Here is a 72,089-nt window from a genome sequence, read left to right as displayed (position 1 = left end):
GAGCTAGGCCAGTGCAAACTGATAAGATCTGAGCCAAGGCCTCCTGAAGACCCGGAATCATAATGGGCACAACTGGTGCCTGAGCTGGTGTTGATGGAGCGTCCATAACCGGGACCTAATCCTAAACTGGGGTAGCTGGTGGATCTGTAGGTGTTGCCCTAGTTTCTCTGCCACTACCACGACCATGGCCGCATCCTTGGCCTCTGGTGGCCATAGCTAGTGGTACTGGTGGTCGTCCATCCTGACCAGTAGCACGTGTCCTCACCATCTGTGAGAGAATAGAATAACAGAAGTTTAGTGCTCATATCAACAAATTCGCACGACAAGAATTTCAAGAATATGAAGATTTCCTAAAGGTTCTACAGCCTCTCGAGGATAAATACAGACGTCTCCGTACCGATCCGCGAGACTCTACTAAACCTGCTCATGACTCGTGAGACCTATGTAACCTAGGCTCTGATACCAACTTGTCACGACCCTAAACCTGAACCCAGTCGTGATGGCGCCTCTCGTGAAGACATGGCCAGCCAATTAAACCCAATTCACTTTTTAAACATCTAATTAGTAATAAACAACCTAAGCATGAGTAAATAAACCAAAGTTTAAGCAAAAAATAGCATAATATGCGGAATACAGCCCAAACACAACCCAATACCGGGGTGTCACAAATCACGAGCATCTAACACACAGAATACCCCAAAGTAACTACAGTGTTTAGTACAGAACTAAGAATATAAAGGAAAGAGATAGGGAGGAGCTCCGGGCTGCGAATGCCAACAGCTACCTAAAGACTCCTCGGATCCGCCTGACGTTGGAAATGATCAGCACTCGGGAGCGGGACCAGCTACGTCTGAATCTGCACACAGAGTGCAGGGAGTAAAGTGAGTACTCTAACTGAGTGAGTAACAAATGTAAATGAAGACTGAAAGCAAGAAATCACGTAAGGCACAAAGCATTCTATAATGAAGAAGTAAAACAGTGAAAGATAGGTAAAATCCTTTAACTCAAATTTAACTTCATGAAAAGCCTCTTTCAACAATTAAATAGGTAATTGGCAGTCAATTATGAAGAGTAAACACATAAAGGTTCTCCCCCCGGGCACAGTATCAACAAATCCACCTCTCGGGCAATATCTCAGAATAATATCAGCCCCTCGGGCTCAATTTTAGAATAGTACCAGCCCCTCGGGCTCAAATCTTAGATCACAATGGGCACCCGCGCTCACTAAGGGTGTGCAGACTCTTGGAGGGGGCCCTTACGGCCCAAACGCAATAACAAGCCATCTTGTGGCATCGAAACTAGGCTCTCAGTCTTATATCAATGAAGCCACCTCATGGCGTACATATCTCAGGCCCTCGGCCTCAAATCAATATCAGTGTTTCCTCACAGCATAGGCCCTCAGCCTTACTCAGTCAAAAATCCTCACAAGCCACTCGAGCAATAGTAAAATAGTGTTTCTCAGCCCAAATATCATTTAAAATATCATTTAAGTATTAAAACTGAGTAAACATGGCTGAGTATGAAAACAATGAAAAAATAACATGACTGAGTTCAAGTATAAAGTCAAAATAGTGAGGAAATATCGATAAAAAAAGCCTCGGAGGGTTCAAATAGTTGGCACGAAGCCCAAATATGGCATTCACCCCAAATAATGATGATAGCAAATAGTTTTCAATCAAATACGCGGTAAAATCATCAATCGGGATGGACCAAGTCACAATCCCCAATAGTGCACGACCCCACGCTCGTCATCACACGTGTGACTTACCTCAATATAGCACTACAATGTGCAAATCTGGGTTTACAAACCCTCAGAACATCATTTACAATCATTACTCACCTCGAACCGATAAAATCTCTAACTCACGACGCCTTTGCCCTTCGAATCGGCCTCCATGCACGTCAAATCTATCCAAAATCAGAATAAGGATGTCAAAATAGGCTTAAGGAACGAAGCCCAAGCGAAATTAATCAAAATACGACACAAATCCCGAAATTACCAAAACCCGACCCCCGGGCCGACGTGTCATGAATTCCATAGTTTTTACATCAATAGATTCTTTATCTCCCACGAGTTCATACATATCAAAAGTTCTGAAATCTGACCTTAAATGGTCCTTCAAATCCTCAATCAAAGGTCTAAATTTCCAAGCCCTAGTTCTTCAGTTTTTTGGCTTAATTTCCATGATTTACTAGGTGGAATTCAGATTAGAATAGGGTTTTAAGTCCAAGTGATTCCCCTTGAATCCTTCTTCAACCCCCTTCAAAAATCTCCAAAAATGACCAACAATGGAAGAAATAAACCCTACATTCTCGGACAAGATGACCTTTTAAACCTTATGCCCAGGCCTAATTTCCTTCATCACGAACGCGGTAAAAGCCTCCCGTTCGCGAAGCACAAATTAACTTTGACCAGTTTTCCTCTTACGCGACCACAACCAAACCTCGCAAATGCGATGCTTTACCCAGACGAACCTTTGCGAACGCGTTCCATCTATCGCGAACACGATGAGTTAATTCCACTGAATCTCAGCCCCCCATTTCCTTCTATGCGAACGCGACTACACACCCACGAACGCGATGCACCTACGCCCAGCCCTTCGCGAACGCGAATAACTCATAGCGAACACAAAGGCTTACTTCCCACCTTCCTCGACTGACTCTTCGCGAACGCGAGGACCCTCTCGCGAACGCGAATGTCACTTTTCTACAGCACTGACCTTTAATTTTTTGCAGGTTCCAACTTCATGAATTGGGCTGATTGACCACCCGAAACTCACTCGAGGCCCCTAGGACCTCAACAAAGGCACCAACATATCCCAAAACCTTATTCAAACTTGTACCAATGTTCAAAACACCTCATACAACATCAAATCAACCAAAACACATCGGATTCAAGCCTAAGTTTCTAAAATCTTTCGAATTCCGCTTTTGATCAAAAACCCAACCAAACCACGTCCGAATGACCTGAAATTTTACACACACACACCCCAAATGACACAACAAAACTACTTTTACTCTTGGAATTCCATTCCAGCCTCTATATCAAAATCTTGCCTACCAACCGGAAATTGCCGAAATATCAACTTCGCCAATTCAAGCCTAAATCTACTTTGAACCTCCAAAACTCATTCCAATCACACTCCTAAGCCCCAAATCACCTCCAGAAACTAACCCAACCATCAAAACTCACATCCGAGCCCTCTAACACATAATTCAACATTCGGTTGACTTTTCCAACTTAAACTTCCTCAAAAGAGACTAAGTGTCTCAAACCTTACCAAAATCATTCTGGATTCGATCCAACCAACCCGATACCATATAACCCGGATAAACAAAGCTTAAAAAAGTAAAAATGGGAGAAACGGAGCGGTAACTCCTGAGACAACTGGTCGGATCGTCACAGGAAGCTTAGAAATAACCTTAATATTTGCCTTTTCAACTTCAATACCATTCTTTCAGATCTTATGCCTTCCTCAACCATGAAATGATATTTCTCCAATTGAGCACCAAATTAGTTTCCACACGTCTAGCCAATTACATTTTGCCCAAATATGCAAGACACTCATAAAAAGAATCTCTAACCACCTAAAAGCCATCCATGAAGACCTCAAGGTAGTCTTCCACCATGTTCGTGAAAATAGCCATCATGCACCATTGAAAAGTCATCAGTGCATTGCACAAATCAAAATGCATCCATTTGAAAGCCAAGGTATCATAAAGATACGTAAAGGTGATTTTCTCTTGATCTTTTGGAGCAATAAGAATTTGGATGTAGCCTAAGTACCCATCAAGAAAATAATAAAAAGCACGGCCACCCAATCTATCTAGTATTTGATCCATGAAAGGAAGAGGAAAGTGATTCCTCCTTGTGACTTTGTTGAGCTTATGATAATCCATAAAAACTCTCTAACCGATGAACGTTCTTGTAGGAATCAACTCATTTTTCTCATTGGTAACAACCGTCATGCCCCCTTCTTTAGGACACATTGAGCCGGAGAGGTCCATGAACTATCATAAATGGGTAGACAACCCTTGACCTCCAACAATTTGATAAACTCATTTTTGACCGCTTCTTGCATAGCTTCATTGATTCTTCTTTGATGTTCAATGGACGGTTTAGCACGATTCTCCAACTTGATCTTATGCATACAAAATGCGGGGCTTATACCCCGAATGTCCGCCAAAGTCCACCCAAAAGCCTTCTTCCTCTTTTGCAACACCGCCAATGCGGAATAAACGTGTATGTTAGTCAAACAAGAGGAAAGAATAACCGGTAAATTAGAACAAGGGCTAAGAAATTCGTACCAAAGGTGTGGTGGCAATGGTTTCAACTCCAAAGTAAGTGGCTCTTCTATAGAAGGTTTTGTAGGAGGATTCTTCCTATTCTCGAGATCCAAAGATAACTTCTGAGGTGCATAATTATAAGACCCCATTCCTTGCAAAGAATTCACACATTTAATCAAACAATCCATCTCATCATCATCCAAGTGGAGCTAAACGACTTCCAATATAGCACCAACATTGATTTTATCACTTGTGTCATCAATAATAACGTCGGTCACCAAGTTCATGAAAGAACACATTTCATTGCTATTTGGTTGCCTCATAGACTTACACACATGGAATACTACTTATTCATCACCAACCATGAAAGTGAGTTCTCCGGCTTCCACATCATAAAAGGCCTTACCCGTAGCAAGGAAAGGCCTTTCAAAAATAATAGTTACTTCATAATCAACCTCACAATCTAGAATAACAAAGTCCGCCGGAATAATAAACTTATCAACCCAGACCAACACATCCTTAATCACTCCCAATAGCCTCTTCATAGTACGATCAACCTTTTGAAACTTCATAGATGTGGGTATTGATTTCCTAATTGCCAAAGTTTAAAATAACTAGTAGGGCATCAAATTAATAATCGTCCCAAGATCACAAAGAGCTTTAGAAAAATCGGCACTCCCAGTAGTAAAGGAATCATGAAAGCACTGGGATCCTCCAACTTAGGATCCATAGAATGAACAAGCGCACTCACTTGATGAATGACCTTGATAGTTTTAAAATTCATCTACCTCTTATTGGTCACAAGATCTTTCACAAACTTAGCAAGCCTTTGATGGTAAGGAGGGGGAGGCTTTGGAAAGGGTGCCTTAACCTTTTGCACTACCGATTTCGGTATGTCAATAATGTGTTCAATAGACGAGTTCTCCTCTTCTTAGGTCTCCTCCACACTATCATCAATTTTAATTCGAATTTCATCTTGTACTTGAACATCATTGCTTGATATTTCTTCCTCTTGGATCACTTGGTATCATCCACAAGTTTCCTTTCATTTTGAGGTGGGTGCATTCCCGCCTCTTCCATCATTTGCTTGAACATGTTCTCAATACTGCCCATTTCATTGTTTGAAACTCGAACCATGGGAAGGATAAGGAGGTGAGTTACTAGGTTGTTGGTACATTTAGGGCCTTTGAATACCCGATCCTCGATTTCCATGATTGTTATTGTTTCCCCAATTCTCTTGATTATTGCCTCCCCAATTTTTCTGGTTGTTGTTGTTGTGCCAATTCCCTTGGTTATTAGAACCCAATTGCCTTGGTTATTCTGAGAACGCCATTGATTTTGATTGGAATCTCAGAAATTTCTCTTTTGTCCTTGGTAATTTTTCACAAATTGTAGCTCTTCTTCTTGCTCTTGATAGAAATCATCTTGATCAAAGCTACCATCATTTATGCATAATTCTCTACGCGGGATTGAAATTATGTACCCTTGGTCCTCTTCTTGTTGGCCAAAATATTTACGCTCTCCATAACATGAAATTTCTTATGAGCTTGTACTTGATGAAGTTCGGCCTTAGCAAATTGAGTCATGGTTGTTGTCAATTCGATAATAGCTTGCACATGGTCTTGCAACACTTTATGAAGATGGATCATGTTGGGGTCATCTTGGGGAACATTAGCGGGATTGCCAAGCAGAAGAAGTTTCTGTCATCTCATCAAGAATTACATATACCTCTACATAAGGTGTTGTCATAAAGTTTCCTCTGGCCAACTGATTGACCATATATTTGTTCGTAGTATTTATACCACAGTAGAAAGCTTGTTGGATCATGTTGTTAGTCATATCATTATTTGGGCACTGCTTCACCATTTTATGATACTGCTCCCAAATTTTATGCAAAGGTTCATTGGCATCTTGCTTCAAAGCTAATATTCCATCCCAAAGAGTAGCCATGTTCCTGGGAGAGAAAAACTTTGAGATAAACTTTGCCGCCAAATCATCCCAAGTATGGATAGATGATTAGGCAAGTGTTCCAACCAATCCAAAGCCTTGCCCTTAGTGAGAAGAGAAAAAGTCTTAGCCTCAAAGCATCTTCCGAAATATTTGCTTGTTTGCTCCCCCAACACGTATCCACAAAACCCTTCAAATGCTTATAAGCATTTTGACTCGGTGCCTTAGTGAAATAATCTCGTTGTTCGAGTAAAGTAAGCATCACATTGGTAATTTAAAAGTTTTCTGCCCTAATGCAAGGGGGAACTATGGCACTTGCATAACTTTCGTTGGGCGAAATCCGATGTTACACTGCTTGTGGTTGTGGTTGTGGTGGTAGAGGTAAGGGGGGTCGAGGCACTTTGTCTTGTTGAACACGGCCTCAGCGATTTTATTGTGGAGCTTGAGGCTTTCATCAAGTTGCTCCTCTTCGCCATCCACCTCTCCCAATGGCAAATTTCAATATTCGTTGTTCGCCATTTGGTACCTATTATCACTTCAACAAATTAGAATCACGAAAATAAAAGAAGATATTCAAGAAACAAACTCAAGTATCTAGCTAACACCGTAAAAGCTCCCTGGCAAGGATGCCAAAAATTGATCACATCTAATCCACACTCAATATTAAGTAGGAAACGGTCATTGCAATTATATTACCCAAATTGAGTCGAGGTTGAATTCCACAGAGAGTTTAAGATCGATATTAAAGTAAATACTCAAGAAGAGAACGTGAAATAGCTTAATTATAATTTCAAACAATGTGGTTGATTGTTATCTAAGTTAACAACTAAGAAACTAGACTAAGTAATAACAACTAGAGAATTAAATATTTTTGGTGTTTTAAATAAATTAAGAGAAAGCCTAGGGATGTAATCTTCACCTGGGTGTAAATGAAATGGGTATACTAAGTTAATGCTTGCCGGGTAGATCGGGGTGTATTATGGCTCTCAATTCTTAAGTACCCACTTAATACATCTCGGTCATAGAGTGGTTCCAAATAGGCTTTTTCAAGTCCACATGGGTAGCAATCTGAGCAATCGCCAAGTCGGATTTTTTCTATCTCTTGTTCAACTCTTTTAAACAAACTAGTCAAATCCTTAACTAGCTCAATTTCTTGTTAGCCAAGCTTTTATAAACTAAGCTCCTCTTTCTCATGTAAGAACTAAGTCAAATAAGTATGAATCAATGTTTGTAGCCATTAATTCTAGATATAAAGCATAAAAAGGCTAAATAACAAAGAAAAGGTCAAATGTGAAAGAAGAATGAAAAACTTGACAGTTTAAGTATATTCCAATTCAGAAGATAAAGTGAAGGGAGCAAAAGCTCATGTATATGATGAACATGAATTTGAAAAATAGTATAATAACCTCCAGAAAAAGAAAAAAAAGCATATGTTGAGAAAGCTGATAAAGGGTTTTGAATTTAACAAATTATAAAAAATAATTACCGCCAGTGGAATTGTATTATTCCAAAAGAATACATTACGAGCAATACTAGGTAAGGAGAGTCCATAAATACACATGTAGTGCATGTGATAAAGTAGTAAAAATGTGTGAAAAATTTCTGCTGCAAGCAGCAAATGTCAAAGAAACCAAGAAACATATGATTGATTCCACTCTGCTTTATTGTGCTCTCTAGAAACACATAATTTTTATGGTCAGGCATCTTCTTATACAGAGAATGAATGGAAGGTGTACTTCAAAAATAATTTTTAAGTCTTTGTTTAACTTTAATGGAATGGTCTTAACTTCAAAAATAATCTCCTTTTTTATTTTTCTCATTTAACTTACTTTTTCATAACTTACTACGATTGTATCTGACATATATTTGTCAATCTATTTTCAGAGATCTCTCTCCTTCTATAATCACCCCTGCCATCCATTTTGTTTCAAGTATTTGCCTAGGAGAAGACAGCCACAAAGAGGTACATGGGTCTTAAGGAGTTTTCGTGGTTGAACCCAAACATTTTGATGAACTAATCAATGAAAAAAGAAACAAATTAAGATAAAATAAAATGATTGAAAGGTAAAAACATCTTAAACAGCATGTAGTGAGATTATAATTCAGCATGTTCCTAATTCAACGCCAAATTTGATGTGTGAAATTATAATTCAGCATGTTTCTGATTCAACGTTAAATTTGATGTGTTTACTGCTTAATTTTTAATAGCCTCCGAAGAACCCACCCATTTGTAGAGCTGCCCACTATTTGATGTGAAAATGGGTTCTCCATCTTCAAGTCACGGGCAAGTCCACCTTCCAGCTCCAACAATGGCCATCTAGGTTGCCTTTTTTGGCTACACAAATGAATATTTCTATCTAGAGTTTGACCGCATTCTTGGATTCAAACTTATTTCATCTTGCATTTATTCCTACTTGTTGCAATTACCATTTCTTCTTCAGTCGTTCTCTAGCCGAGGGTCTATTAGAAACAGTCTCACTGCCCTTCCAGGTATAGGTGTAAGACTGCGAACATATTACCCTCCCAAGACGCCACTTATGGGAAACTACGGTTTGTTGTTGTTGTTATTGTTGTTGGAATGGTCTTAACGCCATGGACTTCCAGTAGCTATTCGGAAAAAAAAATCCAAATTTGGGTAGTATCTGGCTTGACTTCTTTGTGAATGTAATATGAAGAATAGAACAAAATTGTCGTCACTTGATTGCTCTGGTGCCAAATTAGTTCTTATTTCAATTCTTTATTTTATAAAATCATATTTATTTTGTTATGTGACTTACTGCTATTGAGGGCGTGAATATGTGTTTTATTTCAATCTTTTAATTAATCGGTGTTGACTTGCTTTTTATAGGTGCTAAACACTTCTCCTCACATGGTGATTTTTGGAAAGGAGAAGATTGGCTATTGGACTGCTGACTACCTCTTACTAACGATGAACTCAAATGTGCTTGTGATGTATTTGCAAAAGAAAACATTCTCTACGATATTATGTCTACAGTATTAGAATGATACTAGAGAATGTACTATTTTGCAAAAATATATAGTAGATAAAAGTCTTTGGTTAAGCTTACTAGCAGTGGCGGAGGCAGGATATTTGCGAAGGGGGTTCAAAAATTTTAAAAGTCAAATACACAATGAAGCTAGCCAACCAAAACCAAAAAAAAAATAGATGCTAACAGATTTTATTAATAGAAAGAGAAGTTCTCAACACAAAGATAGTGTTAAGATAAACATATCATAGTAACAAGACTTTCAAAAGAGAATACAAAAAACAAGTCTTGTATTAGTTACAAGGACCTAATGACTAATGAGATCAACAAAAAACAACTAAGTACATTATTACAACTGCACTCGACGGGGTTTCATATCTTGAAATGTTTTAATAATAGCATCATTAGAAATACTATCAAACACATTTTTTTCTACATAAGGCACCAAACAACCGCTAAAGAACTCATCATTCATTCGACTTCGTAAGTCATTCTTGATAAACTTCATCGCCGAAAAAGCTCTTTTAACGGATGCGGTAGCAACGGGCAGAAGCAAAGCAAGTTTCACTAAGCGAAATACAAGAGGATAATTTGAATGCTTCTTTGTCTGAACTAATCTTTTTGAAAGATCACAAAGTCCATGTAGATCGGAGAATCTTTCATCAACATCACGAACATCAATAATATAACTTGCAAGTTGATTCTCAAGAGCACCCATACTAAATTCATCAAAGTCATCAGGATATAACTCAGCCATTCTCATTATTTTCCTGATGTCAAAACTTGAAAATGAGTTAATTGGATTCAAACAAGCAATTCCATGAAGCAAATGAGTTGTCACTTCGTCAAAACGTTCATTAAGTTCTTGAATTTGCCAATCAATAATTTTGCAAAATACATCAACCCGATAATGATGTAAGACTGTACAGTCATCAGGTTTACGACGTGATCTTAAAGAACTAACGTATAGCCCATCAAACTGAGGTATCAAAATATCATATTTGATACAAAATGCAGATATCTCCGCAATAAGAGAATTTCATTCCTCTTTCCTTAACTTTTGCAACCTTTTCTTTGCTACTTCAACAAGTAGCATGGAGTTTGCAATGTCTTGCTCTTTTTTTGTAAGCATTTATTGAGCTCATTTGTGATTGATAAAATATCTCTCATCAAATGTAACATGAATGCAACCTCAAATGTTTGACAAGCCCTGAGATATCCCATTGCCTTGGATCTTTCATCTGTAGAATGTGCATCAAGAACAAGCAATTCAAGAACATCGAGAATAGAGCCAAATATCAGAATAAAATTATTAAAAGATTTAAAGTGAGATCCCCAACGAGTATCACATGCTCTTGAAAGACCAAATTCTTGATTCAAGCCCCGACCGGTTGTAAGCTCAGCCATATCTAATGCCTCTTGAATTCTTTCTTTTTGAGATTCTCGAAATTCATCCATACGCTTAAACAAAGATCCTAATATATTCAAAATATTGGAAACCAATACTACAAGTTCCCCCACTTAAAGACATGTCTTAGAAACCGCAACAAGGGTAAGTTGGAGTTGATGAGCAAAACAATGAATGGAATGAGCCGATCTACTTTCTCTCTTAATCAACATTTAAGGCCATTAATCTCACCTTGCATATTGCTTGCCCCATCATAATATTGTCCACGTACATATGATAGACTTAAGGAGTGTTGATCAAGTAAATTAACAATTGCACTCTTCAAAGATGAAGCACAAGTATTTTAAACATGAACTACATCAATAAGTCGCTCCATCACAAATCACATTCTATCAACATACCGTAAGACAATCTCCATTTTCTCTTTGCGGGACGTATCAAAAGATTCATCAACTAGCAAGGCAAAGTAATCACCATTTAGTTCCTCAATTATAGCTTTAGTTGTTTCTATCTTACATGCAGTTACAATGTCTTTCTGAATTATTGGAGAAATCATTTGATCATTTTGAGGAGCATGTTCCAGTACATAATCACGAATGTTATCACATACTTTTGCATACCATGAGAGAGTTTGAAGAAAATTACCCCTACTAAGTGAAGACTTAGATTCATCATGACCTCGAAATGCTAATCCTTGAGTTATAAGAAGCCTTACTACATTAACTGAAGCAGTTAAGCGAATCCAATACTCATGCTTAAGTTGATTAGATTGCCTCTCAAATGAAGATTGAATAGACCGTTGTTGCCGCAAATCTTGGCATTTCTTTTTTGACTCATTGTGAATGCTACTCGATCCATGTTTATCAAAACTTTTCTTTTTATGCCAACTCTTAAACCCTATACTTGGAAATACATCACCTCCACCTTGATGAATATTATTATCTTTAAATAGATAACAAAACAAACAATAGGATGCATCTTTACTTACACTGTACTCCAACCAATCATGATATTCATCATCAAACCATTTAGGATTAAATCGACGCATTGATCCAGAAAAATTTGTTTTAGGAAAGTTATGAAGTCGAGGTTGACAAGGACATTGTCGAAGGTATTCTCTCCTAATAACATCACGATGATTTGGATGGAAGTCCAAGATTTGAGTTCTTTCCCTCGGATCAAACTTTAAAGAATCCAAATCAAATTCATTAGAAGATGGTACTTCTAAATGGTTGATATTCTCCAACTGGATAGGTTGAGTATGAGAAGCCAAATTTGGTTTTAGTGCTTTGGTAAAATACCTCTTCACTGAATTTTGAGACTGAATTACAAAGAAGGAATGTAGTTAGAACAAAATTACCTAACCATCTTATCAAACAACAAGTGTGCATTACTGTAAAAACAAAATTGCAGAAGGAAAGTGTTATAAATCATAAGTAATAACTTATAACTTATCTGCTGGTTGCCATACGGATTTCTAAGCTATGTTTCAATCCAATACTGAATCTAGAAATAGAGAAAGGTTATTTACATTTTAAGTTTACCATACACTAAAACCAAAAAAAAATTCACCATAAACTCTTTCTTTAATCTTCTTTTATCTTGTTTGAATATGTTAAAAAGACAGAGAGGTCAGTGACAGAACAAGATTCATTAACCTAAATTTAAGAATCAACAATAAAACATTAATAAAATTCTGAAAAAGTTAGAAAGAACAAGTAATTTACCTGGGATGCCAATGCCATGATAGATGAAACGCCGGCGACAGGGCGGCGACTGGCGAGGCAATGGAGAGAATTGAGACGCGACTGGTGAGGTAGAAAGATCGAAGAAACAAAGAGTGGGTGGCACCAACGAAGAGAGAGAGAGAGAGATTTAGGGATCTTTTAACCCAAAATCCCTATATTAGAAAAAGAGAAGCAGTCACGTTTTTAGGGGAAATGGACTTAAAAGAGAAGACGAGAAACGACGTCGTTTAAAATTAAAAAAAAGGGCCTGAAGTGAAAAGAATTAGATTGTGACTGACTGAAATTGAACGTGCGAGCTGCTACAAAATCTGAACCCCCTTAACCACTAAGCCAAGCTTTTGCCTTGTGTCAAGTGGGTTCAACATATTATATCTATACGAAAATATTAAAAATTACCCTATATAAACAGTGTAATTTTCCGACGAAGGGGGTTCGGATGAATACCCTTGCGCTTCCCTAGATTCGCCCCTGCTTACTAGTTATGACATTTGTACAGAAAATGATCATGTATGTCATGTTCTGCCCTTGCATAATTTTTTGATCTTTTCTTTCTACATTTTTATGTCAAAGCAAATAAATAGTCGTAACGATCCGGCCGGTCGTTTTAAGAATTAATGCCCCAATCCCTTATTAACTACTTTCCCCATCTTTGTTTCTGCTATTTTGATTTGTCGGGATGTTTTGTTTTGAGTTTCGGAGTGTTTTGGGACACTTAGTTCCTAAAAGAGAGCTTAAGCTTTAGAATTTGGACCGTAGTTGGAGCAGTGTGAAGACGGGCTCGAAATGGGATTCTGTCGATACCGTTAGATCCGTTTAGTGATTTCGGATTTAGGGATGTGTTCGGATTGTGTTTTGGAGGTCCGTAGTTTATTTAGGCTTGAAATGTCGAAAGTTGAATTTTTTAAGTTTTCGGTTCGATAGTGGAATTTTGATATCGGGGTCGGAATGGAATTTTGGAAGTTGAATTAGCTTCGTAGTGTTGAATGTGACGTGCTTGCAAAAATTTCAGGTCATTCGGACGAGGTTTGATAGACTTTTTGATCGAAAGTGTAATTTGAGAGTTTTTGGAGTTCTTAGGATTGAATTCGATGTTAATTTGGTGTTTTAATGTTGTTTTGAGCGTTCCGAAGGTTGGAACAAGTTTGAATGATGTTTTAGGATTGGTTGGCATGTTTGGTTGAGGTCCCGAGGGCCTCAGGTGTATTTTGGATGCTCAACGGGTCATTTTTGGACTTAGAGAATTGCAGAAAATTGCAGCAGGTCTCCAGTTCTGGTTTTCTTCTTCACGTTCACGAGTGGGGTCTCGTGTTCGCAAAGAGGAGTTAGGGCTGGTGGAAGTTTAAACCTTCGCGTTCGCGAAGGTGCTCCTGCGTTCGCGAGGCTGTGAGGTCTTATACCTATGCGTTCGCGAAGATGGTCTCGTGTTCGCGTAGGAGGGGGAGGATGATCACCGTGTTCGCGACAGGGACATATCGTTCGCAATGAAGGAAACTGGACCAAGCAAAGTTGTGTTTCGCGAATGCAAGGGTCCATCTGCGTTCGCGAAGAAGGATTTATCTAGGCAGAATATAAAATTTCAATGTCGAGGATTAGTCATTTTTATCAAAACTAGAACTTGGGAGCTCGGATTTGAGCGAGATTTTGAGGGATTTTCAGAGATTTCGATCGGGTAATGATTCTCAACTCCTTTTTGCTTATAACCCATTAATCTAAACATGAATTCATCATCTAATTTCGGATTTGGGGTGAGAAATTGGAGAAAATTTTGGAAAAGTTCTTAGACCTAAATTTCGAGTTTTGATTAGGGATTTGATATCGGATATGGAAAATTTTAGTATGGTTAGACTCGCAAGTGAATGTGGGTTCATAATCCGTAACTTTTACCCGATTCCAAGGCATGGACCCGGGGGCATTTTGGTCATTTTTCTTAATTTCACGTATTAACTTAGAATTAATTAGTGGAATCAGTTACTTGAAGTTATATTTACATCATGCAATTGATTTGAATAGATTTAGGTCATTTGGAGTTGAGTACTCGTGGCAAGAGAGTGGTTTAGGGTTGATTTTGAGCTGGTTCAAGGTAAGTGGCTTGACTAACCTTGTATGGGGGAACTCCACTTAGGATTTGGTATTGTTGATATTTGAAATGCCTTGTACGTGAGGTGACGAGTGCATACTTGTGCTAATTGTTGAAAATCATGTTCTCATTAAGTAACTTTAATTGTGTTTCCTTTCCTATTTATACTACTTACAATTTAAGCTTGTTGTTAGCTTAGGGAAGCATGTCTAATGGACTTAATTGCTTTACTTGCTCAAACTGCCTTATTTGGATTATGTGCATCATGCTATGTTAGAAATACCTGTTTTACCTTGGTATGAAATTTGAATTTAAATGAGTATTCTTCGTGTTGCTGCTGTGAATTTTCTTTGGGACTACGGGACTGTATCCCGGGAGATCCCCCTGCCTGTTTACTTTGGGACTACGGATTTGTATTATGGGAAATCCCCTACACATATATTGATTTGGACTGTAGTGTAGGATACCGAGAGATCCCCAGCACGTATATTGAGGATACTAAGAGATTCTTGAAATACTAAGAGATCCCCAGCACATATATTGAGGATACTAAGAGATCCTCGGAATACTGAGAAATCCTCGGTTGTTATCTCTGTGTTGAGTTGTATTCCTTTTGTGATTATTTTGTCTCTGTTATAGTTGTTGTTATTCTTATTATCCTATGTTACTTCATACTGTTAGCATTTAATTATATTGTCGTATTCTTTACTGTTTTATCTCGTTTTCCAGCAATAATCAGTAGGGCCCTAACCTTCCTCGTCACTACTCGACCGAGGTTAGGCTTGGCACTTACTGAGTACCGTTATGGTGTACTCATGCCCTTTCTGCGCATGTTTTTCATGTGCAGATCTAGGTACTTTGACTAAGTCCTACTACCCTTGAGGCGAGGCGATTCTCTAGAGACTTCGAGGTATATCTTCCACGACCGCAGACCGATGAGTCCCTTTCCATTCTCTCTCATAGTATTAGCCCTTCTGTATTTACTTTTGTTTAGACATTCTGGAGTTAGACACTTGTAGTTATTCAACAGCTTGTGATTTATGAGATTCCGGGTTTGGGAAGTTGTTTAGTTTTTAAGATTTTTTGTTAGTATATGTCGAGCGGCATCTTAAACATTTCTATAATTACTTATCTTCAGTTTTTATCCATTTTTCCGCATTTTGTTTCTTTTTCCACAATTGTTAGGATTACCTAGTCATAGAGGCTAGGTGTCATCATGACAATTCACGGAGGGCGAACTTGGGTCGTGACAAATTGGTATCAGATCTTTAGGTTCATAGAAGTCATGAATCACAAGCCGGTTTATTAGAGTCTCGCGGATCGGTACGGAGATGTCTGTACTTATCTACGAGAGGCTATGTAACTATTAGGAAAAGTCCATTTATATGATGTTGTGCGAGATTTTTGATATCACAATTCTAAACTTTTGTCTTCTATTCTCTCACAGATGGTATGGACATGTGCTACCAAAGATGATCAGGAACTCATGCCCCCTACTGGAGCCGTTAGAGGCCGGGGCCGGGGTAGAGGCCGAGGACGCGCACGTGGTGCAGCCAGAGCACCCGCGCGAGCTGCCACCGAGGTGCTACCAACAGTTCTAGCTGGAGTCCAGGCACCTGATACGCCTACTGCTACTACTACTCTAGCTCTCCAGGAGACTATTGCACAGTTCATGAGCATGTACACTACTCTGGCTCAGGCAGGGTTGCTTCCCCTTGTTGCAGCCACATCTCAGGCCGAGGGAGGAGCACAGACTCCCATCGCCCGCACTCCTGAGCAGCGAGTGCATGTTGATCAGGTCCTAGATATTATTCCTGTACAGCCTATAGTCCCAGATCGGCCCGAGGACACGGCAACGGCTTCCGAGGATGAGCAGCTAAGGCTTGAGAGGTTCAAGAAGTACAAGTCTCATGTATTCAATGGTCTAGCATCAGATGATGCTCTGGGATTTCTAGATGAGTGCTACCATATCCTCCGTACCATGGGTATATCAGGATCGAGCGGGGTTTCCTTCACTACTTTCCAGCTTCGAGGAGCTGCCTATGAGTGGTGGCGTACCTATGAGTTAGACAGTCCGGATGAGGTAGCTTCCCTGACTTGGACTCAGTTTTCAGATATGTTCCTCAGAGCCTCAGGGATGCATGGCGCGCAGAGTTTGAGCATTTGCACCAGGGTACTATGACTGTCTCGGAGTATGTTGTCTGTTACACTAGCTTGGCTAGACATGCCCCAGCCTTGGTTTCTACTGGTCGCGAGAGTGTTCGCCGGTTTATTGAGGGGCTTATTCCCAAAATCAGGCCTTGCATGGCTCGTGAGTTGGAGATGGATATTTCTTATTAGCAGGTGGTGAACATTGCTAGGAGGATAGAGGGTATGCATGCTCGGGACAGATAGGAGAGGGAGGACAAGAGATCTCGAGAGTCAGGCCATTATTTTGGTGCCCGTGCTCCAGCTGCAGTTCATCATGGTAGGGGTTATATGAGTCGCCCCGTTCATTCAGCTCTTCTAGTAGCCAGTGGTATTCCAGCTCCTCCTATGCCCCAAGAGCCTTATTATGCACCTCCAGTATCTAGTGCGTCTCATGTGCGGGGTGCTTTCAGAGGTCAGTCCAGTAGACCTGGCCCGAACCAGTCACACCTACATGTCCTCCCAGAGATTTTTTTGAGTGTGGTGACACACGCCATGTGGTGAGAGATTGACCTAGACTTGGGAGAAGTGCACCTCCACAGACTTCTTAGCCACAGCGTGCCCCGCAGAGTTCTCAGGCTATGGTTACAGCTCTAGTTGCTACCCCACCTGCTCAGCCAGCTAGAGGTGGAGGTCGGGGATGTAGAGGTCGCCCTAGAAGGGGAGGCCAGGCCAGATATTATGCCCTTCTTTCCCGTATCGAGGTTGTCGCCTCCGATTCTGTCATTATAGGTATTGTCCTGGTTTGTCATAGAGATGCATCGGTTTTATTCGATCCAGGCTCCACTTATTCTTATATGTCTTCTTATTTTGCCCCGCATTTGGGTGTATCTCGGGATTCTTTGAGTTCCCCTATTTATTTTTCTACTCTTATGGAAGATTCTCTTGTTGTGGACCGCGTTTATCAGTCGTGTGTGGTTTCTCTTAGTGGTTTTGAGACCAGAGTTGATTTATTATTACTCAGCATGGTAGATTTTGATGTTATCTTGGGAATAGACTGGTTATCGCCCCATTATGCTATTCTTGATTGTCACGCCAAAATCGTGACGCTGGCTATACTAGGTGTACCGCGAGTAGAGTGGAGGGGTACCTTAGATCATACTTCCAGTAGAGTTATGTCATTCCTTAAGGCTCAGCGTATGGTTGATAAGGGGTGTGACGTGTATCTAGCTTATGTGAGAGATTTCAGTATTGATACCCCTACAGTTGATTCAGCCTAGTAGTACAGGATTTTTCTGATGTGTTTCCAGCTGATCTTTCGAGCATGCCGCCCGATAGAGATATTGATTTTGGCATTGATCTGTTGCCGGGCACTCAGCCTATTTCTATTCCTCTGTATCGTATGGCCCCTCCTGAGTTGAAGGATCAGTTATAGGAATTGCTTGATAAGGGTTTTATTCGGCCCAGTGTATCAACTTTGGGTGCTCCTATCTTGCTTGTGAAGAAAAAGGATGGTTCTATGCGTATATTCATTGATTACCGCCAGTTGAACAAAGTTACAGTGAAGAACTGTTATCCTTTTCCTTGTATTGATGATTTTGTTCGATCAGCTACAGGGTACACGAGTGTTTTCTACGATTGACTTGCGTTCAGGTTACCATCAGTTGAATATTCGGGAGCCAAATATCCTGAAGATTGCTTTCAAAATTCGGTATGGTCATTACGAGTTCCTTGTTATGTCATTTGGGCTGACCAATGCCCCGACAGCCTTTATGCATTTGATGCACAGTGTGTTCCGGCCATATCTTGACTCATTCGTCATTGTCTTTATTGATGATATTCTGGTATACTCCCGGAGTCGGGAAGATCATGAGCAGCACCTGAGGACAGTGCTTCAGACTTTGAGGGAAAAGAAGTTATATGCAAAGTTCTCGAAATGTGAGTTTTGGTTGGATTCTGTGGCATTCTTAGGCCACGTGGTATCGAGTGAGGGTATTCAGATGGATCCAAAGAAAGTGGATGAAGTGCAGAGTTGGCCCCGACCATCCTCAGCTATAGAGATCCGCAGTTTTCTTGACTTGGCGGGTTATTACCGTCGATTTGTTGAGGGGTTTTCATCTATTCCAACCCCTATGACCAGGCTGGCCCATAAGGGTGCTCCGTTCCAGTGGATGGAAGAGTGTGAGGCAAGTTTTCAGAAGCCCAGGACAGCTTTGACTACAACCCTAGTTTTGATATTGCTTACAGGTTCGAGGTCTTATACTATCTATTGTGGTGCCTCGAAGATTGTCCTTGGAGCGGTATTGATGCAGGACGGTAGGGTGATTGCCTACGTGTCCAGACAGTTGAAGGTACATGAGAAGAATTATCATGTCCATGATCTCGAGTTAGCTGCTATTGTTCATGCCTTGAAGATCTGGTATCATTATTTGTACGGTGTGCCATGTGAGATTTATACTGATCACCGATGTTTGCAGCATCTGTTCAAGCGGAAGGATCTTAATTTGCACCAGAGGAGATTGTTAGAGCTGCTGAAGGACTATGATATCACTATCTTATATCATCCGGGCAAGTCCAATGTGGTGGCCGATGTTTTGAGCTACAGGGCAGAGAGTTTTGTGAGCTTGGCTTATTTACCAGCAACGGAGAGGCCCATGGTGATGGTTGTTCAGGCCTTAGCCATCCAGTTCGTGAGATTGGATCTTTCGGAGCGCAGTCAGGTTCTAGCTTGCGTGGTTTCTCAGTCTTCCTTATTTGATCGTATCCGGGAACGTCAATTTGATGACCCTCATTTGCTTGTCCTCAAGGACAAGGTTCTGCATGTAGATGCCAGAGATGTGACTATTAGTGATGATGAGGTATTGAGGATGCAAGTTCTGGTATGTGTACCTAATATTGATGGGCTTCGGGAGTTGATTTTAGAGGAGACCCATAGTTCGCTGTATTCCATTCATCTGGCTACTGTGAAGATGTACCAGGATTTGAGACAGCACGATTGGTGGAGGCGGATGAAGAAAGATATAGTTGGGTTTGTAACCCGGTGTCTTAACTTCTAGCAGGTGAAGTACGAGCACCAGAGACCGAGTGGGTTGCTTCAGCAGATAGAGATTCCGGAGTGGAAGTAGGAGCGAATCACCATGGACTTCTTAGTTGGGCTCCCATGGGCTTTAAGATAGTTTGATGCCATTTGGGCAATTGTGGATCGGTTGACCAAGTCCGCGCACTTCATCCCTATATGTACTACCTATTCTTCAGAGCGATTGGCGGAGATTTAGATCCAGGAGATTGTTCATCTGCATGGTATTCCAGTTTCCATCATTTCAGATAAAGGTACTCGGTTCACATCACGGTTCTGGAGGGTCGTATAGTATGAGTTGGGTACAGTTGAGTACAGCATTTCACCCTCAGACGGACGGACAGTTCGAGCGCACTATTCAGATTCTTGAGGATATGCTCCGTGCGTGTGTGATTGAGTTTGGAGGGTCTTGGGACCAGTTCTTTCCATTGGCGGAGTTTGCCTACAACAACAACTATCAGTCCAGCATTCAGATGGCACCGTATGAGACTTTATATGGTGGGCGTTGTAGATCCCCGGTGGGTTGGTTTGAGCCGAGTGAGGCTAGATTATTGGGCACAGTCTTGGTTCAGGATGCTTTGGGGAAGGTTAAGGTGATTCAAGCTAGACTCCATACAGCCCAGTCCAGACAGAAGAGTTATGCGGATCGAAAGGTTCATGATGTTTCCTATATGGTTGGAGAGCGGGTTCTGTTTCGGGTTTCACCTATAAAGGGCGTTATGAGATTTGGGAAGAAAGGAAAGTTGAGTCCGAGGTTTATTGGTCCTTTTGAGATATTGCGGCGTGTTGGGGAGGTTGCTTATAAGCTTGCCTTACCTCCCAGTCTTACAGGAGTTCATCTGATATTTCATGTTTCGATACTTCGGAAGTATCACGGTGATCCGTCGCACGTGTTGGATTTCTGTTCAGTTCAATTGGACAAGGACCTAGTTATGTTGAGGAGCCAGTGGAGATAATGGACAAGTAGGTTATAAAGATGAGGTCAAAGAACATTGTATCAGTGAAGGTTCAGTGGCGGGGTCAGCCGGTCGAGGAGGCAACCCGGGCGACCGAGCAAGATGTGCGCAGTCGTTACCCTCATCTTTTTACTACTTCAGGTATGTCTCTATGCTCGTTTGAGGATGAGCGAATATTTAAGTGTAGGAAGATGTAATGACCCGGCCGGTCGTTTTAAGAATTAACACCCAGATCCCCTATTAATTGCTTTCCCCGTGTTTGTTTCTGCTATTTTGATTTGCCGAGATGTTTGGTTTTGAGTTTCGGAGTGTTTTGGGACACTTAGTCCCTAAAAGAGAGCTTAAGCTTTAGAATTTGGAATGTAGTTGGAGTAGTATAAAGACTGCCTCGGAATGGGATTTTGTCGGTTCCATTAGCTCTGTTGGGTGATTTCAGGTTTAGGGGCGTGTTCGGATTGTGTTTTGGAGGTCCGTAGCTTATTTAGGCTTAAAATGCCGAAAGTTGAATTTTTGAAGTTTCCGGTTCGATAGTGGAATTTTGATATCGGGGTCAGAATTGAATTTTGGAAGTTGGATTAGCTCTGTAGTGTTGAATGTGACGTGCTTGCAAAATTTCAGGTCATTCGGACGAGGTTTGATAGACTTTTTGATCGAAAGTGTAATTTGAGAGTTTTGGGAGTTCTTAGGCTTGAATCCGATATTAATTTGGTGTTTTGATATTGTTTTGAGCGTTCCGAAGGTTGTAACAAGTTTGAATGATGTTTTAGAATTGGTTGGCATGTTTGGTTGAGGACCCGGGGGCCTCGGGTGTGTTTTGGATGCTCAATGGGTCATTTTTGGACTTAGAGAATTGCAGAAAATTGCAGCAAGTCTCCAGTTCTTGTTTTCTTCTTCGCATTCGCGAGTGGGGTCTCGCGTTCGCAAAGAGGATCTGGGACTGGTGGAAATTTAACGCTTCACATTTTCAAAGGTGTTCCCGCGTTCGCGAGGCTGTGAGGTCTTATACCTACGCGTTCGCGAAGATGGTCCCGCGTTCGCATAGGAAGGGAGGATGGTCACCGCGTTCGCGACAGGGACATCGCATTCGTGATGAAGGAAAACTGGACCAAGCGAAGTTGTGCTTCGTGAACACGAGGGTCCTTCCGCGTTCGCGAAGAAGGATTTATCTGGGCAGAATAAAAAATTTCAAAGTCGAGGGTTTAGCCATTTTTATCAAAACTAGAGCTTGGGAGCTCGGATTTGAGCTAGGTTTTGAGGGATTTTCAGAGATTTCGATATGGTAATGATTCCTAACTCCTTTTTGCCTATAACCCATTAATCTAAACATGAATTCATCATCTAATTTCGGATTTGGGGTGAGAAATTGAGGAAAATTTGGAAAGTTCTTAGACTTAAATTTTGAGTTTTGATTGGGGATTCGATATCGGATTTGGATAATTTTGGTATGGTTAGACTCGTGAGTGAATGAGGTTTCATAATCCGTAACCTTTACCCGATTCCGAGACGTGGGCATGGGGCATTTTGGTCATTTTTCCTAATTTCGCGTATTAGCTTAGAATTAATTAGTGGAATCAGTTACTTGAAGTTATATTTACATTATGTAATTGATTTGAATAGATTTGGGCCATTTGGAGTCGAGTACTCATGGCAAGAGCGTGGTTTCGGGTTGATTTTGAGCCGGTTCGAGGTAAGTGGCTTGCCTAACCTTGTGTGGGGGAACTCCCTTAGGATTTGGTATTGTTGATATTTGAAATGACTTGTACGTGAGGTAACGAGTGCGTACTTGTGCTAATTGTTGAAAATCCTGTTCTCATTAAGTAACTTTAATTGTGTTTCCTTTCCTGTTTATACTACTTGCAATTTAAACATGTTGTAAGCTTAGGGAAGCATGTCTAATTGACTTAATTGCTTTACTTGCTCAAACTGTCTTATTTAGATTATGTGCAGCATGCTAGGTTAGAAATACCTATTTTACCTTGGTATAAAATTTGAATTTAATTGAGTATTTTTCATGTTGTTGTTGTTGTGTGTTTACTTTAGGACTACGGGACGGTATCCCGGAAGATCCCCCTGCCTGTTTACTTTGGGACTATGGATTTGTATTCCGGGAGATCCTCTGGCTATATATTGATTTGCACTGTAATGCGGGATACCGAGAGATCCCCAGCACGTATATTGAGGATACTAAGAGATCCTTGGGATACCGAGAGATCCCCAGCACACATATTGAGGATACTAAGAGATCCTCGGAATACTGAGAGATCTCCGGTTGTTATCTCTGTGTTGAGTTGTATTCCTTTTGTGATTATTTTGTCTCTATTATAGTTGTTGTTATTCTTATTATCATATGTTACTTCATACTGTTAGCATTTAATTTTATTGTCGTATTCTATATTGTTTTGCCTCGTTTTTCAGCTATAATCAGTAGGGCCCTGACCTTCCTCATCACTACTCGACCGAGGTTAGGCTTGGCACTTACTGAGTACCGTTGTGGTGTACTCATTCCCTTTCTGTGCATGTTTTTTATGTGCAGATCTAGGTACTTCGACTCAGTCCTACTACCTTTGAGGCGAGGCGATTCTCTAGAGACTTCGAGGTATGTCTTCCGCGTTTGCAGACCGAGGAGTCACTTTCCATTCTCTCTCATAGTATTAGCCCTTCTGTATTTACTTTTGTTTAGACATTCTGGAGTTAGACACTTGTAGTTATTCAACAGCTTGTAATTTCATGAGAATCTGGGTTTTGGGAAGTTGTTCAGTTTTTGAGATCTTGTATTAGTATATGCCGAGAGGCATCTTAAACATATCTATAATTTCTTATCTTCATATTTTATCAGTTTTTTCGCATTTTGTTTCTTTTTTCGCAATTGTTAGGCTTACTTAGTCGTAGAGACTAGGTGTCCTCACGACAGTTCACGGAGGGCGAACTTAGGTCGTGACAATAGCACGGGCCATCACCATCTAGTAGTAATAACATACATTGGATATACTTTTTTTTGGTTAAGTACTAAATATACACCTACATTTAATAACCTTAGATACTTTAATGCATAGAGTACCAATATTTTCTATAAAGATGGTGTTCGCACCAGCTAGCGTACACCTCGAATCTTTAACTCAATACCTGCTACTTCCCACTAGCAAGACAACAACAACAACAACAACAACAACAACAACAGTAATTTCAGTGTATTCTCACAAGTGGATCTAGGGAGGGTAGCGTGTACGCAGGACTTACCACTACTTATTGAAGGTACAGAGGTTGTATCTAATAGACTCTCAGCTCATAAAAGGTGAGAAAGAAGAAGAATAAAAGAAAGAACAGGAAGAGAGAAGAAAAAGAGGAATAAAAGAATAAGTAGTACTAAATAGTACTCCCTCCGTTTCAATATAGATGAGGTAGTTTGACTCGGCATGGAGTTTAAGAAGAAAAAAAAGACTTTAGAAACTTGTGGTCTTAAAAGCTTAAGGGGTAAAAACTTTGTGAGGTCATGACATTTGTGTGGTTATAAAAGCTTCTCATTAAGGGTAAAATGGGTAAAATGAAGAATTTAAAATTGAATTATTTTCAATTGTAGAAATGTGTCATTCTTTTTTAAACGGACTAATACGGAAAATGTGTGATCTTAATTGAAACAAAGAGAGTAACAAGGAAATACGATAAGTTAAGCGAACTAAAGAACATGACGTAATATAGATCTAAGAATATGAAGGTACATGAGTGCTACTGATACTGATAGGTACGAATGGGGGGAAACTATCAACTGCCTACTAGCAAGTCATATAGGAATATCAAATTAATTAGTAAACTCTAATTATGCGGTTGAAACCACATGATTTATTTTTTTGGTTTCCCACCTGCATTCCAGTACCCACTTTCGGTCCGGACTTATGCTTGCTTCCAATCTTATTTGCCAAAGGTTCAATATAAATAAAAAGAGAGGTAGTTTCATTGAATAAAATTCAGAAGTGAGACTTGGTTGTCGCATGCCACCTGCACCATAAACTTATGACCTAACAAATAATAGACCAAAATGGGGGAAGATAATAGCCAAGGGCTAAAAGGAACGTAGGGAGAAGAACATTACTAGTATCTTAGAAAACACTTAAAGGAGCCCAGTAAGTTGAATTGGTATATGCTTCACAATAATTGATCTCACAAATTTTACCATTTTGTACACGTCTAAGCATTACACCAAAAATTCTGCATATTCAGTTGTCCTGCTTCTGCATTTGTTCTTAGGCAAAATAATGTTAACCACGTCGAAAACAAAAGGTTATTGTTGCCACCTTATGAGAAAAATGGTTCATTTGGACAGCTCAGGCGGTCTAAAATCTTCCAACTTATTGCTGGAGGCGCTGCAGATATCTCTCAAGGCTGATTCTCCCTTCTCTGATCTTATAAGGTTAAATGTACTTTCGACAACTTCATATCCCAATCCAGTTTGCAGAAGATGACCAGGCTCCTCACCAGCATGTCGTATAAGACGTCCTGTTTCTTCCAGAGAGATCACATTTTCACTAATTAATCTACCTAAAATATGACCAAGAAATGTAGCTGCTTTTGGAGCATCAGTAACTTCATCCTCCAAAGTAGCTAAAACTGATTCAAACCTGCTTAAAGAAAACCAATTATAAGCAAAGACTCGGATTGAATTACAAAAGAAATTGGCTGCTTACCCCTCAATGAGCTGTCTGATATCTGGTACCACCTTGGACTTCGTAAGACTAATAAGAAGTCGAGCAAGAAGATCTCTATCCCTTTCTTTCCTCTGAAATGAGTCATTTACCCATATCGATAACATCATTGGAAGGAAGCTTGGTGAGTTCAACTCTCTAATGCGTAGAACAACTTCATCCTCATCAACTGCACTGGAACCAGAAAATCACACGCATTATAGCTGTAAAGTGAAATATAGGAAGAGCAGGATTCTTGAGATTACTTGAATGAATATTAAGAAGAGAAAATAGATAGGAAGCTTATCATTTTTCTTTTCCTTCAAATTAAAAGTGGGAAATCCCTGAAAGGATCTTCTTTCATGTAGTCAAACAGAATGAAGGAAGCATGGCAAATACATTATGTAAATGTAGTTAATGGTTTTCTTCGCTACAAGTTTCCTTAACAAAGTTGGTTGAATGTGAAGCTACAATTATAGGAGTTCTTTTCCTTACTAGAATAACTTTCACGTTACAGATCTGTCCAAACAAATACTCCATCTCATTAATTACACTGAGGCGGAAAGTCTATAAAAGTAACCATATTTCAAAAACTTCGTAATTAATTAGCAGGTCTTATATGCACCATTTTCTTCAGATGGTTCTTTTACATTCTTGCTAAGATGCAGACTCTGAAAAAAGTCCTCAAGTTATAATCTTTATTTACATTTTATGATCAGTAATTCACTTGTTACGTGTTCGAGCTACGTACAATAGACCTTTGTGGTCCGGCCCTTTCCCTGACCCCGCGCATAGTGGGAGTTTTTTTTTTTTTTTTTTCATAGTGGGAGCTTAATGCACCGGGCTGCCTTTTTTTTTTTTTACAATTTATGATCAGTAATTCACTTGTCACGTATAGTTTTCAACACTGTTTCTGTTATGGATTCATCGTAAAAGAAAGGATTAGCAATTAGGTTATAGACAAATCTAACAATAGAAGAGAGAAAATCTACCTGTAAAATTCTCGAATAGCTGCAATCGACATTTCTCTAAGACATTCTTCGGACCATATCATTCCTGGTGAATTTGACACAGCAGACGGTCTATGCGAATGGGCTGCAGCTGGTGGTTCCGCAGATCTCCCTGAAGGATTTATATTTGTTACTTCTCTTTCTGCATAATGTTCGTGCTCATGTTGATTTGGTCGAGCATAAGCAATAGGCTTCAAAACTGTCCCAGGAGCATATTTGGATGTCGATTCTTGTCTTGGGTTGTATGGTGACCACCCGGATGTTGGATTCCGCCCACCTGAACCAGCAGCCGGTCTTCTGGATTCTCCAAAACCAGCATGTACATCTGCCACAGGACCACCAGAATGCATTGGTGGGCCCCTGAAAGACGTTGCCCTTCCGGGGCTTCCCCGCGGACCAAGGCTCATTGTTTTATCATCAACAGGTCGCTGTGGCAAGGCAGCTGATGATGTCCTACTCTCATGTGGATGTCTAGATTCTGACCTGAAATCTTGGTTTCCAAATCCGCGATTTTGTGATGTCATTCCACGAAATGGAGTCATTTGAGGAGCTGGAGGAGAAAACATGGATGGCCGAGGACCTAAATCTGCGGGCTGCCCTCTTCTAGAAGAAGAAACAGTGCTTGGACCACGAGTGGACCGGGTGACCTGAGCTCGACGTTCTTGAACAGCATCCCTTCGCACTTCCTCTATCTTTTTGGGGCCTTCTACTTTTCTTCTTTGCTGCCACTTATTTTTTCTCAAATCAATAATATCCATCAACATAAACCTCACCCTAGAAGACAAATCTGTATTATTAGCCATTGTCGTCATCATGTCAAAATAGGCATCCATGTAATCCTTCGCCTTGGAGTGGTCGATCATATCTCCTATAGTGCTCATAAGTTTGCAGAGAGCCTCAATATCTTCTTCATCTGGAGTCTGGTACTGCCCCAGCAATTTCTGGATGCACTCATGCATTATCCTCTCTGTAAGCATCTTCTTCTTGTATAATTCTCCAATCAATCTTATGTTCCCTAACATCCTTCTTCGCGCTTGTAACCTCTTCTCCTCTCTCTTCCCCTCTGACAGCTTCACCTCTCCGTACTCTTCCATACTGTCGGCTTCTGCCTCTTCTCTTTCACCTCTCTCGAACTCCTCCTGGCATTTATCAAGGAGCAGTCTCTTAAAGGTTATTTTCTGATCGTCCTCCACAAAATCAGGAAGTTCCCCAGCTAGATGAGAACAGAAATTTGCGTACATCTCACAAAATGTTGGTTCCATTAGAGCTTTGTCAAATATCTGTGAAATCACACCAGCAAGAGTGTTAGCACTGTCAATATTAACTTCCTTTACTTGCTCAAACAGCTTCTCAAAATTTTGTGGAGTTAGCTTGTTGAGGATAGCTTTTAGCTGTCGTCGTTTTGCCTCTTCCTCATCAGTCACTTTACGTATCTCATATTTCTTGTCAGCTTTGTGCATAACTTGCAGCGGAGAGTAAGGAGAAGGCATTAATCCTTTTCGGGAGCCAGAAACCCGCTGCCAACAGTTGGCATCGGACCGAATATGTTGTACTCCTCCATGAGAGGCCAATGGCAGCATTGCACCAGCAGGAAACACAGATACATACTGGCTAGGTGGCTGTCCTTGTAGATTCCTCATATTCTTGTGGTTTCCTCGACCTGAACGAGGACCATTAGCACTGCCCCCTTGGTTGATATCAATATATTGCTCATTGACCCACCTACTATCATCCGCCATTCCAGTAGGACGGTGCTCAGTCCAAGAAGAGCTACCTTGTCTGCTAGTATTGGTTTGACCAGGACAGGAATTCGGGTCATTCTTGTTAAAATCTACCCCTTTTGAAATGCTGGCATTAGGACTCAAAAGGGCCTCCACCATATGCCATGGAACTTCAAAATTAGCAGGAAGATCAGCAAAATGAGAAGAAAGGGTAAGAAGGAAACCTCTTGAGTATCTCATTTTGCCTGTAGTGGCACTTCCACCATTTGGATGCCTCAGCATATCATTAACAATTTTGTTGTTACCGGAATTTTCCAACTTTGGAGTTGACATAGCAGCATCTTCCCAGTTGTTAGGTTCACCTGTACTCTTTTTATCTTCATTTGCGGAAAAATCTTCTTCGTTGGAACTCGATGATATCTTCATTGCAGTGAGACTGGTGCAACTCTCAAGACTTTCTGAAGAAACAGAAGACTGTTGTTTCTCCTTGGGTCCCTTAAATGCCATATAAAGATCTAACGTGTCCCCAGCCGCATCAGCTTTCTGAAGAATTTCTCTCCTCTTTTTCTTTCCCCTGGAGTTTGTACTTTTCACCTTATTTGAAGGTTTATCCTTTGAACCTGATCCTTGAACGCGACGATATTCTATTTTTGTTTCCTCAGAGACTTTTCCCCTTGTTTTGGTATATGATGGAGATGATGGTGAAGTGGGAGTATGAGAATCCTCATGATGCTTTGCTCCAGATGCAGAAAGCAAAACATCTTTATTATTTGTTTTAGCAGCAGGTCTAGTTTCAGGAGATATCGATCCTAATTTATTATCTTCAGTTAAATATTTCGGTGAACCACACCCAGGCACCATAACATCAGAAATATTGTGACCTGATAAGGAGGCAGCAGAATGTGACAACTTATGAACCACATTGTTAGTTTCACAGCCACCCACACTCGATAGTTGATCTGATGCATTCCTACCATTTTCCGTTGCTAAATGTGAGTTTCTTTCAGTTTGTTCACTTGCTTTCGCTGTCATGGAGCTATAAGTATCCTCATTTTTTATGCCCAGAGAAGGCCGTTCAGATGGATTAGTTGTAAGTTGTCCTTGTCTAATGCCCTTACCAGCAATCACATTCCCCTCATCAGTTGTCAGGCTAGATTGTTCTGAAGCTTCATCTGCATTACGTTGTGATGCTCCAGAACAAATGGAAGCATCACCAAGCGTTTTTGATAGTGTTGAAGTTGCTTGGGTTTCTATAGTTTCAGCATTTTGACATTCTGAAATACTGTCTACTGAATTTGGTGGAGAAGGATTCGATATGTACGTGGGGTTTCCTGCCTGATTCAGAGAATGACAAAGTTATGAGAATGCTTAAGGCATTTTAAAAATAATCAGCAAAAGTAAACATACCTCTCGTTGTTGTTGAGGATGCAATTGGCTTTTATTGGGAGGGTTCTTCAACTCGGTCTCAATATAATTGACTCCTCGAACATGGTTAATATTTCTTTCTACAGATGTAGCACCACTAGAAGGAGGTTTATCAACAGAAACAAGTGATTTATCAGAGGGTGAAGCAAATGGTGTTGGCTTAGAGGCAGATTCTGACACCTCGACAGATGTTTCTGAGAGAATCTTTGGTTCCTCTTCATTAGAGCAAGCTCCCAAAGCTGGTTGCTGTGCTTTTTCTGTTTCCGTTGTCTTCTTGGCAATTGGAAATGAAGATGTCAAAAGCTCTCTTCCAACAGAACCAGGAGCTTGGTTAACGGCCACATGAACTGAAGCTGGAGACCACGCATACGTTTTAAAGTTGCAGACAAAAAATAATATCAATATTAAAAGCATAATCACCAACAAAAGTTAGTAATCTTGCCTACCTGGAGAGTTATACCCTAGTGCTGGAGCACAGGGAGCCACAAGGGAGTTTGTTATAGGAACCGAAGTAGGATTTTGTAAGAAAATAGGACTTGGCTGCACATGTGGAAAAAAGTTCATAGGACGAGATGGACCATAAAGCATAGGCTGTGATGGTAAGCCCCCAAGATGATGTATTGCCAAGCCAGATGAACCACCATCCAACTTCATGTCAACCTTATCATCTAGTCTCAACTCTTCTTTAGTGTCAGGATGAGTAATTTTAACAGATCGACGAGGATTAACATTCCTAACATGCTGACCAAACTGTGGTGAAATCCCAACTCCCGTGCTGCCAAACTGAGAGCTTAGCTGATGACCAAATTTGGGAGGGAAGTTCATCATCTGACCCTGCTGCATCACTCCCTGAAGCTGCATATGGTGAGGTTGGAGACCAGGGACAAATGGGGGATGCCTGATGTTGGGATTTCCAACTGGTAGTGGCATTGGCATCGGAAATGAAGAACAGGGCATTCCTTGATGAACCTGTGCTCCGGGCATTCCGAACTGCACAAGACCATGTGGCTGCATAAAAGGAGGATTGACTGGAACCCCAGGAAAAGGGAGAGAGGATAACTTCTGCATGTTACTGACAGGATGAGCAGGTGAAACATGAATGGGTAGATCCCTTCCAGGAAAATGTTGAGGATCAGGAGTTTTATTCGTCGGCTTCCCAATGTCCTCCCTCGGCTGTGGCTGATGTAAAGCAGAAGAAGGCAAAAGCTGCAGTGGCCTGAAAAGACTAGATCGTGCCTGCAAAACAGAATGTTGCTTTAAGGAGATGATTAACGTTCCACCGAAAATACAAATCAGAACATCACTTTGGCAATTGAAAAGTGCTAGAAAGTTGAAAAGCACCCATAATATTACTTCAAATGTTGTCCCTGAAACAAATAATGAAAAGACGATTCCTTTGCTTTAAACAAGCTCAAGTTTCAGTTACCAATAACAAAGACAGATAGACGATGCAATCTCTACAGCCAGCTCTATCTATCACTGTGGAGATACATGTCCAAATTCTGAGAACAGGTTTTTCAATCAGCCACATGCGGCATTGGAAGAGAAGCTTAATAGTGGCGCAAATGTATTACTTGAGTTAAACATTATCTTGATACCACTCAGAAATAACGCACTAAAATGTTAGATAATAACTATTGTGAGGAGGAGCTGTTCAAGTTTCTCCATGCAATTTTATATAATTTGAGTGAACTTTTAGTGCTTTTGGTTCATTCAAATAGTTAGCCAATTCCAACCTGATGTAGTATCTGCAGAGAAAACAAACCATAAAGAATTACTAGACAGCTTACACTACCTGATGGCGCTTCTGCTCATCCATGTTGGGCGGTGCTGAGCAGGTTCTTTGAGGAATCTAAAGTTAAGAGCAAAAATTTTAACAAGAAGTTAAATGTTATCCTTTTATTAAAGGATAACTTATCCTCTCGTAAAGCACATGGAATATATGAATGACATGTCATATATGGTACCTGCATCCCATTCACAAAACCTGGCGTAAAGCTTCCAAACTGGAGAGAGACTTTCTTAGAAGTGTCATCTGCATTGGAACACAAGTAAATGAAACAGCATTGGAAATCCTCAAAACCTTATCAATACAGAAAAAATAATGCAGATACATAAGCCGATTTATGGAGTGGGTATAATCATATATGTCCACTGTTCAATTCATTACCATCTTTACTGTGATTTCCACACACTTGAGCATCCAATTACCGACAGAAGCAGAATCCATCAAGAGAAAATTGCATTTGGAAATTCTTTAATGTCTAATTACTAAGGACATACATGACAGCAAGAATACCTTTCACGGGGGTCTTGGGAGCTGATTGATCCGAGTTTATAGATGCATGTTGAGAAGAAAGAGCACTAGAAACCATTTGGTTATCGTCGTGTCTGACTGTATCTGCTGGCTCAATAAATTTATCTGAAATTGGAGCAATTGAAGATCCTTAAAACTCATTGAACGCATGAAATAATGAGAACAAAAGGCATCGCATCACATCACATCACATCACATCACCTATTTATTTTTTCTATCAAATTATTGATATAAATGATGAGGGTCACACCAGATGAGAGGTAACTTGAGAAAATAAAGAAATGAAAACTAGTACTTACACAAATAAAAAGAGAGCACAAAAAGAACAAAAACGAGAAAAAAGTTATGCCTCTCTGATCATCACATTGAGCCCACAAAAGACGTAGCATGTTGGACGTGCTTAGTTTATGCATTCTTTATTCCATTACAAGTTCAATTTTCCCAGATAACTTTTTCTTGTAAACCAGCATTGATTTTTGCAATTTTTACGTACTGCAGGCTGCAAATCTCGTTTATTCTTGGATTTCTTTGAGATTATTCCCTTAAGCTTTAGTAGTATCACACCTTTGGTAATTTAGCTTCCAATTTCATAATTCATGCAATAGATCCATGTGCAGTTGCTACAAACAGATTCCAAAAATCTAGATTCTAGATCCTTTACCGTCTGCAGGACCAATGTAAGCTTCTGATCATCATTTTGCCCATTAACCTAGAGATACTCAGAAACAGTTTGGACTTCTATAAAATCAATGGTTTACCAGTATTTCTATGAAGAATCACTTTTAATAAGAATCACTTTTACTAACCCCTCCGGAATATGCAAAATGCTTTGAGCTGTTTTAGAGTTCTTAAAACTCCGCTAACATTAAGAGTGTCAAACATACGAAAAGTTAAGAAATCCAATATGCATGGAATTTTTTCATTGACGGAGGTGAAGGGAAACGGCTGTGAAATCTCAAGTGATACGACAAACTAAGATCATTGCAGTAAACCATAACGCAATGCAGATAAGCTAGAAGGAATTTTGCTAATTGTTGACAAGAAATTCAATTAAGCAGCAAACCATTAAATCAAGGAATTTTCGGAAGGAATATGAACCAGATAAATAGTTAATGGTTAAAGGAAAATACAGAAACCTGATCCTGAGATTCTGGTAGGGGCATCATTTTGCAGAGCAACAGACTCCTGATCAGCAATAGCATCGGTCACTTTCAGTGAACCAGTTTCTCCATCAGACTTCTTGAAACTAATATAAGAAATCATTATAAAAAGTCAACTTTTCTTCAACCAAAAAATTTCTCGATTAAATAAATTTGTCCATGAAGACACTAAGAAGTTGCATGCAAGTATGTCTAAAAATTCAGATGCATGTCGTGTGCAGTTGATGATTGCCCTGTAGGAAGCTCCTCAAAAGTGAAATAGCTCAATAAGATAAATAGATCAATAACTTTACGATAACAAAGTAACATTCTACTGAAGGAACTCAAACCAACTACAAAGCGCAGTTCAAACTAAACCACAATTAACTCATTTTTTCAATGTAGCAAAGTGTAACGGGACAATGAGGAGAATACTGGTAATTTAGGGGTTATGCTTTGCAGTGAATTATGAATTTGGATAAATAGGAAGCCCGATCACTTGCACAGGAAACTATCAAGCTTCCGATGCAAATCCACAAGCAAAATCAAACTTAACTGATATCCTACTTCATAGAACAGATTAAGCAGACATTTTCAGGACTAATATCTGTTTCTTCATCAAACTTAACTGATCTCCAACTTCCTAGAAGAGATTTAACAGACAACTCTATCTGATGGCTCAACAGATTTATCTGAAGTTGGAGCAACTGAAGATCCTGAAAACTCATCGAATGCATGAGCTAATTAACACTTCTTTGTTGTATTTCCTTTTCTTCCCAAGCAAATACTATCTAGGTTATTTCTTAACTCAGTCACATTTTTCTTGTACTAGTATTCGTTTATCACATTAGAAAATGCAAACCTTTGTTTATTTGACATACATGTATCAGAATGCATCAGCATTATGTATTCTAAGCACAAGTATACGCCTTAATCCAGAACTAGTTGAGGTCGATTACACGAATCCTCTATATCCATTCTGCTCTATTTCGGCTTGTTTTCATTCCACAAATACACATTCCCCGTGTCCCATTTTATGTGACATAAATATTATTTGAAGAGTCAAACAAGTTTTTCTTTGACCATGACTTTTCCATGAACATTTAGAATTATCAACTATTGTGATTATGTACTTCTTAAGTAATTCTCAAACGTATAAATTTTATTTCAAAAAACTTGAAAAATGTGGGTCCGAATCAGGGGCATAGCTACAGTATTAATAAACGGGTTCCTACAATCCCAGTATCTTTTGCTTAGACCTTGTATTTGTATTAGGAAATCCATTAAATATGTATAAAAATTTAATTACCAACACAGTAACTAAATCGCGCTATTAGTTTGATGGCAAGTTCAGAACCCATAAACTTCAAATTCTGGTTCCGCCTCTGGTCCGAATTCACACCGAAAATTAGGTACTTTGGCTTTCATACTCCGAACCCCACCACATAAAATGGGACAAAGGGAGTATAAGCCGGGGGAGAGTTACCCCTTCCGATATAACCTTTGTCCAAACTGTGTATTTATCTTAAAAATGTTATTGAATTATGTATAAATTATCGATTTAGAACCCAGTAACTTAAGAGAATTTGAATACCGAACCCATAAGATTCAAATCCTGGCCCCGCCTCTGAGTATAAGTAGTAAAAAAAACCATACCTTGGCGTGGTGGGAGAAGAAGATACAGAGGAATCGGGAGAAGGAGGAGGTAGAACAGAGCTACCGCCGCCTTTTCCAGAGGTGACCCTTTGGTACTGAGGCTGAGCTGATCCTGAACGTCCACTAAGTCTACTACTATTTCTCCTATAATTTGTCTGTGATTCACTTTTCTTCTGATCACCCCTGCGCTGCATGTAACATATATTATATAGAAACCCTTTACTCCTCTCTGTATTTCTTCTTCAATCTGCAGATCACATGCACACTATAAAAAAAACAATTAATTGATCATGAACAGGAAAATAAATATAATGTACGTAAATGTAGAATCCATGTATTATTATGTACCTAGATTTTTCATGCGTTGAGAATGAAGAAATGTGAAAAAACAGATCAAGTCGGAATCTAAGGGAGTGTGTGTGTGTGTGTGTTTACTTGGTTATGGAAATGTTAATAAAACTCGAAAAGGGAAAAAGGAAGAACGAGAAATAGTGAAATGCTCTTTGTTCCTTTTCTTTTTATTTTGCCAGAAAATGTCTTTTTCTAGCTTGGAGAAGTGAATTTTAAGATTACATTAAAAATAAGTTTTATTTATTTTAGCAAAGAAGTTATTCATGATATGGAAAATGAAGTGCTTTCGCTCATGATTATTGATTTTTTGTTTCCTTTTCCTCTTCTTATTTATGTATTTATTAATATTTCTTCAAGAGAATGGATTTAATTTTTATTTCTGAGCTAATTATGTATATATAAGGTTTTAAAAAAAAAAAAGAGTAACTATATAGGCTATACATAAGGAGACTCTTTCAAAATCTATTTCCTAATTTTGGGATCAGATGACGGAGTTTCTTTTCAGATCAATCAAACAATAATTTGGCTTAATATTATTAATACTTTCTTAAATTATCACTTATCATCTCTATATCACAAGAGAATGTACATTTTATTTCCTTAATTTGGTCATTTCTGTAACCAAAAAGTTGTAAAAATTTTAAATCCTTAATTTGAGGAATCGTCTCTAACCTAAAACAAAAAAGATTTTGCCACTTTATTATTTCCCTTCTAATATCATCAAATTGCAAACTCCACTAACTGTGTAGTCAATGTGTAATTTTACATGTGAAAAATGCACGTTTTTGGCACTTCTCAGTAATTTGTAAGTTAAATGTTAAGTCATTATGATCACAGCCAAATAAAATATTCACTTAATTATTTTGAAAATAAATCTTGAAATTTTAATGTACATATAATGAAAAGTGGATACAAATAGGCATGAAGGCAGTTTGCCATCTACAACTTGAATAATATTATATACAATTTACCAAAAGGCTTGAGCCAAATACAATTATGTTAAAGCATATGCTTCCCATATACAAGGCTAACAGTAGATAAAAAGAAGCAAGAGGTGTTTCACAGCTCTGAAACAAATAATTTGACTGGCAAAACAGTGTTTTCTACAGTTACAAGAACATCAAAACTTGTATCTGCCACTTGAGAATCAACATTTCTTCATTAACAAGGTGTGAATCTGCACATTCTTGCTTTCTTTTTCTTTTCAAACCCACAAAACTGCATCAAAATGCCTGAAACCAGAAGGAAAGGAATAAGAAAACATAATCTACCCTTTTGCACTAGCAAATCGTATAAAAAAGGCAGTCCGCTGCACTAAGCTCCTACTATGCGCGGGGTCCAGGAAAGGGTTGGACCACAGCCTTACCCTACATTTCCATAAGAGGTTATTTCCACGACTTGAACCTATAAACTTTACCAGTTACGCCAAGGCTCCTCTTCACACTTGCAAACCGTATAAATGTTCGAAACCAAAATCTCTCATGTCTAAAAGAACACCATTCCTAATGTTTACATTCAGTATAAACACCTAAAATACAATGTAGTATCGAATGAAACTATAGTACGTAATAGCTTGGTTAAGAGTTCTCTCTCCAGATAATAGTAGTAGTCGATAAAGGCACTAATTAGTAACTACTAATGACTTCTTCCATGTTCTGGCATGATTGATCAGTATTAGTGACGAGGAATTAATTACAGCAGTTCTTGTGAATACACCACTTAGCATTTTCAGGGAAAAGCTTATCAATGGTATGCTAGTGTACCTGTCATATAATACAACAGAGAAGGGTGGCTTCAAAATTCCTCGACGCTCAGCTGTATGTCCTACAAAAAGGTGTCCTTCACATACGCAAAAACACTCCAAGCAATCTGACAAGGTGAATAACAAGAAAGAGATAAAGGATTTTAGCCATTTTTTCAGAAACAGGTAGTTGACGAAATAGACAAAACAAGTTTGATTGCTTCAGTTACCAGCAAACGAGAAGAAAGCATACCTTCATTGTGCAGGAGAAGCTTCCTGAAATTCCCAAACTGACCTAAATGCTCACTTTTGGAGGTTGGTTAAAAGAATTAAAGCCATAGGCACGGGGTTCATGAGGTAGCTCTTCAAAAATATGACGGAGACTCTCATGCTGAACCATGGATTCTAGTATGTTGTCCTCAAGCACAGAACAAGAAGGATTTGTTTTGCAAGTATTCGCTTCATTCCTAGACAAAAGTACACCAGAATGATATTTTTTCCTCGTCTGCTGTTCAATCTTGTTAACCTCCCATTTCGATGCCACTGGACAGTAAACATGCACAAATTTAGTCTGACCGTTCCTGTAGGCTCGACTGACGGCTTGCTGTTCTACCGAGGGATTCCAGTGAACATCAAGCAAAACTACTCTTGAGGCTCCTATAAGATTTATTCCTTCCGAACAGGCCGTTATTGATGCGAGCAGCACTTTCGCATCACTCTTAGGATCATTAAGAGAACTTATTGATTTCTGGCGCTGCTTTACATCAAGTTCCCCATCCATATATAGAATCTCTCGGCCTAAAGTCCAGTGAAAGAGAGAATTGAGTTGCTCCTTGATCAGTCTTAGAGGATCAAGTAACTGGCTGAATACTATAACCCTCTCTCTCATGCCATCACAGAGTCGGATTAGTTCAACGACAAATTTTGTTTTTACTCCAGTATTTGGATCCAACCGACATTCTCTTTCATTTAGCTGACTTTCTAAGTCAGAGAACACCTTCTTATTTGCCACTAATGAAGGATGAACAGAGATCAGAGACACCATATTTCGAAAGTCAAATGAGCCTGGATACTCTGGAATCATATTGAGCAACTTCTTCTGCAAATCTGTGGGCTTCAAGTATACCAGTGTGTCCCTTATACCCGGAAGGCTTTTCATCTTTACATTTTCACTACATATATGGATTAGTGGTGCAATCATATCCCTAAGCTCTTCCAATGCTCGGGCATTTGTGTCAATAGAATTGCTAAGAGAAGCCCATTTCTGCTCAGATTCTGCAGCAAACTTTGGACTAACTACGCGGAGGGTGTTGTACAACTCTTTAAAGTTATTCTGGAAGACAGTTCCAGACAAAAGTATACGCCTCTGCGTTTCAACCTTAGTCATAGCTTTATACAAAAGGCTTTGCTCATTCCGAGGAGTATGCCCTTCTTCAAGGACCACAAGGCCAGGTAATGTTAGAAGTATTTCTCTAATCTCTTTGGCATAACCATCTCCATTTTCTCCGGTGAGCTTCTCGAACAAGTCATAGCTGATCCCCAATATACTCTTACTTTTAGCCCAGGATTTCAGCTTCACCATACGTATATGGTGTTTGTTTTTTCTTCCGGCATGGGATAAACAGTGGTAGAGACCAACCGTGACTTCATCTTCTTGGCACGAGAAATCATTGTTGTTCAAGTTGTGGAAGGGAATGTCCGCCTCCCATTTCTGGAACTCGGCTTCCCAGTTAGACAGCAACTTGGGCGGAGCTATGATTACAGGCCGACACTTTGGAAAATGCTTCAGAAATGCCTGAAGAAATACTATGGTCAGACGGGTTTTTCCGGTTCCAGGTGGATGTGAGATTATGCATCCTCCCCTACTAGCAGATAAAGGCTCGCTCAGCTTCTCAAGGTATATATCTCCAGCGATAGTTTTCCACATGAACTCAAATCCTTCACGTTGATGAGGATACATTGTTGCTTTGGCATGCAGAGGAACTAAATCCCACACAGTTCCTTCCACATAAATAGCAGAATCATGGACTGCAGAAGGATCATCAAATCTAAACCCGTCAACATCCAAGAACGGTGACGACTCTCCGAAATACTTTCTTTCATGCCTCCCCCGGTTTCTCTCAGCCTGCAAATGACAGAAGTTCAAGACAAACATTAAAGAGTGAAAATACATATAGGAGAGCACAGTGTATAAAATCAAATATAAGGATGGCAAAAGAATATGTAAACAAGGCTATCAAGTATAAATATAGTTCTACGGACTAAGCAAAACCTCACAAGCTAATAGACTGAATTAGTTCCATTTAATACTCTAAATATTTAGCAAGTCGATTTGTAATTGAAAGAGAAAACAGTAAGCGGCAGCAAACTATATTTGGAAAAAAAATCCACAGTCCAGAACTTATTACAAATCTGTCAAGGTTGCAATGTAGATCCAGCTACATGATAACAACGCATCTTGTAAATGGTGCTTCTAGTTGAAAAGGATAAGCGCATGACAGACAAACTCATATACTTACAAAAGCAGGGTAGATGTACTTGCTCTCCAGATGCACATGTGAACAAACTTTACAGATGAGTCCAATTTGTTCATCTAAAATAAGATGGTGGTTCCCCATCTGACAGCCGCTAACTTTCTCAACCTGCATCAGCAAAAAAGAGATTTTACATAGTGTTAGAAGCTGTTAACTTTAAGATATGAACAAATGAAAAACGAGAAATAAGGATTTAGAATTTTGACACACTCAATGAAGTTCAAAACAATAAGGCATAGAGTATTGCTGCCTATCAGTTTGTCAAAACATAATTGAATCAGAATGAGAGAGTAGCCCACCAGAGATGGATTTGTGAAGCCAATACATGATTCTAAGATACCCATGTCCATTTCAGCAAATAAATTCTCAATTTCTTTTTCCCATTCTTCTTTCTCCGGGGGGAGAGGGTCCTCGTCTTCAAACCGGAAGATCAACGGAAGTGTTTCTTTGACAGGAAACTGTTCCTTCTCTACAGGAGAAGTAAGTTTATCATGATCATCAACATTTATTATAGAATCAACAACAAACTTCACAAAGTCGAGATCCTTAAGAATACACTTCTTCCGAGTCTTTCTGTCCTTTTGAGCAGCATTTTTCACAGATTCATCAGCCTTTTCCTTTTCCTTTTCAGCAACCTTTTTCACCAAGTTATCAACTTTGTCCTTTTGAGCAGCATCTCGCGTTGAGTCATAAGCCTCTGTGCCCTCTTCAAATGGGGATTCAGACTCCTCATCATCACTGAGAAGAATGGGGCTACTACAATTTCCATGGTTTAACTTCCTCTTTTTTGACTTAGAAAGTGAGCGTGGCCGAAGAAGATATGCTCGGCCTCTGTGCTTTTCACCATCAAAAACAAGGTCAGGTAGTAGCCCCTCATTTGACTCCCCTTTTCCTTCTCCATTTTCTTGTTGCTCTACAGGATCATCATCTTCTGTTTCCTTTCTTCCATCATCGTCATCATCCAAACCAATTCTTATATCAGATCCTTTTCCTTCTTCATTGTCTTGAAGCTCTATATGACAACTCACACCATCATCGTCGTGGTCTGATTCGCTAGAACTTGATGGCTCATTCACCCGATAATCCTTATCTTCGGGGTCATCATTATCCTCATCGCTAGAAGCTTCAGACTCTGACTCAGAAGATTCTGTTGTATCATCACTAGATTCTTGTGATTTTACACAATCGTCCTCTGATTCCTCAAAATCAGTTGGCTCCTCTGATTTATGCAACTCACTAGGGCCCCGTGTCCTACACATACTTGAGGTAGATGAAACAACCTCATCTGCTGTAGTGACAATAGGACTCCTTAACCCAACACAATTGGACCAAGATCCTGAACCTGATCCACTATTTAAAGCAGACACCGCAGCAGACTCCCCAGTGACAACAACGTCAGGATCACTGTCCTCCTCCTCCTCCTCCTCCTCCTCCTCTTCCTCTTCATCATCATCATCATCATCATCATCATCATCATCATCATCATCAGATATTTCCTGGACGAAAGTCCGTTTCGTCATGGACTCACAAGTTCCTGGACTGAGCATTCTATTCCCATTGTCCATCTTTTTTTTACCTTTGTCCAAACTTCTTACCATACTTTCATCTTCTAACCATTTTCCAATTTTTCTGTTGTCAACTCCACAAGTTGTGTTTTCTTTAGACAGTTTTCCTGTTGCACTAGATGATTCCCTTATATCACCAGAAGCTACAACATCATCTCCAATATTCACAGAACAATTACTAGAAGACTGAGGAGGATTACCACTTTGACTCAACCTCTTCTTCTTCTCAATTACCTCGACGAAATATCTATCCCATTGTTGTCTAGTCCTCCTCCTTGGAAAAGAGGCTGCCCCTGAATCCATCTTCTAGAAATACTACACCTGAACCAAAACCAATGAACATCATAAATATTAAAATACTAACATCAAAACATACAATATTCTTGATCAAAATGCACAAGCACTAATACACTAGAACAAATACAAAAACCTACTCCTTTAAGTTATATTCACCATCAGTTTACCTAATCTTTTACACAATATGACAAGTTATAACTTAAACTAAAAAAACTAAAACCCAGCTAAAACCCCATCAAAGAACAGTCACATGCATACAGTAGTGTATATTAAAGACAGACTTGGAGATTTTACAAACTACATAGAGACACTCACCTGGATAAAGAGAGAACTTTTGTATAACAAAGAAATCAAGAACCAAGAGCTTTTTTGAGTTCTTGAAAAAGAGTAAAACTCCAGGGACCAATACAATAAAATAGATTTTGAAAGTATACACTAACATAGAATAAGAGATAGTGAAAGAGAACAGAAAAGAGACTTTTTCGGGAAGAAACCTGCGTGAGACAGGCGGAGATAGAGAGGGAGGTGGGTGGTGTTTTTTTTGGTTTTGTAAAGGAAGAGAAACAGAGTCAGAAAAGAGAGGGAAAGGTATAAAAAGCAGAGAGAGATATATATACTGAAACGGGCTTTTAAGGAATGTTTTGGTTCCTTCGTTCATTACTCCTATAATTATTGTTTTTTACAGCTGTAAAAAGTTGATAATTATGGGGTGAATTTATTAACACACTACAAAATAACCACCCCCCACCCCCACCCCCAACCGGTAATAAAGTCTAATGAAACTTTTGGTAGGTTACAGAGTAGAGTAGCTTAATCATTTTTTGTAGGTTATAGACCATCTGTTTCAAAACCCAAAGGTTTGTGCTTATTTTTTACCTAGGGAAAGTAAAAAAAACATCGAATAAAAGTACTCCCTATTAATATTTTTTTGCTGTTTGAGATTCAAATTTTTAATCTTTTGAAATAAAATTTAAATATTTAAAAACTCCATAAATAGTACTAATTCCAAATATTTAAAAAGACATACAAAAAATTTATGATTAAAGAATAAGTCGTTTAACTCTTGAAATTGAACAACTCTACATATATTGAATCGAAAGGAGTTTTTAAAAGAAAAGAAAAAAAGTTCATACAGATTCAAACCATAATATCACCAAATAATAGAGATTAGAAAAAAGAATTAATGATATGAAAGAAAATTACTACTACTAATTTTTTTTGTTTGATTTGGGAATTTCTTTTCAATTAAATGAGTTTTAAGGGACGTCAACTTCCCTTTACATTGTAAATGATTTTTTTTTCTTCCAATGAAATGATTGCTCTTTTCTTTTAAAGCCTTTTTAGCTCCCTTATGTAAATCTGATCCTAGTCAGAGTGTTACATTTAAAGTAAAAAAAAAAAAAACTTAACGATAAGCAAATTGCGTCACGTGTACAAAGACTATGGTAGAAAATCTGTCTACATAAAAACAAAATGGAACAACTTCAGCTCTTTTTGGGAGAAATTCAAAAATAACAAAATTTACAAGTTGTCATTCCAAAATAGTCACAATTTCAAAATCAATCAAATTTAATCATTTTTCATGTAAAGATAAATTTAAACAAAAACATTGTTCAAAATCCGAAAAATACTCCAGTATAATATACTGGAACTCCAGTATATTATACCGGTCCAGCATAATATGCTGGAAGTTCATACACAGATGCTCCAATCTCCTGTATATTATGCTGGACTTTTTGCGTGTTAGAGTTCCGGCATAATTTACTGGAAGTTCATACACAGATGCACCATTCTCCAGTATATTATGCTAGAACTTTCTGTGTTGCATCAAAATAATCACCATTTTTCAAAGACTTTGTAAACGCTGACTATTTTTGAATGACTAATCTAAATCGTGCTATTTTTACTCTCTTTAGCTTTAGAAGAGAGTAAATCTTTCTAGCCTCAAAAAAGAATATCTAACCCCCACCCCCACCCCAACCCAAAAAAAAAAAAAAAAAACAAAGTGGATAGTAAATCTTTTGGGTATTTTGTGACATATCTCATCTATCTTTAGCTGCAAAAAAGAATATCTAACCCACCCACCCACCCACCATCGAAGCTTTTGTTTTATTCATTTTTCGTTCTTTTACATGTGCAAATAAATATTAATTTGCTATAATGACGTCAATTGTCTAAGGAGAATGGAATATATATAATTTAACTTATAACAACAGGGTTATTTAGTTTGAAATATTATAATCGTAAGATTATAATTCACATCCAATATGGACAGCTAATATCAAGATTTTTGGTATAAAATTATCTCAATACTTACTAATACTCAATCAAATATAAAATAAATATAATTCCTAAATTTCTATCGAGATTAGTATCATTATGTAGGTAACTAAACGACCCTTCAATTACAGCACATTGTATAAGATCTCAAGAAAGTCACAGGCGAGGAGCTAGTTGATATTTAATTATCGTCTTCGGTCCACTTTAATTGATTTTTTTTTGTGTTTTCACACATATTAAGAAATCTAGTTTTTACATTAATTAACAATAAAATTGACCATATTAATCTTTACTATCTCTTTAGATTGTTTATTGAAAATATAACAAATACTCAAAGATTCTGTACTCCAAGAGCAACTTTGAAAAAAAGAATTTTTTCTTTTTTGATATCTAAAAAAATCAAATATTAAGGATCACAAAAAATAAAAGACCAATAAACCAATTAAAGTGGACTGAAGGGAGACCAATGTATCCACTTAATTAAAGTTAAATCAGATTTTGAAAAATCTATGAAGCATTAGTTCTTCAATTTTGAGTTTATGACTAAAGATGAGAATGAGCAAATTACTCGAACAAATAGTACAAAATTTTAGTCTCCACATCGTCTACATAAATAAACTCACATAAGTACCAAAAAAATAAATTAATAAGATCTCGTGCATGGCACGTGCAAGTAGCTAGGTGATACTTACAAATATATCCATCGAACCAAAAGTCAAATAAAAATTCACAGACTGTAGTAAGCTAGATTTTGAAAATAAATCCGAGTATTAGCTCTTCATTTTGAATTAACTTATGATGCTAAAGATAAGAACGCACAACTTTTTATTACTCAAATACATATTTGTGCATCTTAATAGGACATATATGTATGTGTCTGTATATACTTTGAGGGGTCATTTGGCAAGGGAACAAGTAATCACATGATCGCAATGGGATTATAATATGGAAATTAGATATTAATAGAATTATTTAATGAATATATTTTTATTAAAAGATATTTGATTTATTTGATTAAAAATGGATATACGAGATATATTATAAACATGTGTTTGGTATATACAAGATAAGTTGGGATAAACTTTTATTTTTAATTTTAACCTTGAATTGTTTAAAAGACTTTGAGAAAAGAGCTTTGGAGAAGGGCATCTTTGTTGTTTTAGTTTATTCGGATTAATTAATTCCGAGAGTATTATTCCACCCTCAATATGGAATAGAATTAATATCCAATTGTGAAATTAATTAATTTCCGAATTCAAAAATTCAATCAAACATGAGATAAAATAATCTTGCTACCGAAATTATTATCTTTTATCTCACATGCCTACGACCCTTAAGTTGTGTACCTGTGCAAAGCACGAGAGAGCAACTAATATAGGAAATAACTGACTGTATGAGTCCTCGTGCAAGGTGCCGAGTAGCTAATTGACACTTATTACAAACATATCCACTTAAGTAAATGTTAGAAAACAACAATTACAAACATATAAATTAGATTTTGAAGAATCAATGAAGTATTAACTTCTTCGAATTGAAATTTAAGATGTATTCCGCAATGAAAATTAAGATAGTATTAAGATAAGATAACAAAATTGTCAAGTACATGCAAACACATATAAAGATGCACGCATTGCCTACATTTTAATAGGATATATATTTATGTATTATTTGTCCATACTAAGTTGTCTGCATGTATAAAGATATGCACACAAATGGAAGTGCCGCTCAAGAAAATGAAATTTCTTACATAATCTAGCTTATGAAAAAGTTTAAGTAATTTGTTTAGTCTTTTTCGATTTATAAAAATAATATGCACACAAATGGAATTTACTTTTTAATAAAAAGTTTTGTCTTTCTTCATCTTCTTTCTTTTAAAACTTATTGGTCCTACGGAAATCTCAATATAAGTGAATGTCACATATAAACCGAAAACATATAAAAGAAGAAAAAGTATCACATGTATAAAAACTATAGTAGGCACTTAGTCTATTGGGGTCGTTTTGTACGTAGGATAAGAAATAATAATTTTGGGATTGGATGCGGGATTTATTCCGCGTTTGATTGAATTTTTTGAATTCGAAATTAGCAATTTCTGAATTAATCAATCTCATACTTGAGTATTATTCTATTCCACATCGAGGGTGGAATAATAATCACGAAATTAATTAATCTCATGATAAATTCTAAAATGACAAAGATGCCCTTCTCCAAGGCTCTTCTCCCAAAGTCTATTAACCAATCCAAAGTTAAAACTGAAAATAAAAGTTAATCCCTACTTATTTAGTATACACCAAACACTATTATACCATGTATATCCCATTTTTAGTCTGATGAACCAAAACATATTCCAATAAACATATAATCACGAAATAATCTCGTTATTATTTAATTCCCGCGTTATAATTTCGTCGTATAACTTGTTTCCCTACCAAACTACTCTCTAGTATCACTTTCAGATATCTATAGCAAAAAGAAAAAAGAAAAAAAATCACAACTTCATCGCCTAAAGTGATAAAAAAAAAAAAATCGGGCATTTCGTGCTGAATTTACTTAGATTAAAAAAATGCTTCTAACATTGCATAATTAATCCTTGAAAATATCAATGCACAGAGCTCTAATTACATATATAGTGGGGCTATCAATCTATCATATTCTGAAATGTACCAGTTAGCCATTACATGTAATTAGATTAGAGTTTTAAGTCACTATAAGTTGCTCCCTGCAATTGTTTCGAAAAGTGAGTTTTTCGCTCGATTTTTATGGATGTCATTTTTTCTCGTTGTACTTGTTCAAACTAAATTTATTTTCTCCTTAATAAATGACATGTCAGAGGAATTATTTTCACACTACAAAAGGCACGTGACAATAGAAAAATGGTCAAAAAGTGATTAAATACTACATATGTCTTGTTTTCATTGGAAGTCATACTAATTACATTAATTAGTTGTATTAAATGAAATTAGTACTAACTTTTTTTCTTTTCTTATGCTTTTATCTTTTTTTCTTCTCTTCCTCTTTCTTCTTTTCTTCTTCAGCTATCTTTCCTTCATTTTTGCCCATCTACTTACGTTGAGTTGCCAGAAGGGAACAACAAGTACTCAATTATGAACAAACACAGTACCCTATTTACTTATGGATAAACAAAATAAAATTTTCTTTTGAGATGGAAAATTAAAGAATAAAACTTGGGAGTCTAATATCACCTCATTTTTTTCAATTCATCTTTTTAAAATCACAAGTTTTACCCCACACACTATCATCATTCACGTCAAGATTGCACCTCACAACCAAGATTGCTCTTCGTTCTCTAATTTTGCTGGAGTAATATTTCTTTATCTTATTAACCCAAAAAAATATTTTTTTAGATTATTAATTGACGAGACCCACATAAAATTGCAGATGAAATAATTCAACAAGAACAAAAGAGTATGTGGATTCTTTGAGTTGCTGGTATTCAAGCGCTCAGGCAATCTCCAACCTTGCCCTCATCCCCCATAATTGGGGAAATATTTGGGGGAATTTAGCTCCAACCCTCCCCCATTTTTGTCCCCAAAATGGGGATGAATAGTGTTACCTCAAATATGGGGTACACTATTCATCTCCCCCATTACTATTCAACACTTTTTTATTATTATTTTATTATTTAATCTTTTAATTTATCTCTTGATATATACCTAGTTATGCCTATGTAATGTCTTTATTTTATTAATATTATATCTTAACTTTGGTGTATAATTTTGATAAATTAATTTTCGTGCATTTATTATTTTTATGTAGAAATGGCAGTAGATAAAAATCAACGATTTCAAGAATTTTTATTTCGACATAGAAGAATTAAGGACAAAGATGCTCATTTTGCACTTCGTAATGCATTAATAGATCATTTATGGGAGAATACTAGAGGTTGAAGTTGAATATTTATCTAGTATTTCGAATGAATTTTATCGTTATGTAATATGTATTTAATTAATCTTGTATCGCAATGATTTCACTTTTATTTGAATTATTAGTTAATCTATAATAATTGCTTACAAATTATATTATTTAAAATTTTATGGAATTGTTTTAATTATGGAAATTACAAATTAATAAAAATAAAAGATGGAATTTGTTTAATGGAAATTAAAAAATGAAATTGAAATGAAAGATAATAATATAATATAGAAGAATTAGAAGAATATAAAAAGGTTTGGGGAAAAAAATGGGGAAATGGTTGGAGTAAGTTGTCCCCAAAATGGGGATCTCCATTTTGGGGATCAAAAATGGGGTAAAGGTTGGAGATGCCCTCAGCAATGCTATTTCGGGGAATATTATTTTGGATTTCTTTGGAAAAATTTTATGGTGGAGTAAAATTAAATGAAATGGAATAAACGGGTTATGGTAAGTAGTTGGGTATATTAGGTAAAATATTTATCTTGATTAATTATATTATTAGACTAATAAATATTTAAAAATAAAATTTATTATGTGGCATCATCAAGACTGAGTGTATGCCACACACAACATGCATTCTGATAGAGGGCCTAGGAAGGAGGAAATAAATTCAATTTGGACAAATACAACGAGTAAAAACAACGCCCGTAAAGATTGAGCAGGAAACTCACAGCATAGGAAGCAACTTATATATTTTCTATTTTTTTACTATACAAAGAATTTTTGCATCATAGTACAATTTAATTTGGTTTTTATATTACTTACCATTTATTATTAGTTAATAGCTACTCATCAATACTTACTAGATAACATTATATTACCTTATAAGTGAGTCATAGAACTTAAAACTCACCTCTCCTCCTCTCCCTCAAAAAGCTCGACACAAATAAATAGGAGCTACAAATAGAAACACAATCTTTTCAAAAGCTCTATGCAAAAAAAGGAAAAACAAAAAATAATAATAATGGAGTAATAAGTGAATAGAAAAAAGCAACAAAGAAGACAAAGAGGTCCTCCCCATTTGGGCCCACAGAGACAGAAGCATATAATCCAACAATGATAGGGCAGGAAAAAAAATATTAAAAAAAAATTGAGGAAAAAGTTTAGAAAAGATAATTTATCTTACCGATGTATTGAAGACGAGCGAAGTGTTCCCGGCGGCGATCACCACCACTTTACGCGGCAGAGCTTGACTGAAAGTTCGCCGGAGTTTGGACTGAAAGTTCAGAGATTTCCAGAAGAAGAAGAAAACTAGTCAATGAGAAAGAAACATAAAATAAAGTAAATGTACCTTTTATAAAGAGCCAAAAGGGAGGTTTCCTCCAATTATATACATTTCAATTTCCACATAGAAAATTTACCTAAGATTTTCTTACCGAAAAGTGAATAGTAGTAAAAACAAATTAATACACTCTTTTTTGGGGGGTTAATGTAGTGGGTTGGGGATGGAGATAAAGTTGGATTCCTAAGTACTAACATAGGTTAAATACATTTCGATAACATTGAGGGTAAATTTACCTGTTGATGGTTTCATTATTGGGGAATGATGCGCCTAACTTTTCTTCTTCATTTTTGTTATTGGTAAATGACTAATTGGAATTTTGTCCTTCATTTTCAATGTCTACATTTTGCACTAATTATTAACTTAAATCCTATTTCTCATACTTTATCATCATGTATATTCTTACAATGTACATCACACGTGCGAATATACAATTAAATTATTTATAAAATAATTATTGATAAATTTCTACGATAAGTATACGAAGTAATTACTCCCTCCGGTCCAAAATAAGTGTTTTTTTTTGTGGTCCAAAATAAGTGATTTTTCCAGATTTCAAAAATGAATTAATTATTTTTTTTCTACATTACCCTTGGAGTAATTAATGTTGGAGTATGTGTTAGGAGTGTTTATGTGAAGAGATAGTAAAGGTTAATAAGGTCAATTTCATTGCTAACTAATATTAAAAAGTGAATTTCTTAATGTGCGTGAAAACAATCAAAAAAATCACTTATTTTGGACCTAAGAGAGTAATAATTTGACAATAAGGAAGCTAAGATATTGTAAGTAGTTAAACAACACTGATGGTATAAAGATATTTCTTACGGTTAATGATATTATCAAGATTAGCATGTAAGAAAGGATTGATGTTGCTAACAAGCAATTTAACATCTAATAACAAGTTACTTGTTATTTAATTTAAGTTACCAATTAATGCTTTAAAATGGAGTTACCTAGAATTACATTTTACGTGACCTGATTATATGGATATTTTTTTCATTATTCGGGCATAGAACTTAAACTCCTACAAGTAATGGCTAGCGTTTGGCATATTAACTTGGTTTTAATAGTATTTATGTTAGCTAAATTTCTCTTGGATAATAGAGAGGTTAATTGGTACAGCTTCTCATTAGTCACATGATGGAAATTGAATACTAATTGAGCATTTTTTCTTTTTTAAAAAATAGAAGAACAAGTGACTATTCTCTAGGTCATTCATTAAAAAAATAAAATAAAGGGACAAAGAAGTTCTTTGAAGAATAAAAATCTATCATGAGTTGTTCAAAAAAGCACCGATGAATATATTTTCTTAATCAATAGTTATATTTTTATATACTTTTAAAAAACATAAAATTATCTTATTCATATAAAATTTATATTAGATTATTTACCTATAACAATCTAATATTGAAATTGTTCTGATTGATGAGATACGAGGCGGCGTTAATAGAAGACTGGAGGTATGGAGGCAGGCCCTGGAATCTAAAGGCTTCAAGTTGAGTAGCACTAAGACGGAATATGTGGAATATAAATTCAGCGACGTGACGGGGGAAGCGGATGTGGAAGTCGGGCTTGACTCACATGTCATCCTTAAGAGCGAAAGTTTTAAGTACTTAGGGTCAATTATCAAGGGAGGTGGGGAGATCGACGGGGATGTTACGCACCGTATTGGGGTGGGGTGGATGAAATGAAGGTTACCGTCTGGAGTTATGTGTGACAAGAATGTGCCACTGAAACTCAAAGGTAAGTTTTATAGAGCGATGGTTAGATCGGCCATGTTGTATGGGGCTGAGTGTTGGCCAGTCAAGAATTCACATATCTAGAAGATGAAAGTAGCAGAAATAAGGGTGTTGAGATGAATGTGTGGGCATAGTAGGCTGGATAAGATTAGGAATGAAAATATTTGGGAGAGGGTGGGCGTAGCTCCGGTGGACGACAAGATGCGGGAGGTGTGACTTAGATGGTTCGGACACGTGCAGAGGAGAAGCTTAGATGCCCCGGTTATGAGGTGTGAACGTTTGGCTTTGATAGGTATAAGAAGAGGTAGAGGGCGGCCCAAGAAGTATTGGGGCGAGGTGATCAGACAGAACATGGCGCGGCTCTAGATTTTCGAGGACATGGCTCTTGATAGGAAGGTGTGGAGGTCGAGCATTAGGGTTGTAGGTTAAAGGGTAGTCGAGCGATTTTTCTCTTTGTCCCGATTTTTCTCTTTGTACCGATGAGTATGATAGTATTTTGTCTAGCACTGCTAGCGATTTATGTTATGTTTCACACTTTTGCATAATATTTGTGTTACTGCTTTTCTATTTATTTGATGTCTCTCACGTTGCTGATATTATTTTTCGAGTTTTGTTGTCACAGATCTATTGTTTTTAAGCCGAGGGTCTCCCGAAAACAGTCTCAGGGATAAGGTGTGCGTACAATCTACCCTCCCTAGACCCCACTAGTGGAATTTTACTGGGTTGTTATTGTTGTAATCTAGTATTGAAATTCAATGCACATGGTATCAGAGTATATGTTAAGGAAGTAGAAGTTTTATAATTAAGGTTAAAATTTTCTTCGATTGTGTGATTTCATATCTCACGACCACTGAATATTTTGCAAATATTGCACAATTAACAAAAGTAGCAAAAAATCGTTTCAAAAAAATAATATTTGTGTGCTTTATAAATTTAATGTGACTGGTCTCTTTGATTTGACTAAAATAAAAATAAATTATATCAATTGATAAGTTTTTCATTAATTCCAAGAAAGGACCGTATGATAACTATTCATATATTAATTCAAGCATATGAAATATGGAAGAGTATTCACTGTGATAATTTATTTGAAATTAAGTATGTACGATTTATTTATTTTTTTAAAAAAAAAGAAGAAAAAAAATTACCTCGTAAAAGTAGGAACGAACCTAGACAGGTGTTTGAGTATTGATTAATCCCGAAACGAATTATGTATAATTATTTAAAAAGAGTAAGAATTTTGATATAATTATACAATAAAATTAAATTTTGTATTAAATAATATTTTAAAACATTTGATGTGAGCACATAAACATACCAATATTAACATGACAAAGTTTTTGCTATTTCAGTTATCATGCACCATTTGACAAATTGCTTTCACAAAGATCTATCATTATGAAACATATATTTTTTTTACTTATAAATTCGTTCAGATTAATAGGCAGTGAAAACTCCAAGTAGAAGCATAAAGCTACTACTAAATTATAAAAACTAACCTTCCCTACGCTTTCAATACGATAATCCTAACTTTTTCCCTTCCCCTCTCCCAACCTAACCCTAAACTTAGGAAATAAGTTTGATCCGCTGGTGCACTGTTATGGCATTTCTTTGTGCACCACATTTTGGATAATTAATAGGTGTCTCATATTTAAAGTTTTCATCTTCGACGACATCTCCTAATTTCAGCTCCAAATAGCACCTAATGTGTATTGGGCGACCTCATGGTAACAACTCAATCACACTAAACTCATGACTATCTATTAGAAGGTTTTGACAGCAACCGGCATGTGTGTCAAAGGTAGACCACTCTTTGCCTTAATCTTTCCAGTTTGAAGGCACTTCCATATCAACCAGCTCCTCCGGTGGCAGTGGCTCTGGAAACATAGAGACGTGAAAGGATATGTACGCGGTTATGTCTTCGTTACACCAACAACGTGCTTGATTTAGATTATTGACAAAGCATGCTCTGTGCACTACGTGCTTTAGGCTGCACGGATGTGAAAAAAATCACAACCTCAACATCTCTTATAGGGGACCAACAAGTAACACAATTCTCCGCTCTTAACCAAATTTCTTTATTCTCTTAGAGGAGGGACGTATATTAGTCATTATGAAAACATATATTACTCGGATTCAAGATCTGGATATGAAGTTTCCTTAGGAAATACTTTATGTGAGATTTTTCAATGGAATGTGAATTAAATCGGGTTACTAGGTGAGAACCGAACATTGAGAAACCAAAAAAACATAGTATATTACAAAAAAATCAATCAAATAAATAATAAAGCAAATAAGATAGGTCATTAATAAAGCTGCCAAACAACTTTCACTACATTCAAGAAAGGGACATCTATAACAAAAGCACATTATTTGTCTGCTTGTACCTATAATTTAATCCAATCAAAATGAAAGACTTTAGACTCTGTAATACTATCCTCTATTTCTAACCATAACCCTCTTCTAATACCCATACTTTAATCAAATCAAAATTGAGAGTAGCTTTTCACTTTGTCATACTATTCTCTCTTTCTAAACATAACCGTTTCTTCTTCTTTTTTTCTTTAATTTTTTTTTATTGTTTGCCTATAGTTGTATTCAACATATTGCTAGGTTGTTTCGATCTAATTTCAATATACTTGTACAACAAATTTATTTCCATTATTCGAAACACCAGAAATAACATTTAAATTTACGAAAATATTAGAAAATATTTTCTAATATTGTTTTACATCAAAATTTAATTGTAAATTTGAATAACGCACAAGAAAAAAGAATTGCTCTGATACCAAATGTTAAATATACAGGACCCTAATCCCCCCCCTCCCGTTCCATTTATTTCTCTACCTTCATTTACGTGCTTTCTCCTTTTCCATTCAGAACTCTTACCTTCTAAATATATCACCTTGAAACTTCTAAATTTTTTTGAAGTGAGTCTAGGTAATACTTCTTTTTTTATATTATATTTGAGTAAATATTATGGTCTAATACTTCTTTTTATATTATATTTGAATTAAATATTAGGATTTAATTCTTTTTTCTCGTGAAAATCAAATTCAGGAACAACAAAGTTATCGATGATGCATAATTCGTTTTTGATGATAAGCAACCGGTCCCTGATGATGAACAACTAGTCTGATGGTGAACTTAAATTTTTTATTTTCCTTACTTAAGGTGAGGAAAGTTAAAAAAGAGTTTTGGAAAATGTTTTCGCTTCTCTTGATAAGGAGGAAGAAAAGGTTAGTACAAGGATGCCCCAGGATTAGGTGGGGCGCCTTAACTAAGGATAAAGCTAAGGGGTTGGAAGGAAGGTTATCGGCAATGAGAGCTTGGAGAAGTAGTGGGAACGCAAACACAATGTGGTCGACGACGGCAGACTGTATAAGAAAGGGGCGAGAGAGGTGTTAGGGATATCTACGGGCCACAATGGTGGCCACAAAGGAGATTGGTGGTGGAATGCAGTTGTCCAAGGTAAAGTGGAAGCAATGAAGGCGGCTTACCTAAGGTTAGTAGGGAGCACTGACGAGGAGGAGAAGAGAGAGAACAGTCAAAGGTATAAGGTAGCTAGGAAGGAGGCGAAGATGGCAGTGACGGAGGCTAAGACGACAGCTTTTGCTCGTCTGTATGAGGAACTAAGGAACAAAGGTGGGGAGAAGAAGTTATTCCGACTCGCTAAGGCGAGAGAGAGGACAACTCGGGATCTGGACCAAGTGAGGTGCATAAAAGATGATGACGGCAAAGTTTTGATGGGAGATGACCAGATTAAGAGGAGGTGGCAGACCTACTTTCATAAACTTCTAAGTGAAGAAGGGGATCAGGATATTATACTTGGGGAATTGAAGAATGCCGACAGTCACCATGAATTAAGTAATTGTAGGGACATTGAGATCGATGAAGTCATGGAGGCAATGCGTAAGATGAGAAGGGGCAGAGCTACCGGGCCAGACGAAATTCCGGTTGAACTGTGGAGGTGTGTGGGTAGAGCAGGCTTGGAATGGCTTACTGCATTGTTTAGTGTTATATTCAAGACTAATAGGATGCCTGAAGAGTGGAGGTGGAGTACAATGGTCCCGTTGTATAAGAACAAAGGTGATGTCCAGAGCTGTAACAACTATAGGGGCATCAAATTACTAAGTCATACCATGAAAGTTTGGGAGAGAGTGGTAGAAATGAGAGTGCGAAGGACGGTGTCTATTTCAGACAACCAGTTCGGGTTCATGCCGGGGCGATCTACCACAGAAGCTATCCACCTTATTAGGAGGATGGTGGAACAGTACAGGGATAGGAAGAAGGATCTCCACATGGTGTTTATTGATCTGGAGAAAGCGTACGATAGGGTTCCTAGGGAGGTCTTATGGAGCTGCTTAGAGGATAAAGGGGTCCCGGTTGACTATATTAGGGTGATTAAAGACATGTATGCTGGAGCTAAGACTCGGGTTAGGACAGTAGGAGGCGACTCTGAACACTTTCCAGTTATTACGGGGTTGCACCAAGGGTCTGCGCTCAGCCCATTCCTATTTGCCCTGGTGATGGATGCACTGACTCATCATATTCAAGGGGAGGTGCCATGGTGCATGCTATTTGCTGATGACATTATTCTAATTGACGAGACACGAGGCGGCGTCAACGAGAGGCTAGAGATTTGGAGACATGCTCTTGAGTCTAAAGGTTTCAAGTTGAGCAGGACGAAGACGGAATACCTCGAGTGCAAATTTGGAGTTGAGCCGACGGAAGCGGGAGTTGAAGTGAGGCTTGACTCTCAAGTCATTCCCAAGAGGGGTAGTTTCAAGTACCTTGGATCGGTTATTCAGGGGATCGGGGAGATTGACGAGGATGTCACACACCGTATAGGGGTGGGGTGGATGAAGTGGAGGTTAGCGTCGGGAGTCTTGTGTGACAAGAAAGTGCCACCGTTACTAAAAGGTAAGTTTTATAGAGCAGTGGTTAGGCCTGCCATGTTATATGGAACTGAATGTTGGCCGGTAAAGAACTCACACATCCAGAAGATGAAAGTAGCAGAGATGAGGATGTTGAGGTGGATGTGCGGGCATACAAGGATGGATAAGATTAGGAATGAAGATATTCGAGAGAAGGTGGGCGTGGCCCCCATGGAGGACAAGATGCGGGAAGTAAGACTCAGATGGTTCGGGCACATTCAGAGGAGGAGCACTGATGCACCGGTGAGGAGGTGTGAGCGACTGGCTGTAGTGGGCACGCGGAGAGGTAGAGGGCGACCTAAGAAGTATTGGGGAGAGGTGATCAGACAGGACATGGCGCGACTTAGGATTACTGAGGACATGGCCCTTGACAGGGAATTATGGAGGTCGAGCATTAAGGTTGTAGGTTAGGGGAAAGTTGTGAATATTTCTACAGCACAATAGAGTGAGACTAGCCAGTTAGGAGTTAGACTAAGAATGTCATTGGTCGTCTATTGATGCAGGGCTTTACCTGCTAGTTTTACTATACCAGCCATCTATTTCGTATTTCATATTCTGTATTTCATATCTCTTATATTGATGTTATTTTATTAAGCATTTTTATGGTACTAACATATCGGCTCCTGTTGCTTTTTTTTTGAGCCGAGAGTCTCCTGGAAACAGTCTCTCTACCCTTCGGGTAGGGGTAAGGTCTGCGTACATATTACCCTCCCCAGACCCCACTTGTGGGATTATACTGGGTCGTTGTTGTTGTTGTTCTCTTGATAAGGAAAATATTTTTTTACTAATTAGAAGAAAATGGGTTCATGAGAATAGATATTTTCCAGAATATTTAAGTCAACCAAACATGAAAAAAATAGAAAATATTTTCCCGAAAATCTCTTCCTCCGTACCAGACACACCCATAGACTTTCGTTTTCATTACAGTAAGTAAAGGGTCGTTTGGTTCATTTTTGGCTATACAAGGATTGCAATGCATATATAGTTTTACGAAGAATAAATAATACGTGGATTGCAATGTGTAGAATAAATAATACGGGGATACTTTTACACATAGAATAAATAATAAGAAAACCTTTATGTGGTGCATAAATTATGGGGAAAAAAAATCAGAAATCGCTATATTTATAATTGGGTAATTGAAAAATAGTCACAGTTTTAAAAATAATCGAAATTTTGCCACTTTTATGTAAAAATAAAATTTGAACAAAAACAGTCTTAAAAATTCGAAAATATTCCAGCTTAATATGCTGGTGTTTGAATTTTTTTTACATATGAGCTACCAGCATAATATGCTGGAATTTTATAATGTGCTGGAGTTCCAGCATAATATGCTGGAATTTTATAATGTGCTGGAGTTCCATCATAATATACTGGAAGTTTATATGCAGGAACTCCATAATCTCACATATTATGCTGGAACTTTCTCTGTGCTGGAGTTCCAAGATAATATGTTAGAAGTTTACCCGCATGAGCTCCATAATCCAGCATATTATGCTGGAACTTTTCGTGTTTCAGCAAAACAATAATACTTTTTCAATGTCTTCACAACTGTTGTTTATTTTTCATTTACCAGTCTAAAAATTGACTAACCCATACTATTTTTACATAAATTATGGATGTATTTGTTATTTAGGGATTACCTGTTGTACGAGTATTATACCATTATTGTCTTTATATCCATGTTTCCACGTATTACTTATGCCACTTTATATCTGTATAAAATAATACATGAATTCTCCTATAACTTATACTTGTTTTGTTATACAATATTTAATTACCGATATTAAGGTCCACAAAACTTATGCAGAGTTTAATACTTGAAACCAGACATCGTATAGAGTTATATAAAGACTAAATAGTGGTGCAGGATTTTGCATGCATACGGAGTGCTGTATTAAAATCATATGAATTTCTATACCATGATTATTTTTACTTTACATGTAACCAAATGTGGCCTAAATGCTTTAATGAATTCAAAATTACGTACAAACTGTCTCCCATCAATAGTGACATTTTACAACAAACCATATTATATGACATATCTTAGAACTTATATTTGTGAAGTTACTTATAGTGAAAAGGTGCATTTTTTTACAATTAACTTGCCCATGCACGGGGTATTATTACTTTTAGCCCTTGCCAGAAACTATTTATATTTAGTAGCCGAAAAAATATATATAATTTGTCTAATTTTTGTATATAACTAGTTGGGTTAACATCAGGAGCAGGACTAGTGGGTGTATCATCATCCGGTTGAGTTTCATCAAGATCAATTTTCTCATCATCATTTTCATCAATAGTATTATAATTATTAGAATAAAGAGCATTCATTAATTCATAGTCTAATTGTTCACCGGGAGCAATATTATGGCAAAATTGGCTTTCAGTAAATTGTAATAAACCATTATAGATATCAAGAATACCAGGTGTAGGACGGATATGGGGTTTGGTACGGGGAGGCGGGGGCATGGGAGGAGGAACACAGTACCACTAGATTCGCCACTCTTGGATTTTTCCTCATTCTTATTTTTATCAAAAATATTTTTTAAGGAAGACATCTTAATTAATCAAGTAATAGCAAATAAAGAAAACAAACAAAACTATAATATTAAGATTTAAGAGTTGGAACGAGTTTACCGAATTGACGAACAACTTATTGAAAATTGATTAAAGTTGAAGACTTGAAGACTTCAATTCACCAACTTCACAATTTTTCACAAATTGTAACAACCTCAATATTTTTTTACTATTTTTTGGAATAAAGTAAGCAATAGTAGCAAGTATAGAAGAAAATTAGAGAGAGATTGTGATAGATTGATATTGATTTTGTAAGAAAAGTAAAAGAATGAGAGGGTATTTATAGTTGAAAATAGGGAAAAGGTATAATTATAAAATGTTTGGGGTTTAAATAAAGTTGGGGGTTAAATGACTGTGTTCTAAATAGCCAAAGGCTACTTTTAAAGCCCAATCACTCTTTTTTTAAATAGCCAAACGGCTAGTTTTTTTTAAAAAAATTATCGTTGAGCCCGCCAAGGGACCAGTCCGGTCTCGGTCCCTTGGTGGGCCAAACGGTGATGGTCCTTGTTACACCTCCTTTTTACCTACACCCCCGCTAAGGGACGTAAAGGGAGTTTTTCCAATTAAAGGACAATCGAAACGGGATTTTATTTAAAGATTCAGAGTCGCCACTTGGGAGATTTGTGGTGTCCCAAGTCACCGGTTGAATCCCGAATCGAGGAAAAGAATGACTCTGTTTAACAGTCTGCGCACCAGAAATCCGGATAAGGAATTCTGTTAACCCGGGAGAAGGTGTTAGGCATTCCCGAGTTCCGTGATTCTAGCACGGTCGCTTAACTGTCATATTCGGCTTGATTATCTGATTTTATACAATTATGAACCTATGTGCAAATTTTAACTGTTTACCGCTTTTGTTATTATTTATTCAAAGAATTGCAACGTCGTGAGAATACATCTCGAATTGCACCACATAAATGTACTCGCATTTTTGATACGTTCCAACTTCATTGAGATTTGGATTTGGGTCACATAAATGTGCACCCAAGTTTAGGAAGATAACATTATTAAATACGCGCCTAAAGATACTAACGTGTTGTTATTTTGAGAAAAGCCGTAAAGTTCGCTATTGTCACACCTCCTTTTTACGCGCGCACCACCGCAAAAGGGGCGCGGAAGGGAGTTTTTTTCCAATTAAAGGACAATCGAAACGAGATTTATTTATTTATTTCAGAGTCGCCACTTGGGAGATTTATGGTGTCCCAAGTCACCGGTTTAATCCCGAATCGAGGAAAAGAATGACTCTGTTTAACAGTCTGCGAACCAGAAATCCGGATAAGGAATTCTGTTAACCCGGGAGAAGGTGTTAGGCATTCCCAAGCTCTGTGGTTCTAGCACAGTCGCTCAACTGTTATATTCGGCTTAATTATCTGATTTTATACAAATACGAACTTATGTGCAAATTCTAACTCTTTACCGCTTTTATTTTTATTATTTTACAGAGAATTGCAACGTTGTGAAAATGTATCTCGAACCACGTCACAATCAATGTACCTGTGGGCGTCGACACATTTCGACTCCGTTGAGATTTGGACTTGGGTCACATCAATGTACACCCGTGTTTAAGAAAGTAAATTATTAAAGGCGCGCCTAAAGCGACTAGCGCATTATTATTTTTGAGAAGGCCGTAAATTCTTGCTAAAACGGCCCATCCGAAGTCTAATTAATTATTAACCATTTATTGAGGGCCCCGCAGCTTGCGTTTTATTTTGGCGAAGCACGCCTCATTTATTTTAAGGATATCCTAAAGTGACTACATTTCTATTAAATTCGTCTCTAAAATAAAAGAGAAAAAATCCTAATTAATTACATGCTTAAAAAAAGGCGTAACATATTAAATGCTAGATTAAGACAAATGTTAACGGAAAGGAATATTACTAAAATTGAAATTATAAATAAAATATGGAATCGACAAATAATATATTCAAAAGAAACTAATTATCGATTAACTAGATTAAACTCGCATTGTTAGATGACTTGAACCGTTGGAATTAATTATTTACAACTATTTAAAACTAGAATCAATCTTAATTACTAATGCATATTCGAAAGTTTATTAAATTTAAACGTTAACTCGTCTTGTTTGAACTCAAATCATGCCATAATGCCTAATTCATGAAATTAATTTAAATTCATGCTTTAACTAAATTTAGATACATGTTCACGATTAACCTACTGTTGACAATATTAAAACCTTCATAGCTAGTGAACTAATCAGTTTGGCCAAGCCGATTCACTAAAGACCAACTTATGTTATTTTCCTCTTATTCCAATTATTAAATAGTTTGACAGTAATGAGCATGCTTATATATATACTACATAATAATCAAACTAAAGCAGAGTATTATTTAATACATCAATACAAGATGCCTAGTTATGCAAAGCGACAGAAATTTACAGAATAATAATACATGAAATAGCCTAAATACAATCAGTAAAAGAAACAAAGAAAAAGCTAAATTAAAACTTCAAAGTTCCATTCTTCATATGTATTCATGCTTTCACATTTCAGCTTACAATATCGACAAGGTTACAACCATGTACCTGGTATTGGAAGTAAAAGAAGAGGAAGATCAGCATTAGCAAAGCAACAAGAACAATCAGCAACAACAGTAGCAAATTGAACACCCAGGGATGGATTTTAAAACCAACAGAGATGATTCCACTTCCAATAACAGATTCAAAAATAATCCGACAACAATACCAATACCAGAAACCCAAGCATTCAATGAAACAACCCTCCAAAACCAGAAGAAAACTCAGGAAAACCAATCTGAAAATCAGTAGTACCAAATGCAAACCACAGAAGCAGTAACAATATTCTGATCCTCAGTAGTAAAGAAAGGCTTCACTTTCAGTTTTTTAATTCTCAAAGATTGAATTTTCTTAAGTTCTAACATATCAGTTTTCCTTTTAACTTAAGCTCTGAATTTTTGATGATAAAATCCAGTCTATTTTTTTAAACTCTCTAACTCTGACTCTCCAAGATTTTTTTTTAAAGTCCGTCCTTAATTCTGCCCAAACTCCCCTTATTTATGTCCAAAAACAGACCACTTTAAAGAATTAAACTAATAAAGAAAAGGTCACATCTTCTTGAGCCCCGTAATCTCACTACTACATGTCTTGTCCCCCACTTTTATTAAACAAATGTATTATTCCCCACTAACATATGTCTTGTCCCCCACTATATTATTTTAATACCTTATTTTAATATTATTAGTTCTTAGTAGACAGAGCACTCAAAATAAATAATTGTTCAAATTTTCAATTCCAAAAATACCCCTCTAAAATTACCATTCTACCCCCATCAGCTATAACCAATTCACCTAATCAATTAACCAAAATACAGCAGCTATAACCAATTCCTAATCAAATTTCATCAACAAATTTAAGCTAGAAACTCAGATTATGTCAAATATCATCAAAACAAAGACTAAGGATTCAGGGAACCAAACCATATGATGAACAATAAAGAAACAACTGAAATCATTTTGACTGAACAATATTTTTAACAACAAACATACTTTCAGATTCAATAACAGTAACAAATTGAACATAACAAACAAGTAGATTCAAATCACTAAACTCAATAATCAATTGAACTTCAAATTAAATCTAACAACATTACAACCAAGATAAAGGATTCAAGTGATTAAACTAACACACTTCTATATTAAAACTAAACAAGAACAAATGAATAAAAACAAACTGAAGAAATAATCAAGAATGAAAAACAACGAACAAGAAAAGAATCAAACATATACTGATTTCAGATCCGAGAATATCAAACAAAATACAGACAGAAATGAAACTTAAACCAACTAACCGGAAATGAACAACGACGAACTCGAACGGAAATGGAAAACTCGAACCAAGACTGCCAACGGCCTCGACGTGAGATGAAGCTGCTGCTGGTGGACGACCTCGATGATGGTTAACAATGAGCTGCTCAGCTGCTGGTGGGCGACGAGGCAGCGTGAGGCTGCTGTGCATCGTGAGATGAAGCAGCAGCATTGTCGAAGAAGCTGCAGCAGCACTGCTGCTCGTTAATGACGGGGGTCGTTGGCAGTGTCGTCGACGGGTGGTTTGGGTGGATGACGAGGGTCGTGACTGGTCGACGCACGAGTGATCTAGGTTGATCGACGAGCAGGAACGCAGCAGTGGGTTGTGCGGAGAAGATGGAGAGAAGAGGGGGGGGGCAGATGTTTTTTTAGGGTTTGGGAAAAATGAAGAATGAAAAATGGGAAGAGGGGGGGGGTAACTCGTTTGGGTTATGGGGAGGACCGGGTCGGGTTGACCCGGTGGGGATTTGGGTTGGATAAGAGGTTATTTGGGCCTATGTTTAAATTGAAGAAGAGGCCTAATTCCGATTTTCTTTATATTTTTTGCTTTCTTTTCTTTTACTTTCTAATTAATAAAACTAAAATTCTAAATTAAGTTATAAACTAAATTAACTTATCAAAAATACTAATTAATTCCTAGCATCAATTATCATACATAATTAAACACCAATTAAAACAAAATTGCACAATTTGACATTGAATGCTAAAAATGCAAACGATGCATATTTTTGTAATTTTCATTCTTGTAAAACAAACTTAATTACTTCTAATTGTAAACTTAAATTCTAAATTCAAATGCAATATATTTTTGTATTTTTATTAATTTAACAAATAAACATGCACAGACAAATGCAAATAATACAAGAAAAATAACACAAAATTCACAATAATTGCAAACAAACTAAAAATTGTTTTATTTTGATTATTTTTTAGAAGTAATTCATATATATAGGGCAAAAATCACGTGCTCACAGCTGCCCCTCTTTGTCCGAAAACACAAAGAGTTTTCGTGCAAAGATAAAGTGAGCGGATACGAGCGATTTTTGCCCATTCGAGTACTCCGTGCGAAGCATTTTTAAAAGATTTGACCGGACCTTCGCTTCAAAGGTTTCCTACATATTCCTGGCTAAAAGGGAATCAGGTCAATGCAGTTCGGGAAGTTTTGGTAGCTGGGACTACCATGGAACTACAATTTTGCCGTTACTACTGCTGCATGATGTTGCTACTGCTTTTCGATCTCCTTATTACACCGTACCAAAAGAAAACAAGAAGCTAGACTAAACTAGGAATTACAAAATCTTATCTATCTTCCACTTGCTCTGGTTGCCTTGCTTTCTTGTCGGCTCGTGTTTCCTCTGGTGTTTTTCTTTCGAAAACTGCTGGGGATGACACTGGCCTTTTGCTTTTTTGAACACAAATTTTATCATTCCGCTCTGTCTGCTGGGGACGCTGCTTCCTACATTAAAGCTTGTTATGCTGGGGATTTTTGTTGTAACCCTCCTCATTACTGACTTCTGATTTGATCTTGAAATGTATTCCTTTGTTCTGCAGACGGGCTCCTGACTCCAACTTGACTTTTGAAAGATGACACAACCTCCATTCTCCAGGCGGGATCCTGACCTCTTCCATAATTTAAAAATATAACAACCTCCGTATTACAGGCGGGCTCCTGACTCCTTCAACTTTTTAAAATAAACAACCTCCGTTCTACAGGCGGGCTCCTGACTCCAAATTAAAATTTAACAAACCTCCATTCTACAGGCGGGCTCCTGACTTCTCCGACTTAGAATATAACAACCTCCGTTCTACAGGCGGGCTCCTGACTTCTCCAATCTTAGAATATAACAACCTCCGTTCTACAGGCGGGCTCCTGACTTTTTCACTTTTTAAAATAAACAACCTCCGTTCTACAGGCGGGCTCCTGACTCCAAATTAAAATTTAACAACCTCCATTCTACGGGTGGACTCCTCACTTCAACAATTTTCTCAAAATAATTCAGCCTCCATTCTCCAGGCGGGCTCCTAACTTCAACAACTTTGAAAATAATTCGGCCTCCATTCTCCAGGCGGGCTCCTGACTTCAACAACTTTCTCAAAATAATTCAGCCTCCATTCTCCTGGCGGGCTCCTGACGTCAACAACTTTAAAAATAATTCGGCCTCCATACTCCAGGCGGGCTCCTGACTTCTTCAACTTTTTAAATGTAACACCTCCATTCTCCAGGAGGGCTCCTAATTTCAACAACTTCTTAAAAATGTCAGCCTCCATTCTCCAGGCGGGCTCCTGACTTCCATAGCAACTTTGAAAATAAATCAGCCTCCATTCTCCAGGCGGGCTCCTGACTTCATCAGCAATTTTGAAAATAAATCAGCCTCCATTCTCCACGCGAGCTCCTGACTTCAACAACAACTTAAAAGTAATTCGGCCTCCATTCTCCAGGCGGGCTCCTGATTTCAACAACTTTAAAAATAATTCAGCCTTCATTCTCCAGGCGGGCTCCTAACTTCAACAACAACTTAAAAATAATTCAGCCTCCATTCTCCAGGCGGGCTCCTGACTTCAACAACAATTTAAAAATAATTCAGCCTCAATTCTCCAGGCGGGCTCCTGACTTCAACAACAACTTAAAAATAATTCAGCCTCCATTCTTTAGGCGGGCTCCTAACTTCAACAACTTTAAAAATAATTCAGCCTCCATTCTCCAGGCGGGCTCCTGACTTCAACAACAACTTTAAAAATAATTGGTGTTTTATTCCTCTGAAAACTACTTGGGATAACACCGATATTTTATTTCACCAATATGTCATTTTCCTTCTTCAAAGACTATTTCCTTTAAAGCTAGCTCTTTCACTTCCCTAAAACCTGCCGGGAATAACACTGCTGGGGAATTATCTTCTTCCTTTTAACAATGGTGGGGATGATATTGATTCAAAGGCCATTACTTTTAAAACTTTGGGTTATCTTGCTTCTTCCAAGATTGCTTTTCTTTTAAAACTTGTATCTCCCTTCTCGTAAACTGCTGGGGATTTTACTTCCTTCAAAACTTGGGTTATCTTCTCTCTTTCCCAAATGGCTATCTGATTTCAAGAAAATTTTCGTAATGAGAGAAAATTTTCTGCCCCAGTTTGATAATCTTCTTTGTGACCCTGTCTTCTTGTTGTCAATAATATTTCCTTCCCCTGCTTTAAATCAAAGAAAAATTTGTTAGTTTAAAACGGGGCGAGTGGTCGTGCCACTTCTACTGGGGATGGTTTTTCCCTTTTCTTTTCTCTGCTTTACTATAAAATTTGCTGGGGATGATATTGATTGTTGGGGCTGATATTCCTGCTGGGGATGGTTTTTCGTTTCTCTTCCTTCCCCGCTCTATGTTGTCCGACCATTGTGGAGCTTGGTCGAGAATCTGTCGGAGTTGTTCCTGTATCTCGCAAATCTGCTGGGGATCCTTTTGGAATTTGATCCATAACTTTTTAACTGTCGTTCTTTCTGTTTTTCTCCAACTTCCCCTGGAAATTTGGTCCTCTTGGGATCTAGACCCATTCGTCATTTGGTCTTGCGACAAACTACTTTTTGCTTTGTCGCCTTATCTTTGGCCTGTCCTATTCGCATTTTGCTTTGCACCATTTTGGCCACTGGTAGTAAGCTCTGAAAATCCTTTTCAAAAACAAACTGTTGGGGAGGTAAAGTCTTTTAAACCAAGAAATGAAAAAGTGATAATTTCAAAAGATCGAAAAAAGAAGAAGTCTTTCTGAACAAATGCTGGGAAAAAGGAAAGAAAAGAACTTATCTGAATGATATAACCAATCCCAACGATCATGTCGTGCATTCAGGATTGATCAACCCAGTCTATTCATATCAATCAATCTTTCGGATGGCCTCATCTTCCTGGGAATAAATAAACACTCAACTCTTTGCCAAATGTGGACCCTTTCCTCCAATCTTGCCTTGTCGCCTCATAGTGCCCTTCGAGGGGTTTTCACTAATAAGACTCTCTCATTTCTCTCAACTCCCGTCGCCTCATAGTGCCTGTGAAGGTTTTCACCAATAAGACTCTCTCATTTTATTTTATTTTTTAGCTGGGGATTGGAGTGTTGTCGATATGACTCTCTTTGCTAGGGATTCTTTTCGGCTATCAATTCATTTCCAGCTTATGATCTTCCTTTCTGTTGGGGATCAGAGTGTTATTCCCGATTTCCGTTTGCATGACTTGGCACTTCTCGGATACTGATCGAGAGGTCTTTTTTGGACATCAATATGGGTTTTCGTGTCTGGCTAAAAGGAAAAGGGGTATCAAAAAGCTCAAAATAATTTTGATGGAGAAACATTACAATTCTTGGAATCAAACTTTCTTTCCCAAAATTATAAACACAATTTCTGCCCCTATTTTTCTTGCTTGGGGATTCTTTATTTTTTGTTACACTATGACCGAGCCATGAGGCGCCTACGTATCCTTCTTTGAGGAATTAGGTCAAACGTAGTTCCCACTTCCTTTGTTTTTCTTGTGACTTTTCTTTTGTCTTTATTATCATTATTTTTCTCTTTTTTTTTCTTTCATTTTAATTACTGATTCCAAAAGAGGGATATGAAAGAATAAATAAGGCTCAAAAGGGGAAGCAAAGGTTAAAGTATTTGGATAGAAGAAAGAATTGCCTCCGTCATTTCATTCTCCGATAAACGCCAACCACAAACAAAAAACAATTACAATCAAAAGAAATCATACATAATATCTCTTAACTACGTCAGAATTGATAGCCATGTCGACGCATTTCCCATCAATATCTGTTAAACATAAAGCACCATTAGACAACACTCTGGTTATAATGAATGGTCCTTGCCAATTCGGGGCGAACTTGCCTTTTGCTTCGGCCTGATACGGCAGGATTCGTTTCAACACCTGCTGCCCTACCTCAAATTTTCTAGGGTGCACCTTCTTGTTGTAGGCTCTCGCCATTCTCTTTTGATATAACTGGCCATGACACACAACTACCAATCTCTTTTCATCAATCAAGTTCAACTGCTCCAAACGGGTTTTGACCCACTCGTCATCATCAATCTCAGCCTCAGCGACAATCTGAAGGGATGGAATTTCAACTTCCGCTGGTATTACTGCTTCAGTTCCATATACCAATAAATAAGGAGTTGCCCCTACTGAAGTACGGACAGTGGTGCGATAACCCAACAATGCAAATGGTAATTTTTCATGCCATTGTTTGGATCCTTCTACCATCTTCCTCAGTATCTTCTTGATGTTCTTGTTGGCGGCTTCAACTGCTCCATTCGCCTTGGGACAATATGGTGTGGAATTACGGTGTGTAATCTTAAACTGTTGACATACCTCTTTCATCAAATTGCTGTTAAGATTAGCACCATTATCCGTGATGATCACTTTTGGGACCCCAAATCTACAGATGATATGGGAGTGAACAAAATCCACCATTGCCTTCTTGGTTACCGACTTGAAAGTTTTAGCTTCAACCCACTTAGTGAAATAGTCGATGGTCACCAGAATGAACCTATGACCGTTGGTAGCTGCCGGCTCAATAGGTGCAATGACATCCATGCCCCAGGCAACAAATGTCCATGGCGCTGACATTGTATGCAGTTCGGTCGGCGTAGAATGAATCAAATCTTCATGTATCTGACATTGATGCCATTTCCACACAAAATTGATACAATCACGCTCTATAGTGAGCCAATAATACCCTACTCGAAGAATCTTCTTCGCCAATACATATCCGCTCATATGTGGCCAACAAACTCCAGCATGTACCTCTGTCATAACTGTCGTGGCTTGACTGGCATCTATACATCTCAGTAATCCCAAATTTGGGATTCTTTTGTACAACACTCCTCCACTGAGGAAGAATCCACTTGCCAATCGCCGAATGGCTCTTTTTTGATCTCCGGTGGCCTACTCCGGGTATATCCCCATCATGAGGTACTCCTTGACGTCATTAAACCATGGCTTGCCATCCACTTCTTCCTCTATCATGTTGCAATAAGCATGCTGATCACGAACCTGGATGTGCAACGGGTCAATATGAATTTTGTATGGGTGGTGCAACATCGATGCTAAAGTGGCCAATGCATCGGCAACCTTATTGTGAACTCTTGGGATGTGTCTGAACTCCACTGATCGAAATTGCTTGCTCAGATCGTGTAAACATTGTCGATATGGTATGAGCTTCAAATCCCGTGTTTCCCATTTACTCTGAATCTGATGCACCAGGAGGTCCGAGTCTCCCAAGACCAAAACGTCCTAGACATCCATGTTTGCAGCTAGTCGCAGACCCAAAATGCATGCCTCATACTCAGCCATGTTGTTGGTACAATAGAAACACAACTGAGCTGTAACAGGATAATGATGTCCTATTTCAGAAATAAGTACCGCTCTTATTCCAACTCCCTTCGCATTTGCGACTCCATCAAAGAAAAGCTTCCAACCTGGTTCCTCAGGTAATTCCAACTCATCTATATGCATCACTTCCTCGTCAGGAAAATACGTCCTCAACGGCTTGTATTCTTCATCAACAGGATTCTCAGCCAAGTGATCGGCCAGTGCTTGGGCTTTCATGGCCGTCCTCGTCACATAGATGATGTCAAACTCCTTGAGTAATATTTGCCATTTCGCCAACCTCCCTATGGTCATAGGCTTCTGGAAAATATACTTTAGTGGATCCAAGCGTGAAATGAGATAAGTAGTATATGAGGACAAATAATGCTTCAATTTCTGGGCCACCCAAGTTAGGGCACAACATGTCTTCTTGAGTTGAGTGTACTTAACCTCATACACTGTAAACTTCTTGCTGAGATAATAGATGACTTGATCCTTCCTTCCTGTAATGTCGTGTTGCCCCAACACGCAGCCAAACGAATTCTCCAGGACCGTTAGATAAAGAATTAACGGTCTCCCCGGTTCAGGTGGAACCAACACAGGTGGATTTGATAAATATCCTTTGATTTGGTCAAATGCCTCCTAACATTCTGCCATCCATTCTATTACAACATCTTTCTTCAGTAGCCGAAAAATGGGTTCACAGGTTGCTGTGAGTTGTGCAATAAACCTGCTGATGTAATTCAACCTTCCCAACAGACTCATTACTTCTGTCTTGTTCTTCGGCGGTGGCAAATCTTAGATAGATTTGATCTTTGACGGGTCCAATTCAATACCTCGCCGACTGACGATGAATCCCAATAGCTTTCCAGATCGAACTCCAAATGCACATTTGGCCGGGTTGAGCTTAATATCGTACCTTCGAAGCCTTTGGAAAAACTTCCTTAAGTCTGCTACGTGGTTTTCCTGATGCTTGGATTTTATGATCACATCGTCCACGTACACCTCAATTTCTTTGTGGATCATGTCATGAAACACAGTAGTCATTGCTCTCATGTATGTCACCCCAGCATTCTTCAAACCAAATGGCATTACCCGGTAGCAATAAGTTCCCCATGGCGTAATAAATGCCGTCTTTTCCGCATCTTCTTCATCCATCAGAATCTGATGATACCCAGTATAGCAATCTACAAAAGATCCAATCTCACATCCGGCACAATTTTCGATCAAGATATGGATGTTGGGTAAAGGAAAGTTGTCCTTTGGGCTTGCCATGTTCAGATTGCGGTAATCAACACACACCCTGATCTTCCCATCTTTCTTCGGCACCGACACCACATTAGCCAACCAATCAGGATATCGAGTGACACGAATAACCTCTGCTTGCAACTGCTTGGTTACTTCCGCTTTAATCTTCACACTCATATCCGTCTTGAAATTCCTCAATTTTTGCTTGTCGGGAGGGCATGCCGGGTCAGTGGGCAATTTATGAACCACTAAATCCGTGCTTAACCCCGTCATGTCATCATACGACCATGCAAACACTTCTTTGAACTCAATAAGTGTTTTGATTTATTATTCCCTGATATTTGGTGCAATGCGGTTGATTATTTTAGTTTCCCTGATATCGACTGTATCCCCTAAATTGATGGCTTATGTGTCATTTAAGTTGGCTTGGATTTCTCTTCAAACTGGCTTAACTCTCTGTTTATCTCTTCGAAGGCTTCGTCCTCATCGTATTCCGATTTATTATCATAATCCACCTCTTGTATAGTTAGTTCGGAATCAGATTGATCTTTTAGACTAGGTTGAAGATCCGTTGTGCATGCCATGTCGTTAAGACCAGTATAAAGAGAACTGTTCAGAAAAGAAAAGAAGAAAATAAAAATAAAATAAGGAATAAAGAAGAAACTTTTTATTTTATTGAATTATGGGTTAACAAGGTTTCACACTTTGATGAATACAATAAAAATAAAAAGGAATCTGGATTACAACCCTGGATTAATCCAGAAAACAAGAAGGAAAATCAGAGCCAACTACCAGGACTCCCTCCGAGTAGGAAGAGGAGTAGCCGTCCAATTGTTGACATTGGCGCTAGGACCCATAAACTGTATGTCTGCCTTACTGGAATCTTCTCCAGCTTCTATCATGTTGACATCGGCGAACAGCCTTTCGAAGCCTTCATTCAAATCTTCATCTGGCCCGATCAGTGGTCCGAGAACCTTTGGTATCGACAACTCTCTAATACCCGTCCTGACAAATGATCTGGATAGGCACGGGATTGGCTTAGGAAGGACCCAGACACTTTTCTTCAACTTGCGGGCCCGCTTTACATCCGCTGCGGTAGGCTTGAATCCCAAATCAAAAAGTATCCAGGTTCTTGGGCAAAGAAACTGGCTGGACCATTCCTTGCAGATCAATCCCCAAACCTTTTCCTGGTACAAACCTGTTGTTCAACATCTCTGAGGCTATCATGAAGGTCGCAGCTGCGATTCTGGGAAGTGGAAGGCCCCCACCCTCAGGAATTTTGTCTACTGAGACTGCGTCAAAAACCTGATAAACCTATGGGCCCTTGTCATTGTCAGTTTCTATGAAGGGCCCAATGGCATCACTGACGGCATGTGTGCCGTCATCCCCGTGTACCACAATCTCTTGTCTATCCCATTCAAATTTGACCATCTGATGTAGTGTAGAAGGCACTGCTTTGGCTGCGTGGATCCAGGGTCGTCCCAACAAAAGATTATACGACACCGCCACATCTATCACTTGAAATTCCATGGTGAACTCGACCGGACCAATTGTCAATTCCAGTATGATATCACCCACTGTGTTAATACCGCCCCCATCAAAACCTCGGATGCAGACGCTGTTCTTGTAGATCCTATCATCATCGACCTTCAGTTTGTTCAGATGGACAAAGGACAGATATTAGCACTTGACCCATTATCAATTAGTGCTCGAGTGACCACTAATTCTTCACATTTCACCGTCAGGTAGAGTGCCCTGTTGTGTTCTGTACCCTCTACCGGTAACTCATTGTCAGAGAATGTCACTCGGTTTACTTCGAAGATTTTGTGCGCTATTTTCTCCAAATGGTTCACTGAGAGCTTGTCCGGGACATGGGCTTCATTCAGAATCTTCATTAATGCCTGACAATGATCGTTTGAATGGATCAACAAGGATAGCAACTAGATCTGGGATGGGGTCTTCCTTAACTGCTCTACAATGGAGTAGTCCTGTGCCTTCATCTTCTTTAAAAACTCCTCTGCTTCTTCCTCCGTTACTGGCTTTTTTATTGTTACAGGATTGGCCCTTCTCAATTCTGCGGGAACAAAACACCTTCCCGAACGAGTTAACCCCTAGGCCTCGCATACTTCTTCCACAACCTCCTTCCCCTTATGCATCACTGTCACTTGACTGTAGCTCCATGGCACAACTTTCTCATTTGTTATCGGCAACTGCATTACTGGCCTGATAACATTTGGTTCTACATGGACCCCATTCACCACCAACACTGGTGTGCTTGATACTCCCTACAGCACTACCTTGACTGACTTTGGCTTCTTCGCAGCAATAGACGAACCTTTCCCCACTACCACAAATGGTTTGTCATCTACCTTTCCCAACTGTACCACAGCCTTTCCATTGGTCGACTTTTTGTTTGGACTGGCACGAATCATCATTACCGTATGTGAGGGTGTTTTAGGTTTCCCTTCTTCGTGCACTAGTTCGATCATGTGGGCCTCATGGTGCATCAGTAACGGGTTTTCATTGATGTTAGGTGCCTCTAGTGCCTGAACCTCGATCCTATTTGTGTCAATAAGATCTTGTACGACAGTCTTCAACTTCCAACACTTCTCAGTATCATGCCCGGGAGCCCCCGAACAATATTTACAGCTTACTGAGTGGTTCAGATTTTTGGGAAGGGGATTTGGCAATTTGGGTTCAACAGGACTTAATAGGCCTAACTGCCTCAACTTGTGGAACAGAGTAGTATAGGTTTCTCCCAGCGGAGTGAATGTTCTCGACCTCTGCACCCTCTCGTTCCTGAAAGCATGATTTCCGCGAAAGCTTGGCCCTGCAGGATTCCTGTAGTCCCTTGGTGGTGAGTATATGATTTGCG

At 38.2% G+C, this 72,089-nt stretch overlaps 4 protein-coding genes across 9 annotated transcripts; 1 reads left to right on the top strand and 3 right to left on the bottom strand.

The window, feature by feature from the left end:
• Positions 1–9,570: 9,570 nt before the first annotated feature.
• LOC104234738 (uncharacterized) lies at positions 9,571–12,374 on the bottom strand. The gene is made up of 5 exons (XM_009788359.2): positions 12,357–12,374; positions 11,039–11,950; positions 10,861–10,948; positions 10,413–10,696; positions 9,571–10,200 (listed from the first exon to the last, which is right to left on the bottom strand). Exons 1-5 carry the CDS (start codon positions 12,372–12,374, stop codon positions 9,571–9,573), a joined length of 1,932 nt encoding a protein of 643 aa, XP_009786661.2.
• A 6,861-nt stretch (positions 12,375–19,235) lies between these two features.
• Positions 19,236–19,637, top strand: LOC138876220 (uncharacterized). The gene has a single exon (XM_070155125.1). The coding sequence runs from the start codon at positions 19,236–19,238 to the stop codon at positions 19,635–19,637; it is 402 nt and encodes a 133-aa protein (XP_070011226.1).
• Positions 19,638–24,724: 5,087 nt separating this feature from the next.
• Positions 24,725–35,214, bottom strand: LOC104234736 (eukaryotic translation initiation factor 4G-like). Of its 3 annotated transcripts, XM_070155438.1 has the most exons (12): positions 34,906–35,214; positions 34,558–34,822; positions 32,899–33,008; positions 31,745–31,867; positions 31,413–31,480; positions 31,241–31,297; positions 30,523–30,681; positions 29,892–30,435; positions 29,428–29,798; positions 26,282–29,355; positions 25,293–25,484; positions 24,725–25,226 (listed from the first exon to the last, which is right to left on the bottom strand). In XM_070155438.1, exons 2-12 carry the CDS (start codon positions 34,749–34,751, stop codon positions 24,920–24,922), a joined length of 5,199 nt encoding a protein of 1,732 aa, XP_070011539.1. In that variant the 5' UTR covers positions 34,752–34,822; positions 34,906–35,214; the 3' UTR covers positions 24,725–24,919. The 3 variants fall into 3 exon arrangements, with proteins under 3 accessions (XP_070011539.1, XP_009786657.1, XP_009786658.1); XM_009788355.2 differs by having other exon boundaries at positions 29,892–30,681; XM_009788356.2 differs by having other exon boundaries at positions 29,892–30,681; positions 34,558–34,804.
• Positions 35,215–35,839: 625 nt separating this feature from the next.
• LOC104234735 (SNF2 domain-containing protein CLASSY 4) lies at positions 35,840–48,849 on the bottom strand. Of its 4 annotated transcripts, none has more exons than XM_009788353.2 (7): positions 48,777–48,849; positions 48,385–48,474; positions 39,483–41,069; positions 39,169–39,291; positions 36,903–38,774; positions 36,672–36,777; positions 35,840–36,140 (listed from the first exon to the last, which is right to left on the bottom strand). In XM_009788353.2, the coding sequence occupies exons 3-5, from the start codon at positions 41,049–41,051 to the stop codon at positions 36,945–36,947; spliced, it is 3,522 nt and encodes a 1,173-aa protein (XP_009786655.1). In that variant the 5' UTR covers positions 41,052–41,069; positions 48,385–48,474; positions 48,777–48,849; the 3' UTR covers positions 35,840–36,140; positions 36,672–36,777; positions 36,903–36,944. The 4 variants fall into 4 exon arrangements, with proteins under 4 accessions (XP_009786655.1, XP_009786654.1, XP_009786653.1 ...); XM_009788352.2 differs by lacking the exon at positions 48,777–48,849 and adding an exon at positions 48,620–48,699; XM_009788351.2 differs by lacking the exon at positions 48,777–48,849 and having other exon boundaries at positions 48,385–48,553.
• Between the last annotated feature and the right edge of the window lie 23,240 nt (positions 48,850–72,089).

Source organism: Nicotiana sylvestris, chromosome 8, assembly GCF_000393655.2.
Source record: "Nicotiana sylvestris chromosome 8, ASM39365v2, whole genome shotgun sequence".
NCBI classification, from domain to species: Eukaryota; Viridiplantae; Streptophyta; class Magnoliopsida; order Solanales; family Solanaceae; genus Nicotiana; species Nicotiana sylvestris.
The sequence above is the reverse complement of the archived record's forward strand: the minus strand, read 5'-3'. Positions and strand labels throughout refer to the sequence as shown.

What these genes read in the sequence shown, in the direction of transcription:
- LOC104234738 (XM_009788359.2), bottom strand. An exon ending in GCAAAGAGAAAATGGAGATT is followed by an intron (nt 10,949 to 11,038) that starts GTCTTACGGTAT and finishes TCATCTTTGAAG; the next exon opens with AGTGCAATTGTTAATTTACT. An exon ending in GGGCTTGTCAAACATTTGAG is followed by an intron (nt 10,201 to 10,412) that starts GTTGCATTCATG and finishes TTGATACCTCAG; the next exon opens with TTTGATGGGCTATACGTTAG.
- LOC138876220 (XM_070155125.1), top strand. Translation starts at nt 19,236, where the DNA reads ATGGTGATGGTTGTTCAGGCCTTAGCCATCCAGTTCGTGAGATTGGAT.
- LOC104234736 (XM_009788355.2), bottom strand. Translation starts at nt 34,751, where the DNA reads ATGCAGCGCAGGGGTGATCAGAAGAAAAGTGAATCACAGACAAATTAT. An exon ending in TCTTCTCCCACCACGCCAAG is followed by an intron (nt 33,009 to 34,557) that starts GTATGGTTTTTT and finishes TTCTTATATTAG; the next exon opens with TTTCAAGAAGTCTGATGGAG. An exon ending in ATGAGCAGAAGCGCCATCAG is followed by an intron (nt 30,682 to 31,240) that starts GTAGTGTAAGCT and finishes TCTGTTTTGCAG; the next exon opens with GCACGATCTAGTCTTTTCAG.
- LOC104234735 (XM_009788353.2), bottom strand. Translation starts at nt 41,051, where the DNA reads ATGGATTCAGGGGCAGCCTCTTTTCCAAGGAGGAGGACTAGACAACAA. An exon ending in GCTTCACAAATCCATCTCTG is followed by an intron (nt 39,292 to 39,482) that starts GTGGGCTACTCT and finishes TTGCTGATGCAG; the next exon opens with GTTGAGAAAGTTAGCGGCTG. An exon ending in AGTACATCTACCCTGCTTTT is followed by an intron (nt 38,775 to 39,168) that starts GTAAGTATATGA and finishes TGTCATTTGCAG; the next exon opens with GCTGAGAGAAACCGGGGGAG.